This window comes from Dromaius novaehollandiae, unplaced genomic scaffold (genome assembly GCF_036370855.1).
Source record: "Dromaius novaehollandiae isolate bDroNov1 unplaced genomic scaffold, bDroNov1.hap1 HAP1_SCAFFOLD_64, whole genome shotgun sequence".
NCBI classification, from domain to species: domain Eukaryota; kingdom Metazoa; phylum Chordata; class Aves; order Casuariiformes; family Dromaiidae; genus Dromaius; species Dromaius novaehollandiae.
This window is the reverse complement of record NW_026991421.1, coordinates 1-69480: the sequence shown is the minus strand read 5'-3', so window position 1 is coordinate 69480 and position 69480 is coordinate 1. Positions and strand designations below refer to the sequence as shown.

Below are 69480 nucleotides of genomic sequence, written 5' to 3'. Positions count from 1 at the left end.
CATTGGAATGATGCTGATGAGTCAGGTCAGGCAAAAAGACAGTGGATGCCTGCCATGCTAGTGCTGCAGAGCATGGGCTGTGCTCCTTGAGCACAACAAGCAAGAGCAACATCAAGACCTGAGCAAAAGATAGTACAGCTACACCACACACCACAGACTGCACTACAACACAGACACAGGCTGGAGCTGCTCTGCCTAGCATATCCTCACTTTCTGCCATGCACACCCCACTGCCTCATGCACACACACATCCCGAACCACCCTCCACTCTACACTGAACGTCAGCACACACCTGCACACACACACACAGTCAAAACACCCCAACACCCTTTGCCCATCAACTTAGCTCTTCCAGTGCTCTGCATCACCATCGGTCCTCAAGAGCCATCCTCAATGGCAGACCTGTCCTCTCCGATCTTCCTTTGCTTGCCACATTTGCCTTCACCTGCCAAACCAGAGCACAAGAAGTCACCCCCATGCCAGTTGGCTCCAGCCTCACCTGCAAGAGCACTCTCCACCAAAGCACCATGGGTGCTCCACTCACCTGAACTGCGCCAATTCCAAACACCAGCATCCTGGCTGCAGGGAAGCCCATGGCACCTGGAAAAAGCAAAATAATGAAGCGACTCCACCAAGAGGCAACCCGGCATCACCCTACCACGCCATCAGATTCTGACCCAACAAGCTCCCCCTCTTACCTGCTCGGGCTCTTCTCAGCACTCTACTTCTCCTCTTCACAACTTCCTGCAAAACCTGAGACAACCACACCTTGGGGTGATGCCAAAACCACACCCCACCACAACAATACCTCACTACAACACCTTTGCCTGCTCTGCTCACCCATCTTGACTGCTGGGCCATTGGCCGCCACGCCAAGGCCCACCAGGCACCTGTAAAACCAGAACAGTGCCAACGAGACAACAGCCCTACACTGGGCTCTACATCCTCTCTCAGACCAACACTCACCTTGCCCTGCTCCTCCCGGACGCAAGCAACTTGCTCTCCACAAGGCTCCACACCTACAAGCACAAAGCAAAAATTAACCAGGGAACCACTGACCACAACACTCCTTCCAACAAGGAATCTCTAGCTCACCTTCTTACAGCATTCCCCTTCCTTCCTCCATCTCCCTCAAGAGATCCAAACACTAATCCGCATCTGCAAAAAAGCAGTGTAAAATGGAACACACAGATGCTGACCAATCACTATTCCAGCCCATCACTGCCACACTCCACGCACTACCATTCCTAACACCCACAGGCAAGGCAGCTCCAGCCCCGAACAGACACACAGACACAAACATGAAGGAAAGCCCTATGCAAAAAGAACTATTCCCATGCATAAGATGCTGCCAGCCAAAAAGCCCTACAATGCCACAACCACACAGCTCTGATGCTCCGGACGAGCCCACGGAAGAGTCAGACGCTACTGCCTGTGATGGAAAGGGGCCAGCAAGGAAGACCTGAGAAGAGTGATGCAGAAGAGGCCAGCAAGGAAGACCTGAGGCTCTGACAATGCAGGGAAGAAAATCCTGAAAGGATGCCAGGAAGATGCAAAACAAGAGCGGCCTCAGAAGAGGAACGGCCAAGGAGGCCTCAATGATGGCTGCAAATGGCCACGATGCAAAGCCAGAGTGACACACCACCCCTTTTAGCTGCCTGCACAGAACAAGATGCTATCCATTAGCACAATGCTGATGAGTCAGGCCAGGCAAAAGACAATGGATGCCTGCCGCACTAGCACTGCAGAGCATGGGCCACGCTCCTTGAGCGCAAATAAGAGCGACATCAAGACCTGAGCAAAAGACAGCACAGCTACAACACACACCCCATAGACTACTCAACAACACAGACACAGGCTGGAGCTGCTCTGCCTACCACACCCTCACTTTCTGCCATGCACACCCCACTGCCTCTGCCTCACACACAGCACTCATCCAGAGGAGTCCTCCATACTACACTGTATGTCAGCACACACACCCAAGACACATCAACACTTTGCTCCTCACCTTAGCTTTTGCAGTGCTGTGCGTCACACCATTGGTCCTCAAGAGGCATCCTCAATGGCAGCCACATCCTCTCTGATCTTCCTTCGGTCACCACATTCGCCTTCATTGCCTGCCAAACCAGAGCACGGGAGATCACCCCCATGCCAGCCAGCTCCAGCTGAAGAGCACCCTCCACCAAAGCGCCACTGATGTTGTGCTCACCTGTGCCGCACCAACTCCAGACTCCAACATCATTGCTGTGGGGACACCCATGGCACCTGGAAAACCAAGACAAAGTTACTATGCTGCCAGGTAGCACTGACCAGCCCTACAACAACTGAAACACCATTCTGATCACCCATTCTACCTCACCTGAAATCCTCAGCCATGCCTGCAAAAGGCCAACATAGTACCTGAAGAAGCAAAGTAGGCAGCCCCAGAAGCCAGGGTAGGGGTCAGAAGCAGAGCCACAGAAGGGCAGGTGGCACTAGGTTCACAGGCATGGATATAAGAAAGGAGCTGCCAGGCAAGACTGCAAATTGGTTCCTGGTGGTTCCAAGAAGTACAACTGTTTCTTCTCTCTCAGCACTGAGGCTTAGCCAAGAAGAGAGGTGAGTTCATTAGCTGAGGGGAGGTTGTTTTTTGAGCTCTTCAGGCACATGGGCTTACTCACAGTCCGCTTTGCTTTCTGACAAGGTGACTTCCTTTCTCATCCTACTGCAGTTACAGGAAGGGAGAAGGCTTCCTTCCCTCTTCATACAAAATCTAGACTCTTCTGCAAGTCTGCATACTACAGAAAAACCCCACACAGTTTCTCCCTGAACAGGGCTGACAGTATTTCTGAGAAGCAGCAAAACATCCAGCAAGCCAGAAACCAGACTAGCTGATGAGAGCAATACCTCACACAGATCCACCTTACTGGAGATAAAACACACAGCCACCACCTAGGGTGTAAGTGCAGAAGGAAATGTTTTCCCAGGACCCCTGCTCTCTTCTCTTGTCTGCAGTCCAGCAGAGGCACAAACAATGCCTCAAGCATCAGCATGCTCAAAGAGCCCAGTGATGAAGTTAGGCCCCTTCCACAACACACAAACACCAGAAAACAATACTGACAATTAACAGAGGATACAACTGCACACTCAGAAACCCTCATCCACCTCTGAACACCCCACACCAAGATACCAACACAAAACCAAAACTGCCTGCTATAAGCAATTTTCTGGCATGCTCACAACTCCACCTTCAGCCATCTCATTGCTCTAACATTAAGGAATGGCCTTTGCTTCTCTAAATGCAGCAATAAGTCTTTCTGGATAGTTTCACTTCCAACAAATGCTGTTATTTCCTAAGGCAGTTCCAGAGCACTACCCCCAAAAAGAGCAGAGACTGTATGAATGCCCTGGGTTTATGTAACCCTAGCCTCACCCACTGCCCTACCCACAAGCCCTTGGAAGGGGAGGGGCAAACCACTGGCAGCCATAAATACATAGGGCTAGGTAAGAGCAAGGCTTTTGCTTCCACTTGGTAGCTGGGCTACAGAGCACAGAAAGGCTAAACAGACCTGTGATAAAATGGACCATCTTCTTTGTTACTAAGACTTCATATACTGTATCCATAATATCAGGAGGTATGTTATTAAGCTTTTTTTACCCAAATTAGCACTAGCCTTTGCACTAAAAACTAAAAATCAGTTCTGCTTATGCTTAGAAAGAAAGCTACAAGATTCAACATAACCTGTTAAGGGAACACTACACCACAGTGCTCTAATTGGTTCAGACCTGCATATAATACAGCTGTTGTAGCAGGACAGCATTTCCTCTAGGGCAAACCAAGATATCAGAATAAACTCCTGGAACAAGGCTGCTTCTGTAATGTGAGTACTTCTGAAGAGATGTACTTCCTGTATAGTACCTAGAGTGCTCAGAAAAAGGGGTCAGTAGGTGGAATGGGTAGTTCCCCAGGGGAGTACTAGCTCTGTATTTCTAAGTGGAGGACTGGCACAAGGAGGGAAGAGGGATGCTAAGAGGGCTGGAGAACCTACGCAGGGCTCTGGGGGCACAACAAGGAAGGCTGACAGAGTAGTCCAGAGTAAAATAAAGGGGTTCCTCAGGGCTCTACAGGACCAACAGAGGTCTATGCAGCACAACAAAGCTCTAAAGAGGAACCCAGAGCAGATTAGACATCTCTTACAGAGACTAGAGAGCAACTAAAAGAAGCCAGAAGAGAACAAGCAAAGCCTCTGAAGGGGTTCAGAGGAAAACAGGGGTACTCAGGCAGCTGAACGATGAAAAGAGCACTCCAGGGCATAAGAGAGGGCTCAGGAAGAGTTCCGAGAACGCTGCAGAAGTTCTAAAGGAGCTAGAGAGCCAAAAGACAGCTCTAGGGAACAAGGAAAGCCCAAAGAGTGGTCCAGAGTGCACTAGAGGGGTGCTGAGGGGCCTGCATGGCCAAGGAATGACTCTGGGGAACAAGGAAGAAATCTGGAGGGCTTCTGAGGAGACTAGAGGGTTCTGAAGGGGGCTGTGGAACCAGAGGGCAGCTCTGGGGCACAACAAGCACCCCACCCCAGGAGAGGTTCTGAGCAGACCAGAGGGCTCCTAAGGGGACTAAATGGCAAAAAAACCCAAAACTGGCTAACATGGCTGACCTCAGGAGGTGCTCTGAGGGGACAGGAAGGCTCCTATGGGATGCAGATGGCCAGAAGAGGACTCTGGGCACAACGAAGGCCTCCAGAGGGGTTCTGAGTACACTAGAGGTGTCCTAAGGGAACTCGAGATCCAAAAGACAGCTTTGGAGCACGACAAAGGCTTTTAGAAGGGTGCTGAGGGGACTAGAGGGGTGATGAGTGGTCTAGAGGGCCAAGAGAGCTCTGTAGCGGGGAAAATAAAAGGTCAAAAGATTAGGCCAAAGCAGAATAGAGGGCTGCTAAATGTGGTACAGGGCCAAAACAGGGCACCACAGTATGAAGAAAGGCTCCAGAGGGATTCTGAGGCTTCTACCAGGGTCCTAAAGGGGTCTAGATGTCCAAAACACAGCTCTGGGGCACAAAGAAGGCTGATAGAGTAGTCCAGAGTGCACTAGAGGGCTGCTAAGGGGTCTACGAGGCCAACAAATGACTCTGGGAAAGAAGAAAGAAATTTGGAGAAGTTGCAAAGAAACCAGACGATTCCTAACGGGGATAGAAGACAGCTCTGGGAAACAAGGAAAGCTGAAAAAGTAGTCCAGAGCACACCAGAGGGCTTCTGAGTGGTTTGTGTGGGCAAAATAACACTCTGGGGAACAAGGAAGAAATGAGGGGTTCCAAGGAGACTAGAGGGTGTCTAAGGGGTCTGGGGGGGGGCAGAAGACAGCTGGGGGGGCCCATTCTGTGGGAAAGAGGGGTCCAGAGCACACTAGAGGGGTGCTAAGGCGTCTATACGGTCAAGAAATGCCTCTAGGGAAGCAGGAGGAAATCTGGAGGGATTGCGAGAAGACCAGAGGGTGTCTAAGGGACTGGGGGGGGGGGGGGGAGGGGGGGGCAGAAGAGAGCTGGGTGGCCCAATTCTGTGGAAAAGAGTGGTCCAGAGTGCACTAGAGGGGTGCTAAGGTGTCTACACTGTCAAGAAATGGCTCTGGGGAAGCAGGAAGAAATCTGGAGGGGTTGCAAGGAGACTAGATGGTGCCTAAGGGGTCTGGGGGGCCAGAAGAGAGCTCTGAGGCACAGCAAGCACCCCAGAAGAGTTGTTCTGAGCAGGCCAGGAGTCCGAAGGGTACTAGATGGCCAGAAACCTGACTATGGCCAACCAGGAAGCAATCTGGAAGGTTTCTGAGGAGACTAGCTGTTCCCTAAGGGGGCTGAGGGGCCAGAGGACAGCTCTGGGGCAGTACAAGCACCCCAGGGTGGGTTCTGAGCAGAGCAGAGGGCTTCTAAGGGGCCTAGACAGCCAAAATACAAGACCTGGGTAACAAGGAAGACCTTGGGAGGTGCTCTGAGGGGCAGAAGGGAATCGATTTTGAGCCAACTAGAGGACACATGGAGGTATGTGAGGCACAACAAAGGAAGATAGAGGAGCGGAAGGAAAGGGGATCTGATGGGATAGAGGGCACATGGAATGGTCGTAGGGATAGGGCAGAGAGAGGATTCTACAGTGCAACCAATGGAAAAGAAGGGCTGTAGGGCACACTGAAAGGGTGCAATGAATGTATCAGATTCTGGGGTACCCCCAAGTCATCCTGAGGGGAGTGTGTGGCACTCAGAGGGGTTCTGATGGGGCTAAAGGGCAGTGGGATGGACCTTAACGGGCTCAGAGGGCAAACAGGCATCCTGAGAGGACTAGAGGGAAAAGCAAAGGCTCTGAGATGCACCAATAGGAAACAGAGAGGTTTTGAGGAGACTAGAAGGAAAAGAGGGGGGACTTAATAGGACAAGAGGACAAACATAGGAGTCTTGATGCTACCAGAGGGCCTACAGACACCAAACGGCAGAGTAATCTTGCAGGAACTAGAAAGAAGCAAAGAATTTTGAAGGGACAAGAGAACAAATGGAGTGCCTTGGAGCACACCTAAAAGCAAATGGATTGGTCCTGAGGGAGTTAGGGAGCAAATGGGGGAGTCCTGGGGTGACACAGGGGAAAACTGAAGGTTCTGGGGCATTAGCTCACCTGCCATAATCTTCCTGTGTGGAGCCTGCCTCTTCCCTCTGAGAAGCTGGCCTTTGCTTTCATTGCACAGGCAGCTGTCAGCTGTTGTGTAGTCTTGGCAGACAAGTTGAGGATTGCTGCCCAGGCAGTCGTGACCTGCAACACTGCATGCTCAGAACAGTTCTCAGGAAGTCATGCATACTCATAACCTGAAGAGCAAAAACCAAATCTCTCTTAAGGTCAGTTTTTATTTCATGGTAGGAGCAATTTTTTCCCTCTTCTGCACTGTACTGCCCCTAACAGCACACCTTCCTCATCACCATTTTCCCCTGCTCCTTCCACTCCTCTCAGTTGCCCCTGCATCTTAGACCTCTAAAGCAGCTGTTTCTCATCCACAGGTACTTTCCTGTCCTGTCACCAATTCATCCCCATTTGTCCTATAGCAAGCAGCAGCAGAGACCTTGGCCTAGTTCTTTGCTGCACACACCTTTTGATATGGCAAGCAGCTCAGACAGAGCAGAGGGCAGCAAGAAAAGTGGATCTGAACGTAGTAGACTTGGGCACCAAGCAAGATGGAAGCAGCAGCAAGGCATCAAAGAGATGACATCTTTGTAAAGAAAACAGATATAGATCCAGGCAACTGGGGATTCTCTGTACCTGTGGCCAGGTCTCCTGCAGGCTCTTTCCACACAGTTAAAGGCAGCTAAATGCAGTGCCTTTAGGAGGCATGGTGTCCCCGGTACTGCTGTGGGGTGGCTGTTCCAGGGTCTCTCAGGCTGTATTAGGGTCCTTGGACAGAAACAGTGCTGTTCACATTTCCCTGAGGACTTTCCCTTGTGCTGCACAGCAGGACAGCTCTGCACCATGCCCTCCCAGCACTGCTGCTCCTCATAGCTGCTGCCTAATTGGCCCCAATCCTGAGCAAAGCTACAACTCCCAGGAGCCCGCACTGCCCCTCCTACTCTCCCTGCCCTCCTCATTTCCAAGAGGGACAGCCCCAGCCCCTGGGGACAAGCCTGCCTGGTCACACCAGAGATGGAAAATGCTTCCTGCCCTGTACCAGGGAAATTCCACTATCCCCAGTGACCTATGGGGACTCTTGTGTGAGCAGCACATGTCCAGTAAGGAACAGTCACAGCAGGCCACTGCTGCAGGGCTGAGAAGGCACCAGCATCTGGAACTACAACTCCTGGCCTGCCACAGAGCATAACATGGCTGGCTCGTGGGAGCCCTGCTGGCAGAGAACTGCCCCTCCGGCCACCTCGAGAGGCACAGCATAGTCTCCCAGAAGCCCAATACGGGAAGACTACATCTCCTGGCATGCCGTGCAAACAAAAATGGCCTCCCGGAAGCCCAGTGCCGGAAGACTACCGCTCCCCGCATGCCAGCGGCGCCCCCCCCCCCGCCCGCAGCGCTAGGTGAGGTTTGACCCTGTGGAGATTCCGTTCCTTTCCGTCCCGCCCCCGTTCCCCTTCCCGCCCTGTCTCCCTGGAAACCACCGCAGAGCCCCAAGCGCGACCCCGCGATCCCCAGCACCAGCCCGGGGCTCCCCCGACACCGCCGCGGCCAGCTACGGGTCAACTCTGACGTTGCCCCTGCCACCCCACGACGCTCCTTGGGGCTTCCCCTGGGATCCCTCCTTCCCCTCCCCAACACGTCCCGAGCAGACATAGGACACCCCCCCGCACTCCTCCGACCACGCAATAAACCACACCACAGCCCCAGTGGACCGCCTGCCTTCCCCCCTCCCCCGTCCTGGCGCACCCTCCTTCTTCCCCCCCAGCACCACTGCAGACCCACCGCACCTCCTTCCTCCCCACCCGAACCCCAACGCACCCCCTTACTTCCCCCCCCCACCCATGCCACCACCACCTCCCCCCGCCTCCATGGTCCCAGTGCACCCCTCTTCCCCACCACGTCCTCGGCCCCCACGGCCCCAGTACACCACCATCCCTGGCCCCGGTGCACCCTGGTTGCATTGCGCTGCCTGGGATGCTCCCATCCACCCGGACCCCCAGCACACGTGGGACCCACAGCTTGGAGCACGCCTCCCCTGGCCCCACTCACCTTCTCCACGGGACAGCTGCCGTGCCGGTCCCAGCCAGCAGTGCTCAGCAGCAGCTCCATCATCTGGAACCAGCCCCAGGACAAGCTTCCTCCAAATGCAGCCCCAGCCCTGGTGTGTGCCCACCCTTGCAATCAGCCCCACCTGGGGCTTGTCCCACCTGTCCCAGCCATGGAGCCCCACCTGGGGCCTGTCCTGCCACCCAGCTCCACCTGGCATTCAGCCCAGCCCCAGGGTCCACAGCTGCAGCTCATCAGGAACTGGGGAGAGGGAATGGCCATCAGCCCCATCAGGGACAGGTGGGGCTACCAGGGCAGCAGAGGCACCCCCACTCCTGAGAGCAGCTTGCTGAAAGCTGAAGGGAGAGTCCTGGAGTGTAGAGAGAGGAAAGGGGAGTATGCAGAGGACAAGAGAACAAAGGGAGAGCTCTGGGTGCAACAAAAATAGAAAAAGGCAATGACAAACAGAGTGACTCTGGGGGCACCACCAAGAAGCACCCAGAAAACTCTGGGACAGGAGAGAAAGCTAAACAGAGAACTTTGCAGTGTGCTGCAAAACAACCACAGGGCCCACCAAAAGGCACGCAGAGGCCTCGGGGGCAACCCAAAATGTGAATTGAGGGGTCCTGAGGGCATCAGAGGGCAAATGCAGGGCTCTGAGGCAAAGCAAAATACAAATGAAGGGTGTTGGTGCACACCAGAGGGGTCATAAGGCATGTCACAGGGCTCAGTGCAGCTGACAGGATGGTGCCTGCAGGCTCCCCCCACCCCCATGGAAACTCTATCTCCCTACTCCTGGCACGCAGGCCCTGGCCCCAGACCCACAAGGGACACTGGGGAGTGATGAAAGCAAATCCAGAAGCAGTCTGGGGACCTCACACAGCCCTGCAGGGGCCCTGGCTGCCCCCACAATGATGGGAAACACCCCCAAGAGCCCAGGCAACGCAAGGGAAATTCCCCACAGCTCTGGGAACAGCACTGGGTTCCCTGGGAAGCACAGGCACTCCAAAGTACAAGGGACTCGGGGACCAGCTCCCAGCCCCGGACACAATGTGTAACCTCCTCCCCTGGGCATCATCTTCAGGCAAACCGACAGCAGGAACCACAGAGATGAGTGCAAAGAATAAAGCAACTGTTTATTGTTTTACTGCGCAGAAACAACAGCTGGAAGCGAGTCTGCCATGGAGCTCAGTGTCAGCATGCTTCCCCTTACCTGCGATGCCTGAAGAGTCATCACCACACCAGCGTCCATCCGTCCGTCGGGGAAGGGTCAGCTCCTGCCGCTGCCCTTGACGTGGCAGGTGTCTGAGTAGCCGACAGCCTACTCCTCTGCTTTTTCCTTCAGGGCTAGGATTCATCTCTGTTATGGAAATTAGGCTTGTCAGCCACCATAACAGGGCTCGACCCTAGGTTCCCGCAAGTAAAGTTCAGAGCCAAATCAAAACAAATTAAATTGTAATCACACGCATGCCGTAATTACAGCTTGAGCTGGGTGCCTCCAAAGAGGGACCCTAACGTAAACAAATCCTGGGCAATTATAGTTTTTTCAACTTACATTTCCCGCCCCTCATGTGGTAGTTAGACCAATAGCAATTTTTTGGTCTGGGGTCTCCTGCTCCTCATTGGGTCTCATCGTCATTCTGAGGCAAGCTGTTTTTCTCCTTATTCTTGTTTTTTGCCGTCTCTGATGAAGGTTGTACCTCTGTTTTTGTTGGGTCTGGCGGTTGTCTCCCAAGGTCTTATTTTTCAATTGTTTTGACGTCTTCCCTTTCAGAGTGGGTGACACAGGAGCGCAGACTGCGTGTGGCTTCCTTATTTTCCCAGCCTGAACAAGCTCTGAGGCACTATTTTTAAACTAAACTAGGTAAAGGTTTATTACTTTTCCCAAGTGTGGCCTAAGGCTTCAGCAAATTTAGCTACTTATGCTAAGGAAGTTTTATATAAGTTGTGCTAAGCAGCTATTTCTAGACAGTTCCAGTTCACTATTCTTTAACAATCTCAGAGATGAGAGGAAAATGCCTGATCCCACCTGTTTGCACTTCCGCCCTACCCCAGACTAGAGCCCTGCAAGACACTTCCACAGCTCTCAGCTCACCTGTCACATTGCCAGTCTCCGTGTGATGGGCCTGCGCCATATCAAATCCAGAACTCAGGTCAGTGCACAGAGCTGAACGCTGGGTACAGGGGAACGTTACAAACCCCATACAAGGGTTTGCAGCCTGCTGCTTAGGCTTCAGGGCTTACAGTTTATTATCTAAGGATTTAGCCCCTCTCATTTCTCAGCAAGTCATAAGCCCTGAACGCTAAGTGACAAACTGCAAGTCTTGGAACCCCAGTGGTTGCTGAGGCTTTAAAATTTATGGATGAGGTTGGATTTTTAATCCTGCGCCCTGATCACTACATGAGCAAACTGTAAACGCTGACTGATAAAGACTGAGCCCCACAAAAGAAAGTAATAAACTGTAACTCCAGAGTGAGAGACCCTCAACAACAAACTAAACAATAAACCTTAAGTGAAAAATTCCAAACCCTCAGCTTTAAGCAACAAGCATCAGAGCATCCAAAGCTCTTTCCAGAGCCTGGAAACAGTCAAGAGAAGTGAAGGAGTTTTGCCCACGGCTTAGGAAGTTTTCCCTTCCTTTAGAAGTACAGCAGAACAGGAAGACACGCACCAGAATCACGTTACAGTTGCTGTTTAGAGGCTTGGTTTTAGCCACCATTCAAATGTGAGCACGTGCAAGCGTCATTCCACAGGACTGCACTAAGCTGCACTTGCACTGGACCTACCTGAAAGCCTGCAAGCACTAATTCATCTCCAGGTCAGGCAATTAGTATGTTTGGTCCTCTCAGCTCCGTGGGCAAATATCCACAGCCAGCGACACCAGTAACCACCTAGGGGACAACCACCTTCCACCTCCCAGCCCCGCTCACGTATGATGCAGCCCAAGACTTAGCTGTGTCCACGCTGCAAGTCAGAGCTCATCCTCCACGGCCAGCCGCGCATCTCTGCAGAGCTCCCAGCTGCGACGAGGCTCCTTCGACTGCCCAACTGGGCTTCGGCACCTGCAAAGAGGCCACAGTGGTTACTGAGAAGCCGAGCAACTGCACAGCCCTCCTGCTAGAACTGCTTCCCTAGTCCAAGGCCCATGATTGTTCCCACAGTTGTGACCAACTCTCCCGTGCTGCTTCTGTCACCCTCTCTGGCACCATTTCATCGCAAAGATGTCAGAGCGGCTCTCACGGACAGGCAGGCTCGCTCAGGCACCCGGCCACCTCCAGCCTTCGCTAGATGGTCCTCTGCAGGGAAACTCTGCCTCTGATGGACACTCTCAGAAAGCACTGTCCAGCCAAGGCAGGATAAAACTAAGGCCTCCAAAAACTCCAAACTCCGGAGAGATGGAGCTGATGGGAAACCGACTCGTGCTACCGGCACCGTAGACTATGGTTTTGCTGCGTACTCTGGCGCTGTTGCTCATACACACGTAACCCCATTTCTCTGCTATAGCAAAGTTACTGTTGTAGCTGGCTCCTGAAAGAAACTGTAACTTGCGAAAACAAAAATCCCAGGTAAGACAGTTGCGTACTTAAGACATCAGTTGTGAAAGACCTTTACTCTCAAAGTACAAACAATACTGGAACCCCTTGAACTCCTGGACTTCAAAGGAGGAAGCTCTGGAAGGTTTACAGCCCAGCATTAATAATACTAGAAGCAGAAATTGTTTGGAGGGACCAGAACAACAAAGAGCAAGGAGTTCCAAGGAAAGAAACGAGCCAGAAGCTACGTAAATGACTGCACTTACTAAGATAAACTCAAAGCATCCTTCATCAGGAAGCGACAGTGGAGAGGGGGGCGGAGGTGTTGACAGCACAGCATGGCCCCTGAGGAAGCACTAAATCAATGACACGGGTTGAGCTGTAGACGTAGGGAAGACACCAGCTTGCATAAAGGCAGACCTGACAGAAAAGTGGGCTCGATGCCAGCGTCACGATCACGAGTCAAGCTGCACCGTGCAGCAGCCCTGGCTGCACGCGGGCAGACAAGAGGCCGTAACTGCAGACCACGCTGATGAGTAGGACAGACGACAGCAGCAGCTCCAGACCGCCCTACCGTGAGCGCCTGTCCTAACGCCCGAGGACTCGGAGCCTCTGCTGCTGTCTGCCTCTGCGACACCTTTCTCAGGAGCCTCTTCGCTGTCGACTACATACCCCATGGCATCTCTAGCCCACTAGTGCTCCCCCACTGCACACCCGCAGCCCCGCACCTCCGCGGGCAGAGTCACTGTGGAGGTGTCTGACGTGACCCAAACCAGGCCGATCGATGGCACCCTCTGGGCGCTGCTGATCACCAGCTCTGCTGAGCACCAACCGCCTCTCAACACCCGCTGCACCAGCCAAAACACACAGCAATGACAGACCTCCAGCTGGACACGGGGACAGGGAGCAGAACAGGAAAAAAGAGGGGTAGAGAGCTTGGCAGAGGGATGGAGAAAGAAAGAGAAGGATAGAGACCAGGCCCCAGGGTCAGGGCACTGGACAAAGGAATAGAAAGAGAGAGAGAGAGGGCCACACAGATGGAGGGAGGAGGACCAGGGAGCAGAAGAGAGAGAAAGAGGGAAGGGGAGGTGGGCAGAAGAATAGAGAGGGGCGAGGAGGGAAGGGGAGGTGGGCAGAGGGACAGGAAGCAAAAGAGAAGGGGGGAGAACCAGGCAGAGGAATGGGGATGAGAAAAGAGCGACAGGGAGCCGGTCGGAGCGATGGGAAGAGAATGGGAATGATGAAGAGGTGGCCAGAAAGGTGGAGAGAGAAAAAGAGGGAAGGGAATTCAGATAGAGAGATGGGATAGAACAGGGGAAAAGAGGGAGAGGGAGGCAAATAGATGGGTTTAGGAGCTGAACAGAGGGATGGAAATAGAAAGAGAAGGCTGGAGGGGCGGACAGAGGGCTGGGAAGGCAAAGAGAAGTATGGAGAGACAGACGAGAGCGGCAGAAGGACAAGGAGCAGGACAAAAGGAGAGCGGGCAGGTAGTGGGATAGGGAGAAAAAGAGGACGATGAAGAGCTGGATAGAGCGATAGGGAGCCAGTTAGAGGGATGGAGATATCGACAGAAGGATGGAAAGAGTAAAAGCGGGATGGGGAGCTGGGCAGAGGAAGGAGTGGCTAAACAAAGGGATGGGGCACCGGACGGAGCCACAGGGAAAGAAAGGAAAAGATGGAGCGCTGGACAGAGGGACAGGGAGCGGAACCGGATGGATCCAGACAGCCCACAACAGCCCTCGCCACGCTCTGACCCCACTCACCTGCCGAGCACACAGCGCTCTCTGCACGCCACTGTGCCCAAAGCCCGCTCATGGGCCTGCTTGCCCGTTTCCTTGTGGCTCCAGGGCGTCTGCGTCTGCAAGAGCAAGGGCGCGCGCACAGGCCCAGGCCGGAGAGGAACCCTGCGTTCGGTCACGGTATTTTACTATTCCGTGCACGTTAGCCCCTTTCAGACGCTTAACCTCAAATGCCCTTAACAACTTCAGTACGCGTGGCACCTAGTTTTTCCGCACCCTCAAATCTTCCTTGCTCTTTCCCATCTTGTTGGAAAAACCCTTCCAGACCCCTTCTGTACTTACATGCTTCCTCAAAACAGCATCACCGAAACCAACAAAATGGGCTGAGCTGCTCCTCTTCGAGCTGCCGGCCCTCAGAACAGTATCCTGCAAATGAATCAAACCACCAAGGTCACGGGGAGACTCTCGTTTTAGAGCTCTCGTCTCTCCCCCCCACCCCCCGCCCCCTAAGCTTTAATGATGGCTCCCTAACCTGGGCAAACGCAGCTCCTCCCTGAAGCGCTGTAGCAGTTTTTATTCTGCGGTCCCAAGTTGCCGTTATGACATTAAGCAGCAAAGCAAGGCAAAGACAGGTGGGCTCACGGCTTACCCATCTAGCCACGAAAATTCCTATTTTAGACCTCACTGGTTATTCCAGGTAAACAGACCAAAACAGAGCTCCAAACAGGCAGGTGAGGCTTCACACAGACCTCGTGGCCCTGCTAGCAACAGCAACGCCATACTGACCGAGCTACCGGTCGCTATTCCCCCCCTCCTTTGCCGGTCCCTGAATTGCGGCTTATTACTCACAAGTCCGGTAGGGACGCGGCCAACCTTCCTATGGTGGAAGGCTCCTCGTCAGGACCAGGCGGAGAACCTTTCCACCGGCATTTGGATTCTCCCGGCCACTCTTGACATGTGACAACTTACAAAGGTCTGAGGGCGGCGGTAGCCTGTAGCTCTTCACAGAAGCATACAGCTGTTCCCCAAGGTTCCAAACACCTAGGATTAACGCAATCTATAAATACAAAAAAATACTACTGCTAGGGTAGTAAGGTGTAAAGCCAAGCTAAAATTTCTGCAACCGAAAAAAAAACCTCTTCATGTCTGACAGAACGAGCCATACGCACCAGCGCCTATAGCTCAAGCAACCCCTCCCGGGCAACGTTCTTCTGGCAGGCTGCAGATCCAAACTCCTCCTGTCCTGCCTAAGAGTCTCCGTTGGGACACGACGACTTTGCCAGCCAGCGCCTGTTGATGGAGGCAGAGTAAAATCCATTGCCCTGCAAAAGTACAGAGCAAAGAAAGAAAGAAAAAAAAATCAAAGCTCTGCAGAAAATCATAAGAATCCAAAGTTGTTTGTAAGCACAAAAGCAGATCTAATACGCACATGAGCAAGGTAAACGAGACTACGCGAGCCACGAATACCACTTCCCTCAGCCCCTGGTTTGGAAGCTATGATGAGTCGGGCTTGCTGTGCAAGGGAAGTTTGTCGCCTTCTGATGCGACAATCTCCCGTCCGCCTGAGACGGCACGGAGGCTCCCCCTGCCTCCGGGCCAATGAGCACTGAGACCAATATGAGGATGCTACAAATGGCGTTTATTGTACGTATGTATTCGCTTATATACCTACAAGCATACTGCTATCTCTACGTCATATCCTTCCTCTTCCTTCCTCTTTCCGTGCCATCGCGAGATCTTCCGATCACCGTTCCCTACATCTCCCCCTCCTCATGCTTTGGTTATGCTATTTGCTTTAAATTGCCGTGTCGCGGGTTAAGCGTTCATAGTGTGGGTGTGGGTGGGACCACCCCTTTTCTAGCAGTTGTCTTACCAAGCATCTAAACACTAGTCTACATGCTAATATGCCTAGCACGAGCATCAGCAGCAGGTGCAACCCTTCTATTAGTAACTGCCTGGCCCATGGTCCTAGCCCAAGCCAATTACCACTACCGAACCCAGAAGGTCAAGCTCTTGCGGGTCCCAGGGCAATGATGCATTCAGCGTGTTCAAGCAGTTACTAATATTGCTTGTGTTTGTGCAATGCTCTCTCAGCTTTGGTAGGTCTACGGTCAAATTCAATGGGACCCCTATTAAGCATGTCTTAAAAGGCTGCCCCGCACCCGCCAGCGTCAGGCAAAATTGCTTATTTCCTGTCCGGTTTGCCAGGTGAGCCATAGATTGTTACTACCCCATTTCGCTAACATTGGTTCGCCTTTCACCCCTTGGAGTCCCAGTCCCAGCATCGCTACGAGGAGAGCTACTTGGGTTGCTCCCCCTGCCATCTTCTCGGGTTTTCTGGTTACGCGTTCTTCTTGTGGTTTCACGCGCCTTTTCTCATCTGTTCTTCTTCTCCTGTCTGCTGTCTTTGCTGCTAGAAGGGATCATCGGCTTTTCAGGGTGGTCCTCCCCTGCAATAAAGCTCAGACATTCATTAATTCACCTGACTCTCTGCTTCCTGTCTTGTCCTTGCCCTGAGGTCTGGGCACACCCACTTCACAGGGACCCATCTTACCACTTCTCCCTGCCTGACCACTGCATACCCTCGTCCTTGGGTAACCAGTTGCCACCCCTCTTCCCATTCCCCTTTTTCCGGGATTCGGACCTTTACGTCTGGTCCCTCGTGCATCGCTCGGACCGCCCAATGCTTTTCCGCTGGCGTCTTGTTCTCCTCCCCCCTGATGAACTGATTCAGACCGAATAAGGCCCGCATAATTATTTCTGATTGTTTGTGCGCGGGGATTCTTTGTGTATATCCTTCCCCCTCCCCAAGAATCTCGATCCTTTGCTTTAAAGTGCGGTTTGCTCGCTCGACAATGGCCTGACCTGTGCTATTATAGGCAATACCGTGCACTAGCTTAATTCCCCACCGTACGGCCCATTCTCTCGTGCTTTGCGCTGTGAAACACGTGCCGTTGTCTGTTTTAATAGTTTCTGGGGCACCCAGCCAGGCCATTGCCGTGTGCCAATGCAACTGTGCCGCCCGCGCTGTGACTCGTTTATGTTGGGTCGCCACAATGATACCGCTGTGTGTGTCCACTGTAACAGCCAGCCAGGGCCGTGGTCGAAGTCGCTGGCACATTGTGAAGTCCGTTTGCCATATTTGGTTTCCTTTCAGCCCCCTGGGGTTGATGCCAGCGCCCCACAGGGGGTTTTTTTGGCAATACGGGCAAGCTGCAACCACTTCACGAGCCGTGGTGAGGGGGATGTTACAGCTTTTTGCCAGTGCTTTTGCACCAACATGGAGAAGGTCGTGCACCTGCCTTGCTTCTGCGACTGTCCACACACCTTTGGCCGCTTGATCGGCTTTATTGTTGCCTTCTTGGTACACTCCTTGGATTGCCTCATGACTCCGAACATGAATAACGGAGGCAGTGGCCCGCCGCTGTTGTAGGGCTTCTTCTAGCATTAGCGCAATGGGCGATCCGGCCCATCCGGGATATGACATGTTGTGTAACAATTTAAAGACGAACATGGAGTCTGTCACTACATTCAAATGCTCTTCTGGCCACATTTGCAATGCCTGCGCCACAGCTCGGGCCTCTAGATGTTGTACGCTACTGTCCAGCTCGCTGATCTTCACTCGGTGCCATTGGGCCTTTTGATCTTGCCACACAACGACCGCTGCCCTGGTCACCGATGACGCGTCGGTGAACACTGTGCGCCCTGGTGCAGGTCGCTGTAGCACTCGGGCTTTCAGATGGGGCCGAAGGACGGAGAGGTGTGTATACATCTCCAGCACAGGCGATAATCTGATTTTTCCTGGGAATCCTTCTAAAGCTATTGCTATACTATCTTGTTTCTGGACCACGCTGTCCCATTGACTCCTTTTTACCGGCAGGTAAATGGACTCAGGCTCCTTCGCGAAGTGCCGAATGGTGGCGGTTCGTCCCTTCTGTATCATCTGTGCCAACGCTGTTACGATTGTGACGTATGCCGTACTTATTTGGTTCGACACTATCCACCATACGACTTCCGGACGCTCCGGCGTCCCTTGTCCTATGGCTCCTGTTCTTGTAACTGCCACGTACAGATTGATAGGTCTGGCCGGGTCGTATCTCGTTACTCCGCCCTTTGCCATGAGATCTTCTATTTTTCGGAGGGCTTCTAACGCGTTCGGTGTCATCTGCCTCGGTTCCCATGGTTTGTGGCCCTTGAGCAACTCGAACAGTGGCTCCATCCACTCCTTGGGAATACCTATCAGCCCTCGCAGCCATTGGAGAGCTCCAACCAATTGCTGTACATCATGCAACGTCCGTATCTCTCTATTGAGCTTTATCGGCTGTGGGACCACAGCTCTGGGGAGGATGGTGGTTCCCAGATAGTCGACAGATTCTCCCCTTTGCGTCTTCGCTTTCTGGACGTACAATCCCGCTTCATTTAGGCAGTTAATTACTGCCTGTTCTGCCTGATCAGTTTCTTGCTGGGTCTCTGCAGCTATTAGGAGGTCGTCCATGTAATGGATGATAAGCGCGCGCGGGAGCTGCGCCCTTACCGGCTGCAATACCTTAGCTACTGCCGCCTGACAAATCGTAGGTGAATTTTTTATGCCCTGCGGGAGGACGGTCCATTGATATCGCGCTGCTGGCTCCTGCAGATTCTCTGAGGGCAGTGTGAAGGCAAATCGAGCTTTGTCCTGAGGGGCTAATGGTATAGAGAAAAAGCAATCTTGGATATCCATCACCACCACTGGCCAATTCTTTGGTATTGCTGATGGTAGTGGCAACCCCGGCTGGAGGGCACCCATCGCTTCCATCTGCTGATTTACCGCTCGTAGGTCGTGCAGTAATCGAAATTTAGACTTATCCTTTTTGTGTATCACAAATATAGGAGTGTTCCAGGGACTGTGGCTTTCCTCCAGGTGTCCCTGCTCTAGTTCTCTACTTACTATTTGTCGGGCAGCCGCCAATTTGTCCCCTGTCAATGGCCACTGCTCTACCCACACAGGCTCATTGGAGCACCATGTCAGCGGGACAGCGAAATGAGCCCCGAGGAGGTAGGCAGTGGCCCTTACCCTAAATTTGTCAGCTGAAAGCCGCTTTGCGATAAGGCATCTCGCCCTAACAATGGTTCCCCTATGGCAGTTATGTACGGCCGCACACGGATGATCTGAGCAGGCCTATCTGGGTCCTCCAATACAATTGTGATATCGGTTTCAGAAATCATAGCCTCCGCCCTGCCTCCCACTCCATCTAACGAGCTTGCCACTTTTGCTGGCCAACTCGATGGCCACAATCACGAGGGCACACATGTAACATCTGCCCCCGTATCTAGCATCATTATTAAGGGGATGCTAGGAGGACCCGCCCCTGGTGGGCCTATCAGATGCGCTTTCACTCGGGGTCTCTTCTCACACCCTAAGACCAGGGCCACGCGGGGTTTCCCTTCGGAGTTTGGTCGCTGGAGCTGTCCATCAGCGGTGTGTTGTTGTTGACGGGGGCTACTTGAAGCCGGCTCACCGGGGAGGGGTGGCCCCCTAGTTGCCCTCCCCGCTTCTCGTTTCCCGACCGCCGACAATCTCGTGCTCTGTGTCCTGGTTTTCCACAGGCCCAGCATGTGAGGCTCCCCATACCCCCTGTTGGGCGCGCGTAACTTCCCTTATTCGTGCACTGTGCTCTCAAATGGCCCATTCGCCCGCAGCCAAAGCATGGGCCTCCTTTTGGACCTCCTCTAGCTCTAACCTCCGGCATTGCCATAACTGCTGCAGCAATCTGTAGGGCTGTGGTCTTGTCCCGGTGTTCTAATACGTACTTGATCGTCTGCCCTAGACTTGCTCCCTTAGGCGCTGTTCTTAGGATTTCCTTTGTCAACTCGTTGCCCTGTTGTTTGATACATTCCAACATCACCGCTCCTTTTGCAGTGTCTGGTAAAGATGCAAGTTCTACTGCTGCCTGTAGCCTGTCACAAAACTTGTCAAACGGCTCTCCCACTCTCTGCTTCACAGTCGTCCATGGGTCTGCCTGCTGCACCAGTGGCCCAATATCATCAAAGGCCTTTCGAGATGCTTCTGTTGCCGCCAGTATCTCCCGAGGTCTCAGGCCCGCTGCCTGCTGCTGGGGTGTAGCCATGGCCGCATCATTTCCTCTTAACCGCGTTAGGGTGGATTGGCCCAGTGGGTTCTGCGGGTCTGCCTGCGCGGCCATCAACGCCTGCTGCAGGCGCGAGGTCCATGCTTCTTTCCACATAAGGACCATCGTGGGCGATAAAACCAGTCGCGCGAGGGTGCGACAATCCCACGGTACTAGGCCTCCCGCGTGCGCCGCGTCCAGCAACGTCTGTGTCACCGGGTGTTGCAGGCCCTGTTCTTGCACTGCTTTCAATAGCTGTTGTACCATCTTTGGGTCGAGGGGCATCCATTCCACTGCCTCCCCCCCCCGGGGCAACTTGTACTGGGAAGGCCCCTATTGGCGCACGAAACTTGAGGCCACTCAGGGCACATTCCGTCGCTATCAGTTTCCAGTCCGTTAGGGGAATTTCTTTTCCCCCTCCCGCTTGGGCGGAACCTGCTGTCTTTGATAGCCCTCTTTGTTTAGCTGCTGCCTCTGATAGCCCTCTTTGTTTAGCTGTTGCCTCTAATAGCCCTCTTTGTTTAGCTATTTCTTCTTCCAGAGCTGTAAGCGGCATAAACATCTGCTCCATATCTCTTGTGACTTTCCTCCCCTTTTTTCCTCCCGCCTCTGACTGCGGCGGGGAACTCCGCCCTAGTTGCTGCATCTTCGTCGTTATTCCTTCTAAGGAGTCAGAGTCTGTGCCTGAGTCTTCAGTCTCCTCCTCCCGCAATGCTGGTCTACGCCCACTCCTCTCTCGGCCAGCGCCATCTTTCCCCGGGTGCGGCACCCTCGGTCCTTCCCCTGCTTCTGGTCTTTCCCCTGCTTCTTCTCTTCTTTCGTCCTCCCACTGCACCCGAATCATGGCCCCTGGTAGCCAGTCTCGGGGATCATCCACTATAAGCGGTCTTTCCTTTTCTTCTGCCTCCTCCACTTTCACCTTGCTTTCTTTTCCTCTACCCACCACTGGCTTTTTCATATCTCGGTCTCCACAAAGGTCTCCTGGTTCTCCTAGTTCTCCTGGTTCTCCCCCTTCCATCGCCCTCATCTCTTTCCACGGATACCGCGGCGGTGGCGGAGAAGAGGGCATTATTGGGTAAGCCTCTGGAGTTTCTGCCTCCCCCTCTCCCCGCTCTGGTTCTTGATTAACCGCCTCCTCCTTTATGTCTGTTTCCACACTCTCCGTTCTCACTTCATCCCCTACTATCGTCTCTCCCTCTATCGCCTCCGTTCGCTCCTCTGCGTTCGCTGCTGTCTGTGTTGCCATTTCCGCGGACATGTGCAGCGCCGTGCGGGCAGCCTGCCAGGTCTCAAGCTCCTCCCTAGTCCTTTGTAAAATGATCGTTATGTCTCCCCATGTCTTAAGCTCTGCGGCCTTCTTAGTGGCCATAGCTCTCTGAGCGAGCGCTCGAGTGCATTTCTCCCAGTTAGAAGGGGAAAAAATGTCCCCTGGTCTAACTATTGCTCCATCTTTCAGGAGCCGCCCGACGCAGTTCGCAACTGCATCCGCTCTCATAGAGAGCCCCCATTCCCGGGCACCCACGCGTACAACCTTAACTACCGCGTCCATGATCCGGATCCTCTCGACCGCCTGCGGTCCGCCGTCTCAGCTATCACGTCAGGGTCACCACTTGTCGCCTTCTGATGCGACAATCTCCCGTCCGCCTGAGACGGCACGGAGGCTCCCCCTGCCTCCGGGCCAACGAGCACTGACACCAATATGAGGATGCTACAAATGGCGTTTATTGTACGTATGTATTCGCTTATATACCTACAAGCATACTGCTATCTCTACGTCATATCCTTCCTCTTCCTTCCGCTTTCCGTGCCATCGCGAGATCTTCCGATCGCCGTTCCCTACAGAAGTTAAACTCAGTAGCCACTAGAGATTATTCTTTCAGAAACCTTCTGCATCCACATTTTTGGCACAATCATGCTCTGCCCCTCAGTCCATTCAGACACGTACAAGAAGATCCACTGCTTGTAACACTTGCACAGCAACCCCACCCCTGCCCTACTCATTAAGGTTAGTGCCCGCTGTGCCACTTGGATAGATGACACTCTGCTGTCTCTTCATTTCCCCGACGTTCCTACTTTAGAGGGAACTGAGGAGATTGGATTGCCTCTGTGCAATCAAGGGTAAAAGTCTCAAAGATGGTTACAGCCCAGATCGCTGCTGAACAGTCTTTCTCACAGCCGGAGAATTTTTGTTCCGGCCCCAAAGGGGATGTAAGGATCAGGCTACTGGCACCCAACTTTCCCTTACCGCCGCTTTCTAATGGTACGTTCACACAGAGTCGGCAGGTGTGGAAAGCGTTACCGAAAAAGGCTTGCCTCGTCCTGGGAATTTGAAGGCACGAGGTGTTACAGCCACTTCTCCCAGTTCAGCAGAAGCAGCGTTGAGTTCCTCATTCCAGCTCCGTTCCCGACTCCCTTCCAGTAATTTCCACCACGGTCTATTGATACCGGCAAAGCCATGTTAATGCTGCTGGAGGAAATTAAATCCTCCTAAAATTGCTCTAAGTTGGGAGACTTAATTGCTCTAACCGACAAGAGGGAGCCTTAATTCCACGAGGCTTTAACCTTTCTTCTATCTACTGTCCTCCTCTTTCCCCAAATACCATTGCCAGGTAACTAACCGGGGGTTGCACTGATCGAGCCCTCCTGAAATCGATCGCTTCATTTTACGCTTCGGACACTTTGCGCTCTCGCTCTCTAACTCTCCCTTCCTCTACAGTAACTCTGCTCACTTGACCACCATTCCCCTAATATATATATAATAAAATATATAATATATATAAAATATATATATAATAATATATATAACATAATATATATATAATATGGATATATATATATATATATATGGAACCCACATGCTCTCTGCATGCTTATCAAAGCCCACATGGTCCTCACATGCTCCCTGCACACTCTTTCCATGCTGCACACACACTTCTCAGTGCCCCAGCACTCCCTGCAGGCTTTATGGGTGCCTACATGGCCCTCAGACTATCCCCATGCAGCTGTGTGCACCCACACACTCCCTGCCTGCCTCCCACACACTTACCAGGACCCAAACACTCCCCACATGCTCCCTGCACTCTTCCCTGCATGCTACCAGCACGCTGCTCCCGTTCTCCCCTATGCCCACAGGCACCTTGTATGCTCCCCTCCCCTTGTACGTTCCCCGCCCACTGCCCAGCCCCTGCCTGCCTCTGCCCATGGTGTCATCCCTGCAGTGCCCCCCAGCCAGTGTGGCTGTGTTTGGGCCAAGCCAGGTGGCCCGTGTGGCAGCCTACGTCCTCGACACAGTCCTTTGGCATGCCAAGGTCTATGCCTATGCCCTCATACCCCAGGTGAGCTTGGCCCTGTCAGAGGTAGATGTGCAGTGAGGTGTGTGATGTGAAGCCTGCCCTGACCCCATCCCCCGTGGCTTCTGTCCTTGTCTGCAGGTCTGCCTTGACCTGACCCTGGTTTACCTGTGAGGCCCTGAGCCTGCCCTTGCCCAGGAGGAGGGAGGGGAAACCCCCAGGAACCCCAACACAGGTGGAATCTCCCTGGCTCAGGGTCATGGGGGACACCCCGGTGTCTCAGAGGGCTGGGGGGAACATGGGGTGATGGGGAGACTATGGGATCTGGTGGGCACCCTGGGGTCTTGGAGGGCTGGGGAATCATGGGGAGGGTCATGGGAGGCACCCGGGGTTCATGTGGGCACCCAGTAGTGTGATGGTGTCAAAGGGGCACCTTGGGGTGGTGGCGAGGGTCATGGGGGATGCTTTGTGGTCTGGTGGGAATCAAAGGAGCACCTTGGTGTCAGGAGATGTTGGAAGGGGTCTGGAGGGCAGCCTGGCGTCCCAGAGGAGGGCTGGGGTCACCCTGGGATCATGGGGCTGGGACCCTGGCTGGCCCTGGGAACCCCCAGGAGCAGGCTCTGCCCCACCCCATGGTCCCCTGCCCCCAGGGTTTCCCTACATCCCTCCCTGTCACCAGGGGCTATGTCCTAACCCCTGTCTCTACTGTGTCCCTGGAGCCAGGCCCTGACACATGTCCTCTGTGTACCCTGTCCCTCCTGGCCTCTGTGCCAGGCCTCTGCTTTACCCCTCACATCTTCCTGTGTGCCCAGCATCTCCCCTAGCCCTGGAGCCAAGCCCTAAACCCTGGCTTCTGTCCCCCTGTATCCTCTGCAGGTCCCCAGTTCCAGGCCCTGAGCTCTGTTCCCTCCCATCCCCTCCTTGGCCCCAGCCAGGGCCCTGTGTCCCCTGTCTCCCTGGTGCCAGGCCCCGAGCCCTGCCTCCCCCTGTCCCTTGTTCCCCCCCTCCCTAGTGCCATGCTGTGACCTGAGTGCCCTTGCCCCCAGGGTCCCCAGGGTGGGAGGTAGCGGTGGCTGAGCTGGCCCAGGTGGCTCAGGGGCTGTGCCAGGAGGTGGATACGGGGATCCAGTGTGGTCAGGACCAGCTTGAGGCTTTCCTGGTGCCCCTGGAGAGGCCACAGGGCCGAGGATCCCTCTTGGGGCCCACCAGGCTTCCCTCTGGGGCAAGAAAAGCCTTGAGTGCCCCCAGAGCCACGGTGCGGGATAATAAAGGTCTTGGACACTGCCAGTATCTCTGTGTCCTCTCTGGGACCCACTCTCATGTCCCCTGGGACAGCCCTGCGACTCCCCCAGTATTCTCCAGGGCACCTCTGGGACCCCATCCAGGTCCCCTCAGGCACCCCTGTGTCTTCTGGGACACCTCTGCTGCTCCCATGCCCCCTGCACCCCCTAGCAGCCCTTAGGACCCTCACCATGTCCTCATGTTCCCTGTCACCAACTAGCCCCCCCCATGCCTCCAGAATCTCCCTAATCCCCAGATTTCCTGCCCCCCACTCCTGGAACCCCTCCCCCACATCTCTTGGGACACCTCTGTGTCCCCAGGTCCCCTCTCCCCATCCCTGGGACTCCCCCCATATCCTCTGGCACCCCCTACATCTTGCAGGGCAGCCCTGGGACCCCCTAAGTCCCCTGTTCTCCCCCATGTCCTCCAGGACACCATGGGAACCTCATATCCCCATGGGGCACCTCTGGGAGTCCCATGTCCCCGGGGGTCCCTCCCCTGCCATGTCTTCTGGGACACCCCCAAATCCTCTGGGATCCCCCATGTCCTCTGGAACCTCCCCCATGTCCCCACATCCTCCTCTTCCCTCCCTGGGACCACCCAACCACGTGCCAAAGCATGTCAACTCCTTTTTCACACAGTATATTTATTTACTGCTATGGCCCCAGTGGGCTTTGTCCCCATCTCCCTTTGGCCCCACTGGCCTTGGTCTCTGCCCTGTCATGGCCCTGGCGGCCTTGGCCCAAATCCCAAACGCAATTCCTTTTCAGAACTGGGGCCTCCTGTAACACTGGGAAGCAACAGGAGCTAGTTAGACCTTCAGTAACTGCATGCTACTTGAAGGACAACACCACACTTGCTCACACCTTCCTGCAGCCCAGGACTTGCTCTGGAAGTTTGAGCTGCCCTACACATTGCAAAGGTTTTGCTTGCTTTCAGGTGGCTGCAAAGCAGCTGCCATTGGGAACCTCATACCCATGAGCAAAACAAAGCCTTGTGCATGTCTGCTGAGCAACATGACCCTTTTTCCTGGCTCAGGCTTTTGTGGGGGTGAATCACTGCAGGCTGGTCTGTTTAGGCCACCCACTATCTCATCAGCCAGCTCAGTCCTAGAGGCTTCCCTGAGGTGCTAAACATCTCTGGAAGTCCCCATTTGCTTGCTTCCTCCGAAACAGCAGGCTGCAGCTGCCAAAGAGGCCCCAGCTGTGTGTGACTTGTATCTGCAAGAGCTGCTGGACTCTGATATTTATTCCTCACCTGCCAGGGGAGTTGGGGGATGGGGAGGTGGAGGGTGGCACTTACAAAACAGCCATGGCATGAGAGACGCAGCGTTTCAGTGTCCTGTGCTGGATTTTGGACCAGGGCTCTACCCAGCCCCAGCTCGGGCAGGGACGGGCACCCACCAAGCTGTACCAGTTTGGTGGCTCTCTCCATCCCCCTGGCTGTGCGCTGCAAGTCATGCCCAGGGCGATGTCACAGCAGTAAAGAGCAGCACCCCAGGGTGCAACAGGGACCCCGTGCCCAGGGCAGGCCCAGTCTGGATGGGACCTGTGTCCAACCCACGAAGCACCTTTGGCCCAGTGTCCGGCCCATGCTGTGAGGCTGCCACTGCCCAGCCTGACCCTGCTGGCGGGGACAGCCTGGCCCTGCCACCCTGGCCCTGCTGGTCACCAGAGGGGAAATGCCACTCAAATCTGGAGACATTTACCAGAGCAAAGGCTGCTGGCCCGTTCTCCACCATCCATTGGCCTCCAACCTCCTCCACTCTTCCGGGTTGGCCTCAGATGGCTCCAGCCTCTGCAGAGCCCGGCTTGCTTGTCTTCACAGGATGCTACAATGGCAGGGACAAATTCCCCCTCGCACCCTGGCTGACTCCCTGCCTGCCCCTGCCGGCCCACAGACTCTGCACACACGCTCCCACTGCCATCCTTCGCCCCCTTCAGCGCAGCACCAGCATCAGACACTGCCTGGGGCTGCTCAGAGACACAGGCATCAGGGGCTAACCCAGCGCATCCCCGAAGCAGGGGAAAGCAGAGGGTGCCGCATCCACCCCAGGCCTCAAGATCCATGACCCTGCAGCACAGTAGTCCATGCCGCTGCACTCTCCTGGGCCTTGGCAGGAGCTGGCATAAACTTACTCTTGTCATGGCATCTCCAGCCCCTGGGTCACTTCTCCTTTTCTGCACGGGGAAGGGAGAGAGAACTCGTAGTTTTGGCCTGCCGGTCTTGCATCATTTCTTTCTGCATTTTGAACTTCTCCGGATGAAAGCCACCATTTTTCTCTGACAGTCTTCTGCCTCAAGCAGCAACTATGGTGCAAGGCAAACAGAGAGAAGGCATTTCAGATGGACCTGAGGTCAGAGGAAACACCACTCAACAGCCCAGGAGGCATCTCCCCATTGCACAGCCAATTGCAAAACATTCAACTCCAAGGCCTGCTTTTTCCACCCAAGTCTACAATAACAGCTCCATCCCTCGGACAATGAAGACAACAGACTTTTTCCTTTCTTCTTTTTTACATCAGCATGCTTGGGAGGTTCTGCTCCACCTTATATGCCTGATGATCTATCTGTCATTACTTCTCCTCCTCCTCCTCCTCCTCCTCCCTCTACTGTGCCGGCTGCCGGACTCTATGCTGTGATCTCCAATGTGCTGACTAACCCTGCTGCTTTACAGCCAGGGGGAAAGGGAGGGGCCAACTCCCCCGCCCCGGCCCTTGTTGCGAGTACTTACTAATCAACCCTGGAACCCGAGTGATCTTGCCTTATGGGGGGGTAAAATGCCGAGACTAAGAGAAGATGCAGAGCGATGTGTCCAGTTATTTTCTAATATACACACGGAGCACAACCCAAACTGGAGTGATACCCAAATTCTTTTCAGGGAACTATTTTGACCAAATGAACGGGATAAGATAATTAACAAAGATGCGGAAGTAGCGCAGCAAGCCGGGGGAAATAGAAACCCCTGACTAGCAAATGATCCAAGTTGGGATTATAATAATGCAGGAGGTAGAGCCATGTGTCAAACAGGACTTGGAAATTTAGTAGAAGCAATTAGAGCATGCAGAGAGTTAGGAGTAAATTGGACTAAAGTGCAAGAATGCAGACAGTGATTAGATGAACACCCCAGTGACTTCTGGGGGTAGCTGTGGCAAACCCTGCTAAAATATGGAGGAATGACCCCACAAAACTTCAATGATACACTCGCAATTAGTGTTTTTATAGATCAAGCAGCCCCTGATACACGAAAGTATTTTAAAGAGCATATGCCAGGCTGTCAAGGAGCGGCTTTACAAAAGATTTTAACTGTAGCAGTATTTGTTTATGATGGTCGAGAGGAAAACCAGAAAGCTGAGCAAGTAAAAGAAAGACAGGAGACGGGGGGGGGGGGGAGGGAAGTGAAGGGAGAGAATGTTATTACTGTAAAAACTTAGGACATGTGCGGTGAGCGTGTTCTTTTCAGCTGCAAGGGATAGTTGGGGGGGGGAGGAGTTACAAGTGTGAAGAGTTAGCCCATGGAAACAATCCCTCAGAATAACAAGAAGAAGGGAACCCCGGCGACCCTGGAGAGGCAGTGGAGGACGTGAACATGCCGCCCACAAAGGTTTGCAGGGTCTCCCGCAATTTTCTCACAAATACTAAGGAATGATTTAAAAGAGGTAGAATTACTGGGTGGGTCAACTCTCATGCAATATGTAGAGGATTTACTGATAGCAAGTAAAAATGAAGATACCTGTATAATAGACTCTGTACATCTAGGTACTACTTTAGCAGAGAAGAGGTTACTGGGCATCTCCATCTAAACTCCAGCTGTGTCAAAAAGAGGTAAAATACTTGGGGTTCATTCTAAGAGAATGGTAACAGCTAGTAGATCCAGAAAGAGTAGATACTATAATAAAACTCCCCCGTCCAGTAACACAGAAACAATTACAAGGATTCCTTGGAGCTGTGGGATTTTGCAGACCATGAATTCCTGGGTTGGGAGCATGAACAAAACCCCTGACAGAGGCAACTAGAAATGAAAAAGCAGAACCCATTGCATGGGGCCCTGAAAGAGAGCAAGCTTTTAGAACTATAAAAGGAGCTTTGGCATCTGCACCTGCTCTCGGGCTCCCAGGTGATACAAAGCCCTTCGATTTGTATGTACGAATGTAAGAGGATTGCCAGCGGAGTAATAACGCAAAAATTAGGACCCCACCAGAAACCAGGAGCATATTATGCTGCTCAGCTAAATTCGATTGCAGCAGGGGCACCAGCCTGCATTAAATCTGTGGTGGCAGCAGCGGCAATAGTAGAGAGAAGCTGCCCTCTCATTCTGGGACACCGTGTAACAGTCTATGTCGCACATGAAGTGGAGATTCTGCTAAAACAATATGCAGTCCAAGCATTATCGCCACAATGGACACACAGCTACAAACTGATCCTCCTAATGGCAGATAATGTAATCCTAAAAAGATGCACTACCTTGAATCCAGCAACCCTAATACCTCTGCCTGATGATGGAGAAAAACATCACCAATGTGAGCCAGTAATGCACATTTCAAGTAAGCCAAGGACCGATTTAATTGATGTTCCTTTGCAAAACCCGGATCTAATTCTATTTGTAGACAGCTCATCCTACTAGCTGCAGGGACAGTGACAAACTGGGTATGCTGTAATCAGCCAAAAACGAGTAATAGAGGCCGAACTGCTTCCCACACGAATGAATGCACAAGGAACAGAACTAGTAGCCTTGACAAGTGCAGCACACCTAGGAAAAGGAAAGCGAGTTAACATCTACACCGACTCTCGATATGCCTTTGGAGTATGTCATGCAACAGGGATGTTATGGAAAGAACAAGGATTGTTTTACATCATCAGGAAAGAAAATAGCTAATGGAGAAGAAATACGTAATTTGCTGGAAGCAGTCCAAATGCCCAAAGAAATTGCTGTAATACACTGCCCAGCCCATACTAAAGACACTACAGAAATTAGTAAAGGAAATGCTTTAGCTGACACTGCTGTGAAGGGTGCAGCTCGACAACCTCTGAGAGAATGTATGGGGCAGTAATCTTATATTCAGAGATAACATTGTTGTAGATACAAGTAATCACTCAAATATCTGTGTTTGTAACTTTACCAAAATTATGGGATGCGACTTTAATTATTCAGCTCCTATTAGATCTTATCAATTGTTACAATCTAACTATACATTGAGCCAAAATTTACTACCTACCCCCATTGGAATGAATCTTACACTAGTAAAGAAACTACTACAATGTGATGATTTGTGTTGCCTGCTAGAACGCACCCAAAACAGCGGACAGAAAACTCTAATCACCATTCATCATGATGCAGAAGAGAGACACCACATCTCGGAAAGGGTAAAAAGGGATGGAGAACATCATGGCTGGGAAACTCTTCTAGGATGGTCACCAGCTGCAACGAAGTTTTGTGCTTCCAAGCATCCCCCTTTAATTTCTGCCAGGAATCCCCTCTCCCTGAGGCACAGGGCACTTTCTGCCTGTGGGGATGCCCAGGGCCACATGGGGCCTGTGCTGCCCTGTCCCAAGGCCTTACTGGCTCTGGTGTGTCCTCTGCAGAAGGCGATCCACATCGCCGCTTTGTGGGGAGCCTCCGTGGGGTCTCCCTGGCCCTGGTGGCAGGTTGTCTGCACGCTGCCTGCAAAGCCAGGAGGGGCAGATTGTCATGGAGCATCACAGGGGAGTGAGGGGAAGGTGCTGGTGTGTCCCCAACAGCATTGGGGAGGGGGGGGAGGGGGGCAGAACAAGGCCTGCAGAGGGGACGGACGTTCTGGACATGCAGGTCCTGCTCAGGGGGCACGTGTGTCCCCTCCAAACCTGATGCTAGTCATGCTGTGGGGTCCCAGCATGGCCACGCAATGGAGCGGCCCTGGCACGCTCAGCAGGATGGCCAGCTCTCTGGGCACAGAGGGGGTGTGGGAGGAATTGGCAGGAAACCTTGTCTTGCTGTATCCCCTCGAAAACTCAGTTGTGCGGAGCATGCATTGCTCCTGGCTCGGTTTGGGGGCACCCAGCACAAGAGGGCTCTACTGCCAGCTGCACCCTTCTAGCTGGACGCTGAAAAGGGTTGAGCGCCCTTATCAGGAAGGGCCTGGCCACATCACCCCAAAAGAGAGCCCTTCCCCACGTGTATGGACACTCTGCCAGTGTGGGCTGGAGTGTTGGCTCTTGCCTGCTGTCTAACAGGGAGACCACGTGCAGAGCCCAGATTTTTCTCACTGTTTTGAATGTGCCTGTTTTTTCAGTTCTGGTGGGAAACCTGCACAAAGCAACTCGTCCGCAGAGCCTGGCCAGGCTATGCGTGGAGAGAGAGCGAGCAGCACAAGAGTGAGGATGTGGGGGGCTCTGAGTGGTGCTTACATTGTTGTTGCTTGCTTTGGGAGCTGGGATGAGGTTTGTGATCCTCTGCAGGGTCTGGAAAAGAAGAAATATTTGGTAGAGTGAGTCAGAAGGAGCCTTCTTTGGCCGTTTTGGAGCTTGGCAGTGAGCTCCCAGGGGCAACATGCCTATCCCACCTGAAGGGAATACCTCCAAGGGAGTAAAACCCCGAGGGAATAATCCCAAGCAAACAGCCCCAAGACCCCCCTAGTCCATGAGGACTCACCCCAAACTGCTCCCATTCCTCTCCCTGCTTGCTCTGCTGGTTCGGGGTGCTGAGGCCTGGCTGTTCCACTGTGTCCCAGTCCCCTCCATGCATTGCTGCCTGCCCACCTGCCCGATGGAGGTAGGGAACCCCCTTTACCCGCCGCGAGGCTGAAGGCTTCTCCGGGCTCTGGGTGATGTCCTGGGTCCAGCAGCCAACGGTGTCCAAAGCGGGCGCTGTCGGTGGTGTGGTGTTGATGGCGATGGGCAGGGGCGAGCAGGTCCGTGGCTCAGGGCTCCTTGCCCCCTCCAGCATGGGTGGTGGGCTCCTGGCAGGACTTGGCACAGCAGCTGGCCTGGGGTGCGTGGTCATGTCCCTTGTCTTCCTGGTGTCTCTCTGGCAGGCCCCATCAAAATTAAGGCTTTTACCTACTCCTGCTCTGCATGGGCACGAGGCAGGGGACCAGCACCTTGCATGTAACATCCACCTGCCCAACAGCATCTGGGGGGACCTCCTCTACTCCTGGCTTTCCTAACTACTTGCATGGGGACAGTCATCCTTGGGGTGCCGATGTGCTGCTTGCGGGTGGGGGAGAAGGGAGGGAAACCCTCCTTTTGTATTGGCTATTGACCTCTGCCCATAGGGAAGGCTGGACAAAAATCTGCTCACCAACCAAGGCAGTGGGGTTGAGGACCACCCCGAAAACACCCTGCTCCAGCCCAACCCTTTGCTCCAGGAGTGGGTCCAGACCTATCAGCAACCCCCCGTCCTCCAGCAACACCCAGTACCGTGGCTCCCACCCCACATGGCTGGGGCTCACAGGTCCATGACCCCTCCCAGGGGTTGTGGGACCCCCAGTGCCTCCCTTCCCTCCACTCCCTAAGCCCTTTTGGAGTTGCAGCGGGGACCTGCTGTCCCAATGCCTTGCCCCAGCCCGCTCCTCTTACGCAGACAGGATGTTGCTTTGGGGAGCAGCAGCTCGGTGCCCCACAGGGGCCCCCGTCACTGCAGAGACAAGCTCAAGCTCTGGCCAAGCTCTGCCTGGGAGGAGAGCAGGCCAGATGTGAGGACGTGGGGCCCGCAAGCAGCACTTACGTTCTTCACGCTGGGTTTGTGGGCTGGGAGCCACATCCTGCATGGCTCCAGAGTCTGCAAAATTAGAAATTGTCACATCAGTGGCTCAGAAGAGCCTTTTATGGCACTTTCAGAGAAGAAAGAGAATTACAGTCTCGGCACATGGGGAAGGCTGGAAATAAACCTGCTCACTGCCCCAAAGCGCTGGGCAGGGTTTACCCTAAAACATTCTGATTTAGCCCACTCCTTTGCTCCAGATGTAGAATGTTCTGACTTAATCCTCACCTTAGCTCCAGAAGTGGGTAGAGACCCACTAGTTACTCCCATTTTCTGCAGCGCCTGGCACTGGCACTGTGGCTCCCACCCCATGTGGCTAGGTAGCATGGGTTCCCCACTCTCCCCTCAGGGCTCTGCCATGCCCCCAAAGCTGCCCATCTCCCCACTCCCCAGCCCTTCCTCAGCACAGTGGGACATGCTGGTGCTGTGCCTGGCCCCAGCGTGCTCCTCTTACACAGATGGGATGAGGCAACGGTGACGAGGCCTCTTGTGAGGCACCTTGTGGGGTGACGGGGCGCCATGGGGCAGTATGCAGGGCAACGGGGCTCTCATGGGGCAGCGTGCAGCTTAACAGGGCTGCCATGGGGCAGCACATGGGGCGCGAGAGCTGTGCAGTGCCACATGGGGAATGGCAGGGTTGCTGGCAGTGCCAGGGCCACCAACTGCCCCTGAGGCAGCATGTCCTGTGACCCCAGGTGTGGGGCCCTGCTCAGAGGGACCCCTACCCCCCCTCCTCCCCACATCCCCCTTTGCTCAACATGGGGAACCGCATGTCATTGCAGTCCCTGATGGCGAGCTGCCAGAAGCCAAAGCCAACCAGGACGACAGGCCAATGGGGAAACCTGGGAGGCACCATGATGGCGACCACCAAAACGTGTAGTCTTCTCAGACGGGGCTACTGGCTGACCATGCTGCGCCTCTCGAGGTGGCCCCGGGGGGGAGGGGGGGGTGGCAGGTCCCTGCCAGCGGGGTTCCCACCAGCCGGCCGCGTGGCAGGCCAGGAGCTGTAGTGCCAGGGGCCGGTGCCTTCTCAGCCCTGCAGCAGTGGCCCGCTGGGTCTGTTCCTTACTGGACATGTGTCACTCACGACTGAGTCTCCACAGGTCATGGGGGACAGTGGAACGTCCCTGTTTTTCCCCGGTACAGGGCAGGAAGCGTTTTCCATCTCCGATGGTGTTGCAAGACAACCTTGGAAGCTCAGAAAGAGTGTTCCTGCTGTTTAAACTAGGCAGATGAGGAGAACCCCCCCCTCCCCCCCCCATTTCCTGGGAGGAAATAATTCTTTAATCAAGGCCATGCTAGAAGTGCTAAAGCCTTAAAGAAATAGTAAATCAAAATGTTTTGTTTTCTATGTAGACGTTGCCAATTTAGCAAAGGAATTCAAGGTATCCCCGAACTGAACTGTCCTCATTATAATACAAGAAAATCACGCCCATAGGTCAGAAAGACCCGTGCCCGGGTGAAGACCCCTCCCCTGAGCATGCGTAGTTTTAAAATGGTGTGTAAGCAATATTAGAATTGTATGTAAATCACTAACCAACCGGTGTAAGAGGGAAAGTTGCGAACCTTGCAACTTGTATAAATGCTACTTGGAAAGCCGGGGCGGGGGGGGGAAGTTGCGCTTGATTTGTGGGGAAAACACTGAGCAGCCAGGCTTGCACAACTCTGAAATAAATAAGCAAATGTCTCTCCTGAGCGTGTCATTATTGGCTTAGTGCACAGCGGGCAACGAATCCGCTTTTCGGACAGCAGCGTGACCAGGCAGGGTTGTCCCCGGGGGCTGGGGCTGTCCCTCTTGGAAATGGGGAGGGCGGGAAGAGTAGGAGGGGTGCTGCGGGCTCCTGGGGGTTGTAGCTTTGCTCAGGATTGGGGCCAGTTAGGCAGCTGCTGGGAGGAGTGGCGGTGCTGGGAGGGTACGGTGCGGAGCTGTCCTGCTGTGCAGCGCAAGGGAAAGTCGACCAGCACCATTGCTGTCCGAGGACCCTGGAACAGCCCGAGAGACCCTGGAACAGCCACCCCACGGACACCATGTCGCTGCCTCGCAAGGCCACTGCGTTCAGGTACGTTTGACTACATCCGGCAGAAGAAATGTAAGCCGAAGGATCAGGGCAAATAGCTGCTTGTCTAGGTTTGTTACCTAGTGACGCACTGGCAAAGCTTTTTATGAACACCCGTACTCGATCGAGTGCGTATTCATTCTGTGAATATTAATTACTGCCAGACCGCGTACGTCACTGATGCTTTAAAGCAAGTCCGTGGCGCTGGGGTAGCACGTGTAGTGGAGGCTAAATGCAATAATACCTCGTTTTGATGTTGTTCTCTTATACGAAAGCACTTGGAGCAGATTAAGACATTCTCGTACTATTTTGTTTATTGAGTGGACCCTGATACTGGGGAGAAGCTGCCGTGAAGCAGACCTAGTAGTCAGCTTCCTTAGAGAAGGCGTCTTGTCCTGTATTTGAGGGCTTCCGGTACGTTTTGACAGACAGTAGCGAATGACGGGTTTCCTTTGGACCCCCCGGGGAGCAGAAAGTTCTGCCTGGAAGGCAAAATGTTTCTTGCGGCTGGGTTGGAAGAAGCTGGCTGCTGATGCAAAGCAGTGACAGGTCTGGGGAGTCACGGGAAGTTTTGAAAAGACGGTCGTTCCCTTTTCTAGAAGGCTATGCACTTCGGTTCCTAATAGCTGTAGTAATGAAGCCAGGTAAGCATTCGGGAGGAGCCCAAGCCACTTTTGTCTAGCGAGTATTTTGCAAGGGGGGCAGGAAAGCGCTGCGCCCTGCTCCTTGCTGCCCTCGCGTGTCTGAAAAGCGGCACTGCACGCGGGAGGGGGGGCGCGCATGCGCATTGCGTTCCGGCGCGCTGACTGCTGCCCTCGCGTGTCGACAAGGCAGCACTGCAGCCGCCGGCGGCCACCGCTGTGTACGAAGACCGTTGCGGGCAGCCGGCGCACACGTGCGCGCTGCCGGTCGCCGTGTTCGCCGCTACTCTGCGCTCTCTCGGGGACGGGTAAGCGAAGGGGCCGCGCTCGTGCCCCCTGCCCGGTGCTCACGGACCGGGAGCGCTTTTCCCGAGAGGGCTTTTCCTTCTCGGTGCTTCCTGGGGGCGCAGGGACGGGCAGTGCCGTCTCGGAGCTGCTCCGCGGCACTCTCTCCCCGGGGCAGCCCCAGCGCCTGCTCGCTGATGCCCGCTGCTCTCTCGGGCGCGGGCAGAAGCAGCGTCGGGGCGCTGGCTGCTCGGCCTGAGCGCCGGGGTGTTGCGGCGGGCTGCGGTTTGCGCGCGGGAGCCGGCCGGCTGCAGTGCGGCGCTGCGACCACGCGAGGGCGCCATTGCGGGTCTCGCCTGCCTCGCGCTGCGCTCCCCTGCCCCTCGCGCTCCCCCGCCCCTCCCGCGCGGTCCTGGGCGGCGCACGCGCGGTGCGGCGGCGCGAGCCCTGGGCGGCCGGCGCACGCGCGGTGCGCTGGCGGGCAAGATGGCGGCGAGCAGGGCGGGTGTTTTCGCTGGACGGCAGCGGGCGAGGGCAGAGGCGGCCTGGAGTCGAGCATGTGGGGGCCGCGGTGAGGCGAGGTGAGGCGAGCGTGTGCCTTCGGGTGGCCGCGGGTGTCGGGCTGTGTCCTGCCAGCCGGGGCCGTCACTGCGTGGAGGCGGCGGGGCGGGGCGGGGGTGGGGGGAGTCGGGCCCGGCGCTGCGCCGCGCCGCGCCGCATCGCGCCGGGTCTGCGCGGCGCCGGGTCTGCCGGAGCGCGGCTCTGACTCTCCCTTTTGCGTGTGTCGCCTGTAGGGCCCCGGTTCCTCCCCAGCGCGGGCCGGGCCGTGCGCTTGCCCCTGCGGACGCAGCCTGGAGGAGTGTGTGGGGGGGTGTCTGTGCGGGGGTCTGGATGTCTCCAGCAGCGGCACGGCAGCCTGATGCCTCCTCTCGTCTGGGATGCGGGGTCCTTGGTGAGTTCCCTGCTGCCTCCTCTGGCGTTCTCTGCGAGCTCATAGATCCCTCCACCTCCTCTCCCCCCACCCCCTGCCCCGCTCCCCTGTCTGGTGGGGTGGGAGACCGGTGGCTCCTGCTGCCGAGCTGAGAGCCACGTAGGGCACCCCTATGTGCTCACTACGCATCTGGGATGGCACCCCCGCCCTGAGGGCCCCGCAGAGTCCTACCCTTCCTGCAACCAGCCCCCCCAAAGCCATTAAACCACCCACAAATCCTGCCCCAACGCCCCCACAGGCCCCAAAATGCCTCCGAGCCCTGCTGCAATGTTGTCACTGACTCCAGACCTTCCCCTGCACTCTGTCCAAGGCCCCAAACATTCCTCAAACTGCTGCCAGACCCAGTCCCCGCAGCAGTGAGGCGTTCTAACAAAGATGGGGTGCGATCTGCGTCTCCGCCTCGACTCAGTCCCGCTTTAGAGAAACAGGAACTTACAGCACTTCCTGGTGAAGAGTGTTGACGGGTGGATGCGTGGATGACAAAGAGATTTTTCTCTCTTTTCTTCTGAGCCGCCTCTCAGAAGCCTCTGTGTGTGCACGATGTGGCTGATCTGGGATAATCATGCTGTGCGCAGTGCTTAAGGAGAACATTGCCCTAAAATGGCGGGCTAAGGAATAGCCTAAAAAACCTAAAAGGCTCGGGAAAAGCCAAAGAGAACACCGATGGGCTCTGGGAAGCCCCAGTGATGCTAGCGAAAACAGCGTGGCTTTTAGGCACCTCCTCAGAGCAGCAGCAATGTCTCGCTCCAGCCTATGGGACAATGGGGACTCTTAATTACCGCCTTGAATTACCACAAGTGTTGCAAAAGCAGAAGGGACTAGGGAGCATGCAGAGCAGGTTATGGACTATATGTCAAGTTTAAACAAGCAACAAGCCCCTCTGCAAACAGAAACAGGTTTAGCCCTAAGTAATAGACGAAGGTAGCTGAGAGTAACGTGAAGCGAAGTGGTGACGTCAGTCACCCCGAAAGCCTCGGAGAAGCGGTCTGAAAATCTGGTACCCTCACGGCCTCGGCAGTCTTTTTGGTTTGTTTGGCAGGGTAGCCCACCGAAGGGGGACATCTCGAAGAGAAGCAGCAAGACCTGGGGATCCGGTGGTTCATTTTGGTCGTCGCCTGTGAGGCCAGCATCCAAGAGTAAGAGGAAGCTAGGAGCAGTCTCAAAAAGGTAATAGGTTTGAAAGGGAGACAGGCAAATCGAGGGCTGTCGTTCCTCCACGTAGTTAAAGACGGAGAGAGTTGTCGGTTAAGCGCATGCATACGAGGGTTTGCGAACAGTAACAATAACACTGAAGCGGAATAAAAATAAGGTTTTGTGGAAGATGGCGTTAGGTAGGTATTAGGCGACGTGCCCGCCTGCCTAATAACCTAGCCCTAATTGCTGTGTGTAACATTTCCAGACCGTTTACCCTGCAACGTATGGTGCAAAGTGCCGTATTAAGACCTTTCCCTTAAGGAAAAGAAGAAGAAAAAAAAGAAAAAAAAGGGGAAAAAAGAAAACAGGGTAAAGAGAAAAAGATCATGCATAAACCTAAGCATTTCACTGGAAGTAAAACGCGAGTTTATCGCTTCCTTACAGAGATGGAACCAAGGACAGCAAATGCTGACGAAGAGAAGAGACGGACAAGCGTTTGCTTGTGGTTAATACCGAAGGGACGGGATGAAACAAGGAAGCCAGAATGCAGCGGCCCCTCGATATCACCAGGAACTGCTACAGGAGGAGGCGTTCTGGCACGGATAACTAAGGTAAGTATTGCTAATGACTGTTAGCAGTTATTCCGGCCTCCCCGAGGCAGCGCTGAGGACTACGTAACCTGAGGGGCTCTGGCCTGGGTTAGGGCAGAAGTGCAGGCAGGCGGGATCAGGCATTTTCCTCTCAGCTCTCCGAGCTGAATCCTAGCCCTGAAGGAAAAAGCACTGGGGGGAGGCTACTTGGACACCTGCCACGTCAAGGGCAGGGGCAGGAGCTGACCCTTCCCCGACGGACGGACGGACAGACACTGGTGCGGCGGTGACTCTTTGGATATCGCAGGTAAGGGGAGGCACGCTGGTGCCGAGCTCCAGGGCGGTTTGCCTGAACACGATGTCCGGGGCAGGAGGTTACGCATTGTGTCTGGGGCTGGGAGCTGGTCCCCGAGTCCCATGTACTTGGGAGTGCCTGCGCTTGCCAGGGAGCCCGGTGCTGTTCCCAGAGCTGCGGGGAATTTCCCTTGCGTTGCCTGGACCCTCGGGGCTCTTGGGGGTGTTTCCCCTCATCGTGAGGGCAGCCAGAGCCCCTCCAGGGCTGCGTGAGGTCCCCGAACCGCTCCCGGATTTGCTTTTGGCACTCCGCAGTGTCGCTCGTGTGCCTGGGGCAGCCTGCAGGCGCCATCCTGTCAGCCGCGTTGAGCCCTGTGGCGTGCCTGGTGACCCCTCTGGTGTGCGCCAAGGCCCTTCCTCTGTATTTTGGTCTGCCCCAGAGCCCTGCACTTGCCCTCTGATGCCCTCAGGACCCCTCAGTTCACATTCTGGGTTGCCCCCGAGCCCTCTGTGTGCCTTTCGGTGCGCCCCGGGGCCCCGTGTGTGTTTTGCGGCACGCCGCAGAGGTCTCTGTTTAGCTTTTTCTCCTGTCCTGAAGTTTTCTGGGTGCTTCTGGGTGTGCCCCAGGGCCCTCCTTTTGGTGCCCCCAGAGTCACTCTGTTTGCTCTATCGTTGTTCTTTTTTTTTTTTTTTTTTTTTTTTCCGACTTGTGTTGCACCCAGAGCTCTCAATTTGTTCTCTTGTGCTCCGCATACTCCCCTTTCCGCACTCTACACCCCAGGCAGGGCTCTCCCTTCAGCTCTCAGCAAGCTGCTGTCAGGAGAGTGGGGGTGCCTTTGCTGCCCTGGCAGCCCCAGCTGTCCCTGAAGGGGCTGATGGCCAGGCCCCCTGCCCAGTTCCTGCAGGACCACAGCTGCGGGCCCTGGGGCTGGGATGAATGCCAGGGGGAGCTGGGTGGCAGGACAGGCCCCAGGTGGGGCTGATGGCAAGGGCAGGCCCACATTTGGGGGCTGGGGCCGCAGTTGGGGGGAGCTGGCGCTGGGGCAGGAGCTGGGCAGCGGAGCTGCCACGGAGCACAGCCCTTCGGGACCAGCCCGGCGGCCGCCCCGTGGAGGAGGTGAGCGGGGCCGGGGGAGGCGCGCTGCAGGCTGCGGGTCCCGCATGTGCCGGGGGTCCCGGCGGCTGGGAGCGTCCCGGGGCGACGGAGGCGGGGGGAGGAAGGGGGTGCGCCGGGGTGTGGTGCGGTTTACTGCGCGGTCGGAGGAGCGCGGGGGGGGGGGGGGTCTCCTGTGTCAGCTCGGGAGCGTGTCGGGGAGCGGGGGGAGGAGGGTCGTGGAGGGGCGGGGGCAGTGTCGGAGCTGAGGCGGGGCCGGTCGCGGGGGTGTCGGGGGAGCCCCGGGCCGGTGGTGGGGCTGGCGGGGCCGCGCTCGGGGCTCTGGGGCGGTTTCCGGGGGGACAGGGGGGAAGGGGAAGGGGGGCGGGACGGAAAGGAACGGAATGTGCCGAGGGTCAAAGGTGCCCCAGCGCTGCGGGTGGGGGGCGGGAGTTGGGGTGCGGGAATGCGGGGAGCCGTAGCTTTCAGCGCGGCATGCCGGGAGCAGTAGTCTTCCGGCACTGTGCTTCCGGTCGGCCATGTTTGTTCTGAGCGCGGCATGCTGGGAGCGGTAGTCTTCCGGCACTGGGCTTCCGGGCGGCCATGTTGCTTGGCATGGCATGCCGGGAGCAGTAGTCTTCTGACACTGGGCTTCCGGGCCGCCCTTTTCGCGTGCACGGTATGCTGGGAGGTGTAGTCTTCTCAGGCGGGGCTACTGGGTGACCATGCTGCGCCTCTCGAGGTGGCCCCGCGGGGGGGGGGTGGCGGCAGGTCCCTGCCAGCGGGGTTCCCAGCAGGCGGCCGCGTGGCAGGCCAGGAGCTGTAGTGCCCGCTGGGTCTGTTCCTTACTGGACATGTGTCACTCACGCCTGAGTCCCCACAGGTCATGGGGGACAGTGGAATGCCCCTGTTTTTCCCCGGTACAGGGCAGGAAGCGTTTTCCATCTCCGATGGTGTTGCAAGACAACCTTGGAAGCTCAGAAAGAGTGTTCCTGCTGTTTAAACTAGGCAGATGAGGAGAACCCCCCCCCTCCCCCCATTTCCTGGGAGGAAATAATTCTTTAATCAAGGCCATGCTAGAAGTGCTAAAGCCTTAAAGAAATAGTAAATCAAAATGTTTTGTTTTCTATGTAGACGTTGCCAATTTAGCAAAGGAATTCGAGGTATCCCCGAACTGAACTGTCCTCATTATAATACAAGAAAATCACGCCCATAGGTCAGAAAGACCCGTGCCTGGGTGAAGACCCCTCCCCTGAGCATGCGTAGTTTTAAAATGGTGTGTAAGCAATATTAGAATTGTATGTAAATCACTAACCAACCGGTGTAAGAGGGAAAGTTGCGAACCTTGCAACTTGTATAAATGCTACTTGGAAAGCCGGGGCCGGGGGGGGGGGGCGGGGGGGGGAAGTTGCGCTTGATTTGTGGGGAAAACACTGAGCAGCCAGGCTTGCACAACTCTGAAATAAATAAGCAAATGTCTCTCCTGAGCGTGTCATTATTGGCTTAGTGCACAGCGGGCAACGAATCCGCTTTTCGGACAGCAGCGTGACCAGGCAGGGTTGTCCCCGGGGGCTGGGGCTGTCCCTCTTGGAAATGGGGAGGGCGGGAAGAGTAGGAGGGGTGCTGCGGGCTCCTGGGGGTCGTAGCTTTGCTCAGGATTGGGGCCAGTTAGGCAGCTGCTGGGAGGAGTGGCGGTGCTGGGAGGGTACGGTGCGGAGCTGTCCTGCTGTGCAGCGCAAGGGAAAGTCGACCAGCACCATTGCTGTCCGAGGACCCTGGAACAGCCCGAGAGACCCTGGAACAGCCACCCCACGGACACCATGTCGCTGCCTCGCAAGGCCACTGCGTTCAGGTACGTTTGACTACATCCGGCAGAAGAAATGTAAGCCGAAGGATCAGGGCAAATAGCTGCTTGTCTAGGTTTGTTACCTAGTGACGCACTGGCAAAGCTTTTTATGAACACCCGTACTCGATCGAGTGCGTATTCATTCTGTGAATATTAATTACTGCCAGACCGCGTACGTCACTGATGCTTTAAAGCAAGTCCGTGGCGCTGGGGTAGCACGTGTAGTGGAGGCTAAATGCAATAATACCTCGTTTTGATGTTGTTCTCTTATACGAAAGCACTTGGAGCAGATTAAGACATTCTCGTACTATTTTGTTTATTGAGTGGACCCTGATACTGGGGAGAAGCTGCCATGAAGCAGACCTAGTAGTCAGCTTCCTTAGAGAAGGCGTCTTGTCCTGTATTTGAGGGCTTCCGGTACGTTTTGACAGACAGTAGCGAATGACGGGTTTCCTTTGGACCCCCCGGGGAGCAGAAAGTTCTGCCTGGAAGGCAAAATGTTTCTTGCGGCTGGGTTGGAAGAAGCTGGCTGCTGATGCAAAGCAGTGACAAGTCTGGGGAGTCACGGGAAGTTTTGAAAAGACGGTCGTTCCCTTTTCTAGAAGGCTATGCACTTCGGTTCCTAATAGCTGTAGTAATGAAGCCAGGTAAGCGTTCGGGAGGAGCCCAAGCCACTTTTGTCTAGCGAGTATTTTGCAAGGGGGGCAGGAAAGCGCTGCGCCCTGCTCCTTGCTGCCCTCGCGTGTCTGAAAAGCGGCACTGCACGCGGGAGGGGGGGCGCGCATGCGCATTGCGTTCCGGCGCGCTGACTGCTGCCCTCGCGTGTCGACAAGGCAGCACTGCAGCCGCCGGCGGCCACTGCTGCGTACGAAGACCGTGGCAGGCAGCCGGCGCACACGTGCGCGCTGCCGGTCGCCGTGTTCGCCGCTACTCTGCGCTCTCTCGGGGACGGGTAAGCGAAGGGGCCGCGCTCGTGCCCCCTGCCCGGTGCTCACGGACCGGGAGCGCTTTTCCCGAGAGGGCTTTTCCTTCTCGGTGCTTCCTGGGGGCGCAGGGACGGGCAGTGCCGTCTCGGAGCTGCTCCGCGGCGCTCTCTCCCCGGGGCAGCCCCAGCGCCTGCTCGCTGATGCCCGCCGCTCTCTCGGGCGCGGGCAGAAGCAGCCTCGGGGCGCTGGCTGCTCGGCCTGAGCGCCGGGGTGGCGCGGCGGGCTGCGGTTCGCGCGCGGGAGCCGGCCGGCTGCAGTGCGGCGCTGCGACCACGCGAGGGCGCCATTGCGGGTCTTGCCTGCCTCGCGCTGCGCTCCCCCGCCCCTCCCGCGCGGACCTGGGCGGCGCACGCGCGGTGCGGCGGCGCGAGCCCTGGGCGGCCGGCGCACGCGCGGTGCGGTGGCGGGCAAGATGGCGGCGAGCAGGGCGGGTGTTTTCGCTGGACGGCGGCGGGCGAGGGCAGAGGCGGCCTGGAGTCGAGCATGTGGGGGCCGCGGTGAGGTGAGGTGAGGCGAGGCGAGCGTGTGCCTTCGGGTGGCCGCGGGTGTCGGGCTGTGTCCTGCCAGCCGGGGCCGTCGCTGCGTGGGGGCGGCGGGGCGGGGCGGGGGGGGGGGAGTTGGGCCCGGCGCCGCGCCGTGCCGCGTCGCGCCGGGTCTGCGCGGCGCCGGGTCTGCCGGAGCGCGGCTCTGACTCTCCCTTTTGCGTGTGTCGCCTGTAGGGCCCCGGTTCCTCCCCAGCGCGGGCCGGGCCGTGCGCTTGCCCCTGCGGACGCAGCCTGGAGGAGTGTGTGGGGGGGTGTCTGCGCGGGAGTCTGGATGTCTCCAGCAGCGGCACGGCAGCCTGATGCCTCCTCTCGTCTGGGACGCGGGGTCCTTGGTGAGTTCCCTGCTGCCTCCTCTGGCGTTCTCTGCGAGCTCATAGATCCCTCCACCTCCTCTCCCCCCACCCCCCGCCCCGCTCCCCTGTCTGGTGGGGTGGGAGACCGGTGGCTCCTGCTGCCGAGCTGAGAGCCACGTAGGGCACCCCTATGTGCTCACTACGCATCTGGGATGGCACCCCCGCCCTGAGGGCCCCGCAGAGTCCCACCCTTCCTGCAACCAGCCCCCCCAAAGCCATTAAACCACCCACAAATCCTGCCCCAGCGCCCCCACAGGCCCCAAAACGCCTCCGAGCCCTGCCGCAATGTTGTCACTGACTCCAGACCTTCCCCTGCACTCTGTCCAAGGCCCCAAACATTCCTCAAACTGCTGCCAGACCCAGTCCCCGCAGCAGTGAGGCGTTCTAGCAAAGATGGGGTGCGATCTGCGTCTCTGCCTCGACTCAGTCCCGCTTTAGAGAAACAGGAACTTACAGCACTTCCTGGTGAAGAGTGTTGACGGGTGGATGCGTGGATGACAAAGAGATTTTTCTCTCTTTTCTTCTGAGCCGCCTCTCAGAAGCCTCTGTGTGTGCACGATGTGGCTGATCTGGGATAATCATGCTGTGCGCAGTGCTTAAGGAGAACATTGCCCTAAAATGGCGGGCTAAGGAATAGCCTAAAAAACCTAAAAGGCTCGGGAAAAGCCAAAGAGAACACCGATGGGCTCTGGGAAGCCCCAGTGATGCTAGCAAAAACAGCGTGGCTTTTAGGCACCTCCTCAGAGCAGCAGCGATGTCTCGCTCCAGCCTATGGGACAATGGGGACTCTTAATTACCGCCTTGAATTACCACAAGTGTTGCAAAAGCAGAAGGGACTAGGGAGCATGCAGAGCAGGTTATGGACTATATGTCAAGTTTAAACAAGCAACAAGCCCCTCTGCAAACAGAAACAGGTTTAGCCCTAAGTAATAGACGAAGGTAGCTGAGAGTAACGTGAAGCGAAGTGGTGACGTCAGTCACCCCGAAAGCCTCGGAGAAGCGGTCTGAAAATCTGGTACCCTCGCGGCCTCGGCAGTCTTTTTGGTTTGTTTGGCAGGGTAGCCCACCGAAGGGGGACATCTCGAAGAGAAGCAGCAAGACCTGGGGATCCGGTGGTTCATTTTGGTCGTCGCCTGTGAGGCCAGCATCCAAGAGTAAGAGGAAGCTAGGAGCAGTCTCAAAAAGGTAATAGGTTTGAAAGGGAGACAGGCAAATCGAGGGCTGTCGTTCCTCCACGTAGTTAAAGACGGAGAGAGTTGTCGGTTAAGCGCATGCATACGAGGGTTTGCGAACAGTAACAATAACACTGAAGCGGAATAAAAATAAGGTTTTGTGGAAGATGGCGTTAGGTAGGTATTAGGCGACGTGCCCGCCTGCCTAATAACCTAGCCCTAATTGCTGTGTGTAACGTTTCCAGACCGTTTACCCTGCAACGTATGGTGCAAAGTGCCGTATTAAGACCTTTCCCTTAAGGAAAAGAAGAAGAAAAAAAAAGAAAAAAAAGGGGAAAAAAGAAAACAGGGTAAAGAGAAAAAGATCATGCATAAACCTAAGCGTTTCACTGGAAGTAAAACGCGAGTTTATCGCTTCCTTACAGAGATGGAACCAAGGACAGCAAATGCTGACGAAGAGAAGAGACGGACAAGCGTTTGCTTGTGGTTAATACCGAAGGGACGGGATGAAACAAGGAAGCCAGAATGCAGCGGCCCCTCGATATCACCAGGAACTGCTACAGGAGGAGGCGTTCTGGCACGGGTAGCTAAGGTAAGTATCGCTAATGACCGTTAGCAGTTATTCCGGCCTCCCCGAGGCAGCGCTGAGGACTGAGTAACCCGTTCCTACCCTGTGGCTGCTGTTCCCTGTATGTGCCTTAGCTTTGCTTTGGCTGTTTCTCTTTTGCTTTGTTATCGTACACGCAGCTACGGAAAGGAATAGATGTCATACTTACTTTTTTAGATTAATTGCCACGGCTGAAGTTGAAGAGACCGAGAAACGTAAGCCCCGAAGGGGCACATCTTGAAGAGAGGGGGCTAGACCTAGCGATCCAGTTGTTCGTTTTGGTCGTCGCCTGTGAGGCCAGCATCCAAGAGTAAGAGGAAGCTAGGAGCAGTCTCAAAAAGGTAATAGGTTTGAAAGGGAGACAGGCAAATCGAGGGCTGTCGTTCCTCCACGTAGTTAAAGACGGAGAGAGTTGTCGGTTAAGCGCATGCATACGAGGGTTTGCGAACAGTAACAATAACACTGAAGCGGAATAAAAATAAGGTTTTGTGGAAGATGGCGTTAGGTAGGTATTAGGCGACGTGCCCGCCTGCCTAATAACCTAGCCCTAATTGCTGTGTGTAACGTTTCCAGACCGTTTACCCTGCAACGTATGGTGCAAAGTGCCGTATTAAGACCTTTCCCTTAAGGAAAAGAAGAAGAAAAAAAAGAAAAAAAAGGGGAAAAAAGAAAACAGGGTAAAGAGAAAAAGATCATGCATAAACCTAAGCGTTTCACTGGAAGTAAAACGCGAGTTTATCGCTTCCTTACAGAGATGGAACCAAGGACAGCAAATGCTGACGAAGAGAAGAGACGGACAAGCGTTTGCTTGTGGCTAATACCGAAGGGACGGGATGAAACAAGGAAGCCAGAATGCAGCGGCCCCTCGATATCACCAGGAACTGCTACAGGAGGAGGCTTTCTGGCACGGGTAGCTAAGGTAAGTATCGCTAATGACCGTTAGCAGTTATTTCGGCCTCCCCGAGGCAGCGCTGAGGACTACGTAACCTGAGGGGCTCTGGCCTGGGTTAGGGCAGAAGTGCAGGCAGGTGGGATCAGGCATTTTCCTCTCAGCTCTCCGAGCTGAATCCTAGCCCTGAAGGAAAAAGCACTGAGGGGAGGCTACTTGGACACCTGCCACGTCGAGGGCAGGGGCAGGAGCTGACCCTTCCCCGACAGACGGACGGACAGACACTGGTGCGGCGGTGACTCTTTGGATATCGCAGGTAAGGGGAGGCACGCTGGTGCCGAGCTCCAGGGCGGTTTGCCTGAACACGATGTCCGGGGCAGGAGGTTACGCATTGTGTCCGGGGCTGGGAGCTGGTCCCCGAGTCCCATGTACTTGGGAGTGCCTGCGCTTGCCAGGGAGCCCGGTGCTGTTCCCAGAGCTGCGGGGAATTTCCCTTGCGTTGCCTGGACCCTCGGGGCTCTTGGGGGTGTTTCCCCTCATCGTGAGGGCAGCCAGAGCCCCTCCAGGGCTGCGTGAGGTCCCCGAACCGCTCCCGGATTTGCTTTTGGCACTCCGCAGTGTCGCTCGTGTGCCTGGGGCAGCCTGCAGGCGCCATCCTGTCAGCCGCGTTGAGCCCTGCGGCGTGCCTGGTGACCCCTCTGGTGTGCGCCAAGGCCCTTCCTCTGTATTTTGGTCTGCCCCAGAGCCCTGCACTTGCCCTCTGATGCCCTCAGGACCCCTCAGTTCACATTCTGGGTTGCCCCCGAGCCCTCTGTGTGCCTTTCGGTGCGCCCCGGGGCCCCGTGTGTGTTTTGCGGCACGCCGCAGAGGTCTCTGTTTAGCTTTTTCTCCTGTCCTGGAGTTTTCTGGGTGCTTCTGGGTGTGCCCCAGGGCCCTCCTTTTGGTGCCCCCAGAGTCACTCTGTTTGCTCTATCGTTGTTCTTTTTTTTTTTTTTTTTCCGACTTGTGTTGCACCCAGAGCTCTCGATTTGTTCTCTTGTGCTCCGCATACTCCCCTTTCCGCACTCTACACCCCAGGCAGGGCTCTCCCTTCAGCTCTCAGCAAGCTGCTGTCAGGAGAGTGGGGGTGCCTCTGCTGCCCTGGCAGCCCCAGCTGTCCCTGAAGGGGCTGATGGCCAGGCCCCCTGCCCAGTTCCTGCAGGACCACAGCTGTGGGCCCTGGGGCTGGGATGAATGCCAGGGGGAGCTGGGTGGCAGGACAGGCCCCAGGTGGGGCTGATGGCAAGGGCAGGCCCACATTTGGGGGCTGGGGCCGCAGTTGGGGGGAGCTGGCGCTGGGGCAGGAGCTGGGCAGCGGAGCTGCCACGGAGCACAGCCCTTCGGGACCAGCCCAGCGGCCGCCCCGTGGAGGAGGTGAGCGGGGCCGGGGGAGGCGCGCTGCAGGCTGCGGGTCCCGCATGTGCCGGGGGTCCCGGCGGCTGGGAGCGTCCCGGGGCGACGGAGGCGGGGGGAGGAAGGGGGTGCGCCGGGGTGTGGTGCGGTTTACTGCGCGGTCGGAGGAGCGCGGGGGGGGGGGGGTCTCCTGTGTCAGCTCGGGAGCGTGTCGGGGAGCGGGGGGAGGAGGGTCGTGGAGGGGCGGGGGCAGTGTCGGAGCTGAGGCGGGGCCGGTCGCGGGGGTGTCGGGGGAGCCCCGGGCCGGTGGTGGGGCTGGCGGGGCCGCGCTCGGGGCTCTGGGGCGGTTTCCGGGGGGACAGGGGGGAAGGGGAAGGGGGGCGGGACGGAAAGGAACGGAATGTGCCGAGGGTCAAAGGTGCCCCAGCGCTGCGGGTGGGGGGCAGGAGTTGGGGTGCGGGAATGCGGGGAGCCGTAGCTTTCGGCGCGGCATGCCGGGAGCAGTAGTCTTCCGGCACTGTGCTTCCGGTTGGCCATGTTTGTTCTGAGCGCGGCATGCTGGGAGCGGTAGTCTTCTGGCACTGGGCTTCCGGGCGGCCATGTTGCTTGGCATGGCATGCCGGGAGCAGTAGTCTTCTGACACTGGGCTTCCGGGCCGCCCTTTTCGCGTGCACGGTATGCTGGGAGGTGTAGTCTTCTCAGGCGGGGCTACTGGGTGACCATGCTGCGCCTCTCGAGGTGGCCCCGCGGGGGGGTGGTGGCGGCAGGTCCCTGCCAGCGGGGTTCCCAGCAGGCGGCCGCGTGGCAGGCCAGGAGCTGTAGTGCCCGCTGGGTCTGTTCCTTACTGGACATGTGTCACTCACGCCTGAGTCCCCACAGGTCATGGGGGACAGTGGAATGCCCCTGTTTTTCCCCAGTACAGGGCAGGAAGCGTTTTCCATCTCCGATGGTGTTGCAAGACAACCTTGGAAGCTCAGAAAGAGTGTTCCTGCTGTTTAAACTAGGCAGATGAGGAGAACCCCCCCCCTCCCCCCATTTCCTGGGAGGAAATAATTCTTTAATCAAGGCCATGCTAGAAGTGCTAAAGCCTTAAAGAAATAGTAAATCAAAATGTTTTGTTTTCTATGTAGACGTTGCCAATTTAGCAAAGGAATTCGAGGTATCCCCGAACTGAACTGTCCTCATTATAATACAAGAAAATCACGCCCATAGGTCAGAAAGACCCGTGCCTGGGTGAAGACCCCTCCCCTGAGCATGCGTAGTTTTAAAATGGTGTGTAAGCAATATTAGAATTGTATGTAAATCACTAACCAACCGGTGTAAGAGGGAAAGTTGCGAACCTTGCAACTTGTATAAATGCTACTTGGAAAGCCAGGGCGGGGGGGGGGAAGTTGCGCTTGATTTGTGGGGAAAACACTGAGCAGCCAGGCTTGCACAACTCTGAAATAAATAAGCAAATGTCTCTCCTGAGCGTGTCATTATTGGCTTAGTGCACAGCGGGCAACGAATCTGCTTTTCGGACAGCAGCGTCACCAGGCAGGGTTGTCCCCAGGGGCTGGGGCTGTCCCTCTTGGAAATGGGGAGGGCGGGAAGAGTAGGAGGGGTGCTGCGGGCTCCTGGGGGTCGTAGCTTTGCTCAGGATTGGGGCCAGTTAGGCAGCTGCTGGGAGGAGTGGCGGTGCTGGGAGGGTACGGTGCGGAGCTGTCCTGCTGTGCAGCGCAAGGGAAAGTCGACCAGCACCATTGCTGTCCGAGGACCCTGGAACAGCCCGAGAGACCCTGGAACAGCCACCCCACGGACACCATGTCGCTGCCTCGCAAGGCCACTGCGTTCAGGTACGTTTGACTACATCCGGCAGAAGAAATGTAAGCCGAAGGATCAGGGCAAATAGCTGCTTGTCTAGGTTTGTTACCTAGTGACGCACTGGCAAAGCTTTTTATGAACACCCGTACTCGATCGAGTGCGTATTCATTCTGTGAATATTAATTACTGCCAGACCGCGTACGTCACTGATGCTTTAAAGCAAGTCCGTGGCGCTGGGGTAGCACGTGTAGTGGAGGCTAAATGCAATAATACCTCGTTTTGATGTTGTTCTCTATACGAAAGCACTTGGAGCAGATTAAGACATTCTCGTACTATTTTGTTTATTGAGTGGACCCTGATACTGGGGAGAAGCTGCCGTGAAGCAGACCTAGTAGTCAGCTTCCTTAGAGAAGGCGTCTTGTCCTGTATTTGAGGGCTTCCGGTACGTTTTGACAGACAGTAGCGAATGACGGGTTTCCTTTGGACCCCCCGGGGAGCAGAAAGTTCTGCCTGGAAGGCAAAATGTTTCTTGCGGCTGGGTTGGAAGAAGCTGGCTGCTGATGCAAAGCAGTGACAAGTCTGGGGAGTCACGGGAAGTTTTGAAAAGACGGTCGTTCCCTTTTCTAGAAGGCTATGCACTTCGGTTCCTAATAGCTGTAGTAATGAAGCCAGGTAAGCGTTCGGGAGGAGCCCAAGCCACTTTTGTCTAGCGAGTATTTTGCAATGGGGGCAGGAAAGCGCTGCGCCCTGCTCCTTGCTGCCCTCGCGTGTCTGAAAAGCGGCACTGCACGCGGGAGGGAGGGCGCGCATGCGCATTGCGTTCCGGCGCGCTGACTGCTGCCCTCGCGTGTCGACAAGGCAGCACTGCAGCCGCCGGCGGCCACCGCTGCGTACGAAGACCGTGGCAGGCAGCCGGCGCACACGTGCGCGCTGCCGGTCGCCGTGTTCGCCGCTACTCTGCGCTCTCTCGGGGACAGGTAAGCGAAGGGGCCGTGCTCGTGCCCCCTGCCCGGTGCTCACGGACCGGGAGCGCTTTTCCCGAGAGGGCTTTTCCTTCTCGGTGCTTCCTGGGGGCGCAGGGACGGGCAGTGCCGTCTCGGAGCTGCTCCGCGGCACTCTCTCCCCGGGGCAGCCCCAGCGCCTGCTCGCTGATGCCCGCCGCTCTCTTGGGCGCGGGCAGAAGCAGCCTTGGGGCGCTGGCTGCTCGGCCTGAGCGCCGGGGTGGCGCGTCGGGCTGCGGTTTGCGCGCGGGAGCCGGCCGGCTGCAGTGCGGCGCTGCGACCACGCGAGGGCGCCATTGCGGGTCTCGCCTGCCTCGCGCTGCGCTCCCCCGCCCCTCCCGCACGGTCCTGGGCGGCGCACGCGCGGTGCGGCGGCGCGAGCCCTGGGCGGCCGGCGCACGCGTGGTGCGGTGGCGGGCAAGATGGCGGCGAGCAGGGCGGGTGTTTTTGCTGGACGGCGGCGGGCGAGGGCAGAGGCGGCCTGGAGTCGAGCATGTGGGGGCCGCGGTGAGGCGAGGTGAGGCGAGCGTGTGCCTTCGGGTGGCCGCGGGTGTCGGGCTGTGTCCTGCCAGCCGGGGCCGTCGCTGCGTGGAGGCGGCGGGGCGGGGCGGGGGGGTGGGAGTCGGGCCCAGCGCCGTGCCGCGTCGCGCCGGGTCTGCGCGGCGCCGGGTCTGCCGGAGCGCGGCTCTGACTCTCCCTTTTGCGTGTGTCGCCTGTAGGGCCCCGGTTCCTCCCCAGCGCGGGCCGGGCCGTGCGCTTGCCCCTGCGGACGCAGCCTGGAGGAGTGTGTGGGGGGGTGTCTGTGCGGGGGTCTGGATGTCTCCAGCAGCGGCACGGCAGCCTGATGCCTCCTCTCGTCTGGGACGCGGGGTCCTTGGTGAGTTCCCTGCTGCCTCCTCTGGCGTTCTCTGCGAGCTCATAGATCCCTCCACCTCCTCTCCCCCCACCCCCTGCCCCGCTCCCCTGTCTGGTGGGGTGGGAGACCGGTGGCTCCTGCTGCCGAGCTGAGAGCCACGTAGGGCACCCCTATGTGCTCACTACGCATCTGGGATGGCACCCCCGCCCTGAGGGCCCCGCAGAGTCCCACCCTTCCTGCAACCAGCCCCCCCCAAAGCCATTAAACCACCCACAAATCCTGCCCCAGCGCCCCCACAGGCCCCAAAACGCCTCCGAGCCCTGCCGCAATGTTGTCACTGACTCCAGACCTTCCCCTGCACTCTGTCCAAGGCCCCAAACATTCCTCAAACTGCTGCCAGACCCAGTCCCCGCAGCAGTGAGGCGTTCTAGCAAAGATGGGGTGCGATCTGCGTCTCTGCCTCGACTCAGTCCCGCTTTAGAGAAACAGGAACTTACAGCACTTCCTGGTGAAGAGTGTTGACGGGTGGATGCGTGGATGACAAAGAGATTTTTCTCTCTTTTCTTCTGAGCCGCCTCTCAGAAGCCTCTGTGTGTGCACGATGTGGCTGATCTGGGATAATCATGCTGTGCGCAGTGCTTAAGGAGAACATTGCCCTAAAATGGCGGGCTAAGGAATAGCCTAAAAAACCTAAAAGGCTCGGGAAAAGCCAAAGAGAACACCGATGGGCTCTGGGAAGCCCCAGTGATGCTAGCAAAAACAGCGTGGCTTTTAGGCACCTCCTCAGAGCAGCAGCGATGTCTCGCTCCAGCCTATGGGACAATGGGGACTCTTAATTACCGCCTTGAATTACCACAAGTGTTGCAAAAGCAGAAGGGACTAGGGAGCATGCAGAGCAGGTTATGGACTATATGTCAAGTTTAAACAAGCAACAAGCCCCTCTGCAAACAGAAACAGGTTTAGCCCTAAGTAATAGACGAAGGTAGCTGAGAGTAACGTGAAGCGAAGTGGTGACGTCAGTCACCCCGAAAGCCTCGGAGAAGCGGTCTGAAAATCTGGTACCCTCACGGCCTCGGCAGTCTTTTTGGTTTGTTTGGCAGGGTAGCCCACCGAAGGGGGACATCTCGAAGAGAAGCAGCAAGACCTCGGGATCCGGTGGTTCATTTTGGTCGTCGCCTGTGAGGCCAGCATCCAAGAGTAAGAGGAAGCTAGGAGCAGTCTCAAAAAGGTAATAGGTTTGAAAGGGAGACAGGCAAATCGAGGGCTGTCGTTCCTCCACGTAGTTAAAGACGGAGAGAGTTGTCGGTTAAGCGCATGCATACGAGGGTTTGCGAACAGTAACAATAACACTGAAGCGGAATAAAAATAAGGTTTTGTGGAAGATGGCGTTAGGTAGGTATTAGGCGACGTGCCCGCCTGCCTAATAACCTAGCCCTAATTGCTGTGTGTAACGTTTCCAGACCGTTTACCCTGCAACGTATGGTGCAAAGTGCCGTATTAAGACCTTTCCCTTAAGGAAAAGAAGAAGAAAAAAAAAGAAAAAAAAGGGGAAAAAAGAAAACAGGGTAAAGAGAAAAAGATCATGCATAAACCTAAGCGTTTCACTGGAAGTAAAACGCGAGTTTATCGCTTCCTTACAGAGATGGAACCAAGGACAGCAAATGCTGACGAAGAGAAGAGACGGACAAGCGTTTGCTTGTGGTTAATACCGAAGGGACGGGATGAAACAAGGAAGCCAGAATGCAGCGGCCCCTCGATATCACCAGGAACTGCTACAGGAGGAGGCGTTCTGGCACGGGTAGCTAAGGTAAGTATCGCTAATGACCGTTAGCAGTTATTCCGGCCTCCCCGAGGCAGCGCTGAGGACTGAGTAACCCGTTCCTACCCTGTGGCTGCTGTTCCCTGTATGTGCCTTAGCTTTGCTTTGGCTGTTTCTCTTTTGCTTTGTTATCGTACACGCAGCTACGGAAAGGAATAGATGTCATACTTACTTTTTTAGATTAATTGCCACGGCTGAAGTTGAAGAGACCGAGAAACGTAAGCCCCGAAGGGGCACATCTTGAAGAGAGGGGGCTAGACCTAGCGATCCAGTTGTTCGTTTTGGTCGTCGCCTGTGAGGCCAGCATCCAAGAGTAAGAGGAAGCTAGGAGCAGTCTCAAAAAGGTAATAGGTTTGAAAGGGAGACAGGCAAATCGAGGGCTGTCGTTCCTCCACGTAGTTAAAGACGGAGAGAGTTGTCGGTTAAGCGCATGCATACGAGGGTTTGCGAACAGTAACAATAACACTGAAGCGGAATAAAAATAAGGTTTTGTGGAAGATGGCGTTAGGTAGGTATTAGGCGACGTGCCCGCCTGCCTAATAACCTAGCCCTAATTGCTGTGTGTAACGTTTCCAGACCGTTTACCCTGCAACGTATGGTGCAAAGTGCCGTATTAAGACCTTTCCCTTAAGGAAAAGAAGAAGAAAAAAAAGAAAAAAAAGGGGAAAAAAGAAAACAGGGTAAAGAGAAAAAGATCATGCATAAACCTAAGCGTTTCACTGGAAGTAAAACGCGAGTTTATCGCTTCCTTACAGAGATGGAACCAAGGACAGCAAATGCTGACGAAGAGAAGAGACGGACAAGCGTTTGCTTGTGGCTAATACCGAAGGGACGGGATGAAACAAGGAAGCCAGAATGCAGCGGCCCCTCGATATCACCAGGAACTGCTACAGGAGGAGGCTTTCTGGCACGGGTAGCTAAGGTAAGTATCGCTAATGACCGTTAGCAGTTATTTCGGCCTCCCCGAGGCAGCGCTGAGGACTACGTAACCTGAGGGGCTCTGGCCTGGGTTAGGGCAGAAGTGCAGGCAGGCGGGATCAGGCATTTTCCTCTCAGCTCTCCGAGCTGAATCCTAGCCCTGAAGGAAAAAGCACTGGGGGGAGGCTACTTGGACACCTGCCACGTCGAGGGCAGGGGCAGGAGCTGACCCTTCCCCGACAGACGGACGGACAGACACTGGTGCGGCGGTGACTCTTTGGATATCGCAGGTAAGGGGAGGCACGCTGGTGCCGAGCTCCAGGGCGGTTTGCCTGAACACGATGTCCGGGGCAGGAGGTTACGCATTGTGTCCGGGGCTGGGAGCTGGTCCCCGAGTCCCATGTACTTGGGAGTGCCTGCGCTTGCCAGGGAGCCCGGTGCTGTTCCCAGAGCTGCGGGGAATTTCCCTTGCGTTGCCTGGACCCTCGGGGCTCTTGGGGGTGTTTCCCCTCATCGTGAGGGCAGCCAGAGCCCCTCCAGGGCTGCGTGAGGTCCCCGAACCGCTCCCGGATTTGCTTTTGGCACTCCGCAGTGTCGCTCGTGTGCCTGGGGCAGCCTGCAGGCGCCATCCTGTCAGCCGCGTTGAGCCCTGCGGCGTGCCTGGTGACCCCTCTGGTGTGCGCCAAGGCCCTTCCTCTGTATTTTGGTCTGCCCCAGAGCCCTGCACTTGCCCTCTGATGCCCTCAGGACCCCTCAGTTCACATTCTGGGTTGCCCCCGAGCCCTCTGTGTGCCTTTCGGTGCGCCCCGGGGCCCCGTGTGTGTTTTGCGGCACGCCGCAGAGGTCTCTGTTTAGCTTTTTCTCCTGTCCTGGAGTTTTCTGGGTGCTTCTGGGTGTGCCCCAGGGCCCTCCTTTTGGTGCCCCCAGAGTCACTCTGTTTGCTCTATCGTTGTTCTTTTTTTTTTTTTTTTTTCCGACTTGTGTTGCACCCAGAGCTCTCGATTTGTTCTCTTGTGCTCCGCATACTCCCCTTTCCGCACTCTACACCCCAGGCAGGGCTCTCCCTTCAGCTCTCAGCAAGCTGCTGTCAGGAGAGTGGGGGTGCCTCTGCTGCCCTGGCAGCCCCAGCTGTCCCTGAAGGGGCTGATGGCCAGGCCCCCTGCCCAGTTCCTGCAGGACCACAGCTGTGGGCCCTGGGGCTGGGATGAATGCCAGGGGGAGCTGGGTGGCAGGACAGGCCCCAGGTGGGGCTGATGGCAAGGGCAGGCCCACATTTGGGGGCTGGGGCCGCAGTTGGGGGGAGCTGGCGCTGGGGCAGGAGCTGGGCAGCGGAGCTGCCACGGAGCACAGCCCTTCGGGACCAGCCCAGCGGCCGCCCCGTGGAGGAGGTGAGCGGGGCCGGGGGAGGCGCGCTGCAGGCTGCGGGTCCCGCATGTGCCGGGGGTCCCGGCGGCTGGGAGCGTCCCGGGGCGACGGAGGCGGGGGGAGGAAGGGGGTGCGCCGGGGTGTGGTGCGGTTTACTGCGCGGTCGGAGGAGCGCGGGGGGGGGGGGTCTCCTGTGTCAGCTCGGGAGCGTGTCGGGGAGCGGGGGGAGGAGGGTCGTGGAGGGGCGGGGGCAGTGTCGGAGCTGAGGCGGGGCCGGTCGCGGGGGTGTCGGGGGAGCCCCGGGCCGGTGGTGGGGCTGGCGGGGCCGCGCTCGGGGCTCTGGGGCGGTTTCCGGGGGGACAGGGGGGAAGGGGAAGGGGGGCGGGACGGAAAGGAACGGAATGTGCCGAGGGTCAAAGGTGCCCCAGCGCTGCGGGTGGGGGGCAGGAGTTGGGGTGCGGGAATGCGGGGAGCCGTAGCTTTCGGCGCGGCATGCCGGGAGCAGTAGTCTTCCGGCACTGTGCTTCCGGTTGGCCATGTTTGTTCTGAGCGCGGCATGCTGGGAGCGGTAGTCTTCTGGCACTGGGCTTCCGGGCGGCCATGTTGCTTGGCATGGCATGCCGGGAGCAGTAGTCTTCTGACACTGGGCTTCCGGGCCGCCCTTTTCGCGTGCACGGTATGCTGGGAGGTGTAGTCTTCTCAGGCGGGGCTACTGGGTGACCATGCTGCGCCTCTCGAGGTGGCCCCGCGGGGGGGTGGTGGCGGCAGGTCCCTGCCAGCGGGGTTCCCAGCAGGCGGCCGCGTGGCAGGCCAGGAGCTGTAGTGCCCGCTGGGTCTGTTCCTTACTGGACATGTGTCACTCACGCCTGAGTCCCCACAGGTCATGGGGGACAGTGGAATGCCCCTGTTTTTCCCCAGTACAGGGCAGGAAGCGTTTTCCATCTCCGATGGTGTTGCAAGACAACCTTGGAAGCTCAGAAAGAGTGTTCCTGCTGTTTAAACTAGGCAGATGAGGAGAACCCCCCCCCTCCCCCCATTTCCTGGGAGGAAATAATTCTTTAATCAAGGCCATGCTAGAAGTGCTAAAGCCTTAAAGAAATAGTAAATCAAAATGTTTTGTTTTCTATGTAGACGTTGCCAATTTAGCAAAGGAATTCGAGGTATCCCCGAACTGAACTGTCCTCATTATAATACAAGAAAATCACGCCCATAGGTCAGAAAGACCCGTGCCTGGGTGAAGACCCCTCCCCTGAGCATGCGTAGTTTTAAAATGGTGTGTAAGCAATATTAGAATTGTATGTAAATCACTAACCAACCGGTGTAAGAGGGAAAGTTGCGAACCTTGCAACTTGTATAAATGCTACTTGGAAAGCCGGGGCCGGGGGGGGGGCGGGGGGGGGAAGTTGCGCTTGATTTGTGGGGAAAACACTGAGCAGCCAGGCTTGCACAACTCTGAAATAAATAAGCAAATGTCTCTCCTGAGCGTGTCATTATTGGCTTAGTGCACAGCGGGCAACGAATCTGCTTTTCGGACAGCAGCGTCACCAGGCAGGGTTGTCCCCAGGGGCTGGGGCTGTCCCTCTTGGAAATGGGGAGGGCGGGAAGAGTAGGAGGGGTGCTGCGGGCTCCTGGGGGTCGTAGCTTTGCTCAGGATTGGGGCCAGTTAGGCAGCTGCTGGGAGGAGTGGCGGTGCTGGGAGGGTACGGTGCGGAGCTGTCCTGCTGTGCAGCGCAAGGGAAAGTCGACCAGCACCATTGCTGTCCGAGGACCCTGGAACAGCCCGAGAGACCCTGGAACAGCCACCCCACGGACACCATGTCGCTGCCTCGCAAGGCCACTGCGTTCAGGTACGTTTGACTACATCCGGCAGAAGAAATGTAAGCCGAAGGATCAGGGCAAATAGCTGCTTGTCTAGGTTTGTTACCTAGTGACGCACTGGCAAAGCTTTTTATGAACACCCGTACTCGATCGAGTGCGTATTCATTCTGTGAATATTAATTACTGCCAGACCGCGTACGTCACTGATGCTTTAAAGCAAGTCCGTGGCGCTGGGGTAGCACGTGTAGTGGAGGCTAAATGCAATAATACCTCGTTTTGATGTTGTTCTCTATACGAAAGCACTTGGAGCAGATTAAGACATTCTCGTACTATTTTGTTTATTGAGTGGACCCTGATACTGGGGAGAAGCTGCCGTGAAGCAGACCTAGTAGTCAGCTTCCTTAGAGAAGGCGTCTTGTCCTGTATTTGAGGGCTTCCGGTACGTTTTGACAGACAGTAGCGAATGACGGGTTTCCTTTGGACCCCCCGGGGAGCAGAAAGTTCTGCCTGGAAGGCAAAATGTTTCTTGCGGCTGGGTTGGAAGAAGCTGGCTGCTGATGCAAAGCAGTGACAAGTCTGGGGAGTCACGGGAAGTTTTGAAAAGACGGTCGTTCCCTTTTCTAGAAGGCTATGCACTTCGGTTCCTAATAGCTGTAGTAATGAAGCCAGGTAAGCGTTCGGGAGGAGCCCAAGCCACTTTTGTCTAGCGAGTATTTTGCAATGGGGGCAGGAAAGCGCTGCGCCCTGCTCCTTGCTGCCCTCGCGTGTCTGAAAAGCGGCACTGCACGCGGGAGGGAGGGCGCGCATGCGCATTGCGTTCCGGCGCGCTGACTGCTGCCCTCGCGTGTCGACAAGGCAGCACTGCAGCCGCCGGCGGCCACCGCTGCGTACGAAGACCGTGGCAGGCAGCCGGCGCACACGTGCGCGCTGCCGGTCGCCGTGTTCGCCGCTACTCTGCGCTCTCTCGGGGACAGGTAAGCGAAGGGGCCGTGCTCGTGCCCCCTGCCCGGTGCTCACGGACCGGGAGCGCTTTTCCCGAGAGGGCTTTTCCTTCTCGGTGCTTCCTGGGGGCGCAGGGACGGGCAGTGCCGTCTCGGAGCTGCTCCGCGGCACTCTCTCCCCGGGGCAGCCCCAGCGCCTGCTCGCTGATGCCCGCCGCTCTCTTGGGCGCGGGCAGAAGCAGCCTTGGGGCGCTGGCTGCTCGGCCTGAGCGCCGGGGTGGCGCGTCGGGCTGCGGTTTGCGCGCGGGAGCCGGCCGGCTGCAGTGCGGCGCTGCGACCACGCGAGGGCGCCATTGCGGGTCTCGCCTGCCTCGCGCTGCGCTCCCCCGCCCCTCCCGCGCGGTCCTGGGCGGCGCACGCGCGGTGCGGCGGCGCGAGCCCTGGGCGGCCGGCGCACGCGTGGTGCGGTGGCGGGCAAGATGGCGGCGAGCAGGGCGGGTGTTTTTGCTGGACGGCGGCGGGCGAGGGCAGAGGCGGCCTGGAGTCGAGCATGTGGGGGCCGCGGTGAGGCGAGGTGAGGCGAGCGTGTGCCTTCGGGTGGCCGCGGGTGTCGGGCTGTGTCCTGCCAGCCGGGGCCGTCGCTGCGTGGAGGCGGCGGGGCGGGGCGGGGGGGTGGGAGTCGGGCCCAGCGCCGTGCCGCGTCGCGCCGGGTCTGCGCGGCGCCGGGTCTGCCGGAGCGCGGCTCTGACTCTCCCTTTTGCGTGTGTCGCCTGTAGGGCCCCGGTTCCTCCCCAGCGCGGGCCGGGCCGTGCGCTTGCCCCTGCGGACGCAGCCTGGAGGAGTGTGTGGGGGGGTGTCTGTGCGGGGGTCTGGATGTCTCCAGCAGCGGCACGGCAGCCTGATGCCTCCTCTCGTCTGGGACGCGGGGTCCTTGGTGAGTTCCCTGCTGCCTCCTCTGGCGTTCTCTGCGAGCTCATAGATCCCTCCACCTCCTCTCCCCCCACCCCCTGCCCCGCTCCCCTGTCTGGTGGGGTGGGAGACCGGTGGCTCCTGCTGCCGAGCTGAGAGCCACGTAGGGCACCCCTATGTGCTCACTACGCATCTGGGATGGCACCCCCGCCCTGAGGGCCCCGCAGAGTCCCACCCTTCCTGCAACCAGCCCCCCCCAAAGCCATTAAACCACCCACAAATCCTGCCCCAGCGCCCCCACAGGCCCCAAAACGCCTCCGAGCCCTGCCGCAATGTTGTCACTGACTCCAGACCTTCCCCTGCACTCTGTCCAAGGCCCCAAACATTCCTCAAACTGCTGCCAGACCCAGTCCCCGCAGCAGTGAGGCGTTCTAGCAAAGATGGGGTGCGATCTGCGTCTCTGCCTCGACTCAGTCCCGCTTTAGAGAAACAGGAACTTACAGCACTTCCTGGTGAAGAGTGTTGACGGGTGGATGCGTGGATGACAAAGAGATTTTTCTCTCTTTTCTTCTGAGCCGCCTCTCAGAAGCCTCTGTGTGTGCACGATGTGGCTGATCTGGGATAATCATGCTGTGCGCAGTGCTTAAGGAGAACATTGCCCTAAAATGGCGGGCTAAGGAATAGCCTAAAAAACCTAAAAGGCTCGGGAAAAGCCAAAGAGAACACCGATGGGCTCTGGGAAGCCCCAGTGATGCTAGCAAAAACAGCGTGGCTTTTAGGCACCTCCTCAGAGCAGCAGCGATGTCTCGCTCCAGCCTATGGGACAATGGGGACTCTTAATTACCGCCTTGAATTACCACAAGTGTTGCAAAAGCAGAAGGGACTAGGGAGCATGCAGAGCAGGTTATGGACTATATGTCAAGTTTAAACAAGCAACAAGCCCCTCTGCAAACAGAAACAGGTTTAGCCCTAAGTAATAGACGAAGGTAGCTGAGAGTAACGTGAAGCGAAGTGGTGACGTCAGTCACCCCGAAAGCCTCGGAGAAGCGGTCTGAAAATCTGGTACCCTCACGGCCTCGGCAGTCTTTTTGGTTTGTTTGGCAGGGTAGCCCACCGAAGGGGGACATCTCGAAGAGAAGCAGCAAGACCTCGGGATCCGGTGGTTCATTTTGGTCGTCGCCTGTGAGGCCAGCATCCAAGAGTAAGAGGAAGCTAGGAGCAGTCTCAAAAAGGTAATAGGTTTGAAAGGGAGACAGGCAAATCGAGGGCTGTCGTTCCTCCACGTAGTTAAAGACGGAGAGAGTTGTCGGTTAAGCGCATGCATACGAGGGTTTGCGAACAGTAACAATAACACTGAAGCGGAATAAAAATAAGGTTTTGTGGAAGATGGCGTTAGGTAGGTATTAGGCGACGTGCCCGCCTGCCTAATAACCTAGCCCTAATTGCTGTGTGTAACGTTTCCAGACCGTTTACCCTGCAACGTATGGTGCAAAGTGCCGTATTAAGACCTTTCCCTTAAGGAAAAGAAGAAGAAAAAAAAAGAAAAAAAAGGGGAAAAAAGAAAACAGGGTAAAGAGAAAAAGATCATGCATAAACCTAAGCGTTTCACTGGAAGTAAAACGCGAGTTTATCGCTTCCTTACAGAGATGGAACCAAGGACAGCAAATGCTGACGAAGAGAAGAGACGGACAAGCGTTTGCTTGTGGTTAATACCGAAGGGACGGGATGAAACAAGGAAGCCAGAATGCAGCGGCCCCTCGATATCACCAGGAACTGCTACAGGAGGAGGCGTTCTGGCACGGGTAGCTAAGGTAAGTATCGCTAATGACCGTTAGCAGTTATTCCGGCCTCCCCGAGGCAGCGCTGAGGACTGAGTAACCCGTTCCTACCCTGTGGCTGCTGTTCCCTGTATGTGCCTTAGCTTTGCTTTGGCTGTTTCTCTTTTGCTTTGTTATCGTACACGCAGCTACGGAAAGGAATAGATGTCATACTTACTTTTTTAGATTAATTGCCACGGCTGAAGTTGAAGAGACCGAGAAACGTAAGCCCCGAAGGGGCACATCTTGAAGAGAGGGGGCTAGACCTAGCGATCCAGTTGTTCGTTTTGGTCGTCGCCTGTGAGGCCAGCATCCAAGAGTAAGAGGAAGCTAGGAGCAGTCTCAAAAAGGTAATAGGTTTGAAAGGGAGACAGGCAAATCGAGGGCTGTCGTTCCTCCACGTAGTTAAAGACGGAGAGAGTTGTCGGTTAAGCGCATGCATACGAGGGTTTGCGAACAGTAACAATAACACTGAAGCGGAATAAAAATAAGGTTTTGTGGAAGATGGCGTTAGGTAGGTATTAGGCGACGTGCCCGCCTGCCTAATAACCTAGCCCTAATTGCTGTGTGTAACGTTTCCAGACCGTTTACCCTGCAACGTATGGTGCAAAGTGCCGTATTAAGACCTTTCCCTTAAGGAAAAGAAGAAGAAAAAAAAGAAAAAAAAGGGGGAAAAAGAAAACAGGGTAAAGAGAAAAAGATCATGCATAAACCTAAGCGTTTCACTGGAAGTAAAACGCGAGTTTATCGCTTCCTTACAGAGATGGAACCAAGGACAGCAAATGCTGACGAAGAGAAGAGACGGACAAGCGTTTGCTTGTGGCTAATACCGAAGGGACGGGATGAAACAAGGAAGCCAGAATGCAGCGGCCCCTCGATATCACCAGGAACTGCTACAGGAGGAGGCTTTCTGGCACGGGTAGCTAAGGTAAGTATCGCTAATGACCGTTAGCAGTTATTTCGGCCTCCCCGAGGCAGCGCTGAGGACTACGTAACCTGAGGGGCTCTGGCCTGGGTTAGGGCAGAAGTGCAGGCAGGCGGGATCAGGCATTTTCCTCTCAGCTCTCCGAGCTGAATCCTAGCCCTGAAGGAAAAAGCACTGGGGGGAGGCTACTTGGACACCTGCCACGTCGAGGGCAGGGGCAGGAGCTGACCCTTCCCCGACAGACGGACGGACAGACACTGGTGCGGCGGTGACTCTTTGGATATCGCAGGTAAGGGGAGGCACGCTGGTGCCGAGCTCCAGGGCGGTTTGCCTGAACACGATGTCCGGGGCAGGAGGTTACGCATTGTGTCCGGGGCTGGGAGCTGGTCCCCGAGTCCCATGTACTTGGGAGTGCCTGCGCTTGCCAGGGAGCCCGGTGCTGTTCCCAGAGCTGCGGGGAATTTCCCTTGCGTTGCCTGGACCCTCGGGGCTCTTGGGGGTGTTTCCCCTCATCGTGAGGGCAGCCAGAGCCCCTCCAGGGCTGCGTGAGGTCCCCGAACCGCTCCCGGATTTGCTTTTGGCACTCCGCAGTGTCGCTCGTGTGCCTGGGGCAGCCTGCAGGCGCCATCCTGTCAGCCGCGTTGAGCCCTGCGGCGTGCCTGGTGACCCCTCTGGTGTGCGCCAAGGCCCTTCCTCTGTATTTTGGTCTGCCCCAGAGCCCTGCACTTGCCCTCTGATGCCCTCAGGACCCCTCAGTTCACATTCTGGGTTGCCCCCGAGCCCTCTGTGTGCCTTTCGGTGCGCCCCGGGGCCCCGTGTGTGTTTTGCGGCACGCCGCAGAGGTCTCTGTTTAGCTTTTTCTCCTGTCCTGGAGTTTTCTGGGTGCTTCTGGGTGTGCCCCAGGGCCCTCCTTTTGGTGCCCCCAGAGTCACTCTGTTTGCTCTATCGTTGTTCTTTTTTTTTTTTTTTTTTCCGACTTGTGTTGCACCCAGAGCTCTCGATTTGTTCTCTTGTGCTCCGCATACTCCCCTTTCCGCACTCTACACCCCAGGCAGGGCTCTCCCTTCAGCTCTCAGCAAGCTGCTGTCAGGAGAGTGGGGGTGCCTCTGCTGCCCTGGCAGCCCCAGCTGTCCCTGAAGGGGCTGATGGCCAGGCCCCCTGCCCAGTTCCTGCAGGACCACAGCTGTGGGCCCTGGGGCTGGGATGAATGCCAGGGGGAGCTGGGTGGCAGGACAGGCCCCAGGTGGGGCTGATGGCAAGGGCAGGCCCACATTTGGGGGCTGGGGCCGCAGTTGGGGGGAGCTGGCGCTGGGGCAGGAGCTGGGCAGCGGAGCTGCCACGGAGCACAGCCCTTCGGGACCAGCCCAGCGGCCGCCCCGTGGAGGAGGTGAGCGGGGCCGGGGGAGGCGCGCTGCAGGCTGCGGGTCCCGCATGTGCCGGGGGTCCCGGCGGCTGGGAGCGTCCCGGGGCGACGGAGGCGGGGGGAGGAAGGGGGTGCGCCGGGGTGTGGTGCGGTTTACTGCGCGGTCGGAGGAGCGCGGGGGGGGGGGGGTCTCCTGTGTCAGCTCGGGAGCGTGTCGGGGAGCGGGGGGAGGAGGGTCGTGGAGGGGCGGGGGCAGTGTCGGAGCTGAGGCGGGGCCGGTCGCGGGGGTGTCGGGGGAGCCCCGGGCCGGTGGTGGGGCTGGCGGGGCCGCGCTCGGGGCTCTGGGGCGGTTTCCGGGGGGACAGGGGGGAAGGGGAAGGGGGGCGGGACGGAAAGGAACGGAATGTGCCGAGGGTCAAAGGTGCCCCAGCGCTGCGGGTGGGGGGCAGGAGTTGGGGTGCGGGAATGCGGGGAGCCGTAGCTTTCGGCGCGGCATGCCGGGAGCAGTAGTCTTCCGGCACTGTGCTTCCGGTTGGCCATGTTTGTTCTGAGCGCGGCATGCTGGGAGCGGTAGTCTTCTGGCACTGGGCTTCCGGGCGGCCATGTTGCTTGGCATGGCATGCCGGGAGCAGTAGTCTTCTGACACTGGGCTTCCGGGCCGCCCTTTTCGCGTGCACGGTATGCTGGGAGGTGTAGTCTTCTCAGGCGGGGCTACTGGGTGACCATGCTGCGCCTCTCGAGGTGGCCCCGCGGGGGGGTGGTGGCGGCAGGTCCCTGCCAGCGGGGTTCCCAGCAGGCGGCCGCGTGGCAGGCCAGGAGCTGTAGTGCCCGCTGGGTCTGTTCCTTACTGGACATGTGTCACTCACGCCTGAGTCCCCACAGGTCATGGGGGACAGTGGAATGCCCCTGTTTTTCCCCAGTACAGGGCAGGAAGCGTTTTCCATCTCCGATGGTGTTGCAAGACAACCTTGGAAGCTCAGAAAGAGTGTTCCTGCTGTTTAAACTAGGCAGATGAGGAGAACCCCCCCCCTCCCCCCATTTCCTGGGAGGAAATAATTCTTTAATCAAGGCCATGCTAGAAGTGCTAAAGCCTTAAAGAAATAGTAAATCAAAATGTTTTGTTTTCTATGTAGACGTTGCCAATTTAGCAAAGGAATTCGAGGTATCCCCGAACTGAACTGTCCTCATTATAATACAAGAAAATCACGCCCATAGGTCAGAAAGACCCGTGCCTGGGTGAAGACCCCTCCCCTGAGCATGCGTAGTTTTAAAATGGTGTGTAAGCAATATTAGAATTGTATGTAAATCACTAACCAACCGGTGTAAGAGGGAAAGTTGCGAACCTTGCAACTTGTATAAATGCTACTTGGAAAGCCGGGGCCGGGGGGGGGGCGGGGGGGGGAAGTTGCGCTTGATTTGTGGGGAAAACACTGAGCAGCCAGGCTTGCACAACTCTGAAATAAATAAGCAAATGTCTCTCCTGAGCGTGTCATTATTGGCTTAGTGCACAGCGGGCAACGAATCTGCTTTTCGGACAGCAGCGTCACCAGGCAGGGTTGTCCCCAGGGGCTGGGGCTGTCCCTCTTGGAAATGGGGAGGGCGGGAAGAGTAGGAGGGGTGCTGCGGGCTCCTGGGGGTCGTAGCTTTGCTCAGGATTGGGGCCAGTTAGGCAGCTGCTGGGAGGAGTGGCGGTGCTGGGAGGGTACGGTGCGGAGCTGTCCTGCTGTGCAGCGCAAGGGAAAGTCGACCAGCACCATTGCTGTCCGAGGACCCTGGAACAGCCCGAGAGACCCTGGAACAGCCACCCCACGGACACCATGTCGCTGCCTCGCAAGGCCACTGCGTTCAGGTACGTTTGACTACATCCGGCAGAAGAAATGTAAGCCGAAGGATCAGGGCAAATAGCTGCTTGTCTAGGTTTGTTACCTAGTGACGCACTGGCAAAGCTTTTTATGAACACCCGTACTCGATCGAGTGCGTATTCATTCTGTGAATATTAATTACTGCCAGACCGCGTACGTCACTGATGCTTTAAAGCAAGTCCGTGGCGCTGGGGTAGCACGTGTAGTGGAGGCTAAATGCAATAATACCTCGTTTTGATGTTGTTCTCTATACGAAAGCACTTGGAGCAGATTAAGACATTCTCGTACTATTTTGTTTATTGAGTGGACCCTGATACTGGGGAGAAGCTGCCGTGAAGCAGACCTAGTAGTCAGCTTCCTTAGAGAAGGCGTCTTGTCCTGTATTTGAGGGCTTCCGGTACGTTTTGACAGACAGTAGCGAATGACGGGTTTCCTTTGGACCCCCCGGGGAGCAGAAAGTTCTGCCTGGAAGGCAAAATGTTTCTTGCGGCTGGGTTGGAAGAAGCTGGCTGCTGATGCAAAGCAGTGACAAGTCTGGGGAGTCACGGGAAGTTTTGAAAAGACGGTCGTTCCCTTTTCTAGAAGGCTATGCACTTCGGTTCCTAATAGCTGTAGTAATGAAGCCAGGTAAGCGTTCGGGAGGAGCCCAAGCCACTTTTGTCTAGCGAGTATTTTGCAATGGGGGCAGGAAAGCGCTGCGCCCTGCTCCTTGCTGCCCTCGCGTGTCTGAAAAGCGGCACTGCACGCGGGAGGGAGGGCGCGCATGCGCATTGCGTTCCGGCGCGCTGACTGCTGCCCTCGCGTGTCGACAAGGCAGCACTGCAGCCGCCGGCGGCCACCGCTGCGTACGAAGACCGTGGCAGGCAGCCGGCGCACACGTGCGCGCTGCCGGTCGCCGTGTTCGCCGCTACTCTGCGCTCTCTCGGGGACAGGTAAGCGAAGGGGCCGCGCTCGTGCCCCCTGCCCGGTGCTCACGGACCGGGAGCGCTTTTCCCGAGAGGGCTTTTCCTTCTCGGTGCTTCCTGGGGGCGCAGGGACGGGCAGTGCCGTCTCGGAGCTGCTCCGCGGCACTCTCTCCCCGGGGCAGCCCCAGCGCCTGCTCGCTGATGCCCGCCGCTCTCTTGGGCGCGGGCAGAAGCAGCCTTGGGGCGCTGGCTGCTCGGCCTGAGCGCCGGGGTGGCGCGTCGGGCTGCGGTTTGCGCGCGGGAGCCGGCCGGCTGCAGTGCGGCGCTGCGACCACGCGAGGGCGCCATTGCGGGTCTCGCCTGCCTCGCGCTGCGCTCCCCCGCCCCTCCCGTGCGGTCCTGGGCGGCGCACGCGCGGTGCGGCGGCGCGAGCCCTGGGCGGCCGGCGCACGCGTGGTGCGGTGGCGGGCAAGATGGCGGCGAGCAGGGCGGGTGTTTTTGCTGGACGGCGGCGGGCGAGGGCAGAGGCGGCCTGGAGTCGAGCATGTGGGGGCCGCGGTGAGGCGAGGTGAGGCGAGCGTGTGCCTTCGGGTGGCCGCGGGTGTCGGGCTGTGTCCTGCCAGCCGGGGCCGTCGCTGCGTGGAGGCGGCGGGGCGGGGCGGGGGGGTGGGAGTCGGGCCCAGCGCCGTGCCGCGTCGCGCCGGGTCTGCGCGGCGCCGGGTCTGCCGGAGCGCGGCTCTGACTCTCCCTTTTGCGTGTGTCGCCTGTAGGGCCCCGGTTCCTCCCCAGCGCGGGCCGGGCCGTGCGCTTGCCCCTGCGGACGCAGCCTGGAGGAGTGTGTGGGGGGGTGTCTGTGCGGGGGTCTGGATGTCTCCAGCAGCGGCACGGCAGCCTGATGCCTCCTCTCGTCTGGGACGCGGGGTCCTTGGTGAGTTCCCTGCTGCCTCCTCTGGCGTTCTCTGCGAGCTCATAGATCCCTCCACCTCCTCTCCCCCCACCCCCTGCCCCGCTCCCCTGTCTGGTGGGGTGGGAGACCGGTGGCTCCTGCTGCCGAGCTGAGAGCCACGTAGGGCACCCCTATGTGCTCACTACGCATCTGGGATGGCACCCCCGCCCTGAGGGCCCCGCAGAGTCCCACCCTTCCTGCAACCAGCCCCCCCCAAAGCCATTAAACCACCCACAAATCCTGCCCCAGCGCCCCCACAGGCCCCAAAACGCCTCCGAGCCCTGCCGCAATGTTGTCACTGACTCCAGACCTTCCCCTGCACTCTGTCCAAGGCCCCAAACATTCCTCAAACTGCTGCCAGACCCAGTCCCCGCAGCAGTGAGGCGTTCTAGCAAAGATGGGGTGCGATCTGCGTCTCTGCCTCGACTCAGTCCCGCTTTAGAGAAACAGGAACTTACAGCACTTCCTGGTGAAGAGTGTTGACGGGTGGATGCGTGGATGACAAAGAGATTTTTCTCTCTTTTCTTCTGAGCCGCCTCTCAGAAGCCTCTGTGTGTGCACGATGTGGCTGATCTGGGATAATCATGCTGTGCGCAGTGCTTAAGGAGAACATTGCCCTAAAATGGCGGGCTAAGGAATAGCCTAAAAAACCTAAAAGGCTCGGGAAAAGCCAAAGAGAACACCGATGGGCTCTGGGAAGCCCCAGTGATGCTAGCAAAAACAGCGTGGCTTTTAGGCACCTCCTCAGAGCAGCAGCGATGTCTCGCTCCAGCCTATGGGACAATGGGGACTCTTAATTACCGCCTTGAATTACCACAAGTGTTGCAAAAGCAGAAGGGACTAGGGAGCATGCAGAGCAGGTTATGGACTATATGTCAAGTTTAAACAAGCAACAAGCCCCTCTGCAAACAGAAACAGGTTTAGCCCTAAGTAATAGACGAAGGTAGCTGAGAGTAACGTGAAGCGAAGTGGTGACGTCAGTCACCCCGAAAGCCTCGGAGAAGCGGTCTGAAAATCTGGTACCCTCACGGCCTCGGCAGTCTTTTTGGTTTGTTTGGCAGGGTAGCCCACCGAAGGGGGACATCTCGAAGAGAAGCAGCAAGACCTCGGGATCCGGTGGTTCATTTTGGTCGTCGCCTGTGAGGCCAGCATCCAAGAGTAAGAGGAAGCTAGGAGCAGTCTCAAAAAGGTAATAGGTTTGAAAGGGAGACAGGCAAATCGAGGGCTGTCGTTCCTCCACGTAGTTAAAGACGGAGAGAGTTGTCGGTTAAGCGCATGCATACGAGGGTTTGCGAACAGTAACAATAACACTGAAGCGGAATAAAAATAAGGTTTTGTGGAAGATGGCGTTAGGTAGGTATTAGGCGACGTGCCCGCCTGCCTAATAACCTAGCCCTAATTGCTGTGTGTAACGTTTCCAGACCGTTTACCCTGCAACGTATGGTGCAAAGTGCCGTATTAAGACCTTTCCCTTAAGGAAAAGAAGAAGAAAAAAAAAGAAAAAAAAGGGGAAAAAAGAAAACAGGGTAAAGAGAAAAAGATCATGCATAAACCTAAGCGTTTCACTGGAAGTAAAACGCGAGTTTATCGCTTCCTTACAGAGATGGAACCAAGGACAGCAAATGCTGACGAAGAGAAGAGACGGACAAGCGTTTGCTTGTGGTTAATACCGAAGGGACGGGATGAAACAAGGAAGCCAGAATGCAGCGGCCCCTCGATATCACCAGGAACTGCTACAGGAGGAGGCGTTCTGGCACGGGTAGCTAAGGTAAGTATCGCTAATGACCGTTAGCAGTTATTCCGGCCTCCCCGAGGCAGCGCTGAGGACTGAGTAACCCGTTCCTACCCTGTGGCTGCTGTTCCCTGTATGTGCCTTAGCTTTGCTTTGGCTGTTTCTCTTTTGCTTTGTTATCGTACACGCAGCTACGGAAAGGAATAGATGTCATACTTACTTTTTTAGATTAATTGCCACGGCTGAAGTTGAAGAGACCGAGAAACGTAAGCCCCGAAGGGGCACATCTTGAAGAGAGGGGGCTAGACCTAGCGATCCAGTTGTTCGTTTTGGTCGTCGCCTGTGAGGCCAGCATCCAAGAGTAAGAGGAAGCTAGGAGCAGTCTCAAAAAGGTAATAGGTTTGAAAGGGAGACAGGCAAATCGAGGGCTGTCGTTCCTCCACGTAGTTAAAGACGGAGAGAGTTGTCGGTTAAGCGCATGCATACGAGGGTTTGCGAACAGTAACAATAACACTGAAGCGGAATAAAAATAAGGTTTTGTGGAAGATGGCGTTAGGTAGGTATTAGGCGACGTGCCCGCCTGCCTAATAACCTAGCCCTAATTGCTGTGTGTAACGTTTCCAGACCGTTTACCCTGCAACGTATGGTGCAAAGTGCCGTATTAAGACCTTTCCCTTAAGGAAAAGAAGAAGAAAAAAAAGAAAAAAAAGGGGGAAAAAGAAAACAGGGTAAAGAGAAAAAGATCATGCATAAACCTAAGCGTTTCACTGGAAGTAAAACGCGAGTTTATCGCTTCCTTACAGAGATGGAACCAAGGACAGCAAATGCTGACGAAGAGAAGAGACGGACAAGCGTTTGCTTGTGGCTAATACCGAAGGGACGGGATGAAACAAGGAAGCCAGAATGCAGCGGCCCCTCGATATCACCAGGAACTGCTACAGGAGGAGGCTTTCTGGCACGGGTAGCTAAGGTAAGTATCGCTAATGACCGTTAGCAGTTATTTCGGCCTCCCCGAGGCAGCGCTGAGGACTACGTAACCTGAGGGGCTCTGGCCTGGGTTAGGGCAGAAGTGCAGGCAGGCGGGATCAGGCATTTTCCTCTCAGCTCTCCGAGCTGAATCCTAGCCCTGAAGGAAAAAGCACTGGGGGGAGGCTACTTGGACACCTGCCACGTCGAGGGCAGGGGCAGGAGCTGACCCTTCCCCGACAGACGGACGGACAGACACTGGTGCGGCGGTGACTCTTTGGATATCGCAGGTAAGGGGAGG

General features: G+C 56.5%; 4 long non-coding RNA genes across 4 annotated transcripts; all 4 read left to right on the top strand.

The window, feature by feature from the left end:
- Positions 1-44211: 44211 nt before the first annotated feature.
- On the top strand, positions 44212-46044 carry LOC135326456 (uncharacterized). Its single transcript, XR_010386846.1, has 4 exons — positions 44212-44358; positions 44771-44937; positions 45130-45293; positions 45705-46044. It is a non-coding gene; the product is annotated as an uncharacterized LOC135326456 (long non-coding RNA).
- Positions 46045-52008: 5964 nt separating this feature from the next.
- On the top strand, positions 52009-53832 carry LOC135326471 (uncharacterized). Its single transcript, XR_010386849.1, has 4 exons — positions 52009-52121; positions 52534-52700; positions 52893-53056; positions 53468-53832. It is a non-coding gene; the product is annotated as an uncharacterized LOC135326471 (long non-coding RNA).
- A 5950-nt stretch (positions 53833-59782) lies between these two features.
- On the top strand, positions 59783-61606 carry LOC135326469 (uncharacterized). Its single transcript, XR_010386847.1, has 4 exons — positions 59783-59895; positions 60308-60474; positions 60667-60830; positions 61242-61606. It is a non-coding gene; the product is annotated as an uncharacterized LOC135326469 (long non-coding RNA).
- Positions 61607-67555: 5949 nt separating this feature from the next.
- Positions 67556-69381, top strand: LOC135326470 (uncharacterized). Its single transcript, XR_010386848.1, has 4 exons — positions 67556-67670; positions 68083-68249; positions 68442-68605; positions 69017-69381. It is a non-coding gene; the product is annotated as an uncharacterized LOC135326470 (long non-coding RNA).
- The last annotated feature ends 99 nt before the right edge of the window (positions 69382-69480 follow it).